The 72089-nt window shown below is 44.8% G+C and overlaps 1 protein-coding gene across 1 annotated transcript; it reads right to left on the bottom strand.

Annotated features, from left to right (window-relative positions):
• Window positions 1–21906: 21906 nt before the first annotated feature.
• VPS18 (VPS18 core subunit of CORVET and HOPS complexes) lies at window positions 21907–55532 on the bottom strand. Its single transcript, XM_029598590.1, has 5 exons — window positions 55237–55532; window positions 39178–39319; window positions 30848–30939; window positions 28237–30107; window positions 21907–24039 (listed from the first exon to the last, which is right to left on the bottom strand). The coding sequence occupies exons 1-5, from the start codon at window positions 55325–55327 to the stop codon at window positions 23311–23313; spliced, it is 2925 nt and encodes a 974-aa protein (XP_029454450.1). The 5' UTR covers window positions 55328–55532; the 3' UTR covers window positions 21907–23310.
• Window positions 55533–72089: the final 16557 nt, after the last annotated feature.

The raw sequence follows: 72089 nt of genomic DNA, 5'->3' as shown, positions 1-72089 counted from the left end.
AAGGAGCAAATGGCTCAGTTGTCCCAAAAAAGATCAGCATGCAATAGTTCTAAGCTACAGTCCCAAAATGGCCCCCAGGCTGCTTAGACAAGGAACCACAGAGCTGCATCATCAAGTCTCACAGCTATAGACTTTCCATGTCCTTAGTGCATCAAACTCCGCATCAGTGCTCAGTCTTTAGAATCATATGCAAAACCATAGATGAGGTCTCAATCTGCGACAATATCAGCAATGGCTAACCAATATAATGTTCATCTTCCTCCAGAAACCACAAAATCATACATTTTACTAAATGTTTTAAAAATTTAAACAGGAATTTATCTTAAAAATGTACTTACTTTCATTTATACTGTGCTTTTTACCAAAGCATTTTTATAGAACAATGAAAAAATACATGAGATAGAAGCTACCACTTGAACCAAAGCAACCTTCAATCAACTTGTCTGTGGCACAGCATGGCTTGGATGTGTTCCAGTGTCCTGCTGGGCCCAAGCTATCTCTCTTCCCATATTTCTTATTTATCTTTATAATTTTCTACAACTTTTGGGTTTTGTGTGAAGAAACATTTTTGAGATTTAGGACAAAGAGATAGACAGAGCACCCAGGAAAAGTCTAACAACTTCTGGTGTTTAGAGGGAAATTTTATGCATTACAGGTTAATTTTTCCTAATGCTGTAATTTGTCCAAGAAAACATACATTGTAACAAAAACCTGTAGGATAAAGCAAACATTTAAAAATTCAGCTATTAAGGTGCAATACTGCCATCTAGTGTCTGAGGCTAGACTTGCATTGTTCTGCGCAATCAAAGACCCTAGCAATATGACCGAGATAATAACCACCAGGCTCATCTACTCTAACCATTATCCTTTCTTGTTGCAATAGCATATGAGCTACTTGATCTCTGGCTATAGCTCCATTTTCTCTCCTCTTGCAAGTCTACTCCTTCTTTACTACCTTACAAAAGTTACACTTCCATGACTCTCTCATCTCGACACTTTTTGGATTCTCAGTTCAGTCATCTTGCCCCTCCATTCATTTAAATACTGTGTATTTAACTTACTGTTTGATAAAGTTCACAGCATGGTACTAAACTGGCTATGACCAGTTCAATCAGAAGTGCTGATGGAACTAAAATGATAGACTCATGACTGCAGGATTCCAGAAAGAGACCAGATTCATGGGCCCTGGTCAAGGACAGTCACAACAATGACAAAACTAAAGTAAATCACGAGGGGACATAAAATACAAGAAAAATTTTTGGGTAGTTGTGAATGGAGACTCATGGCTGTATAATCCAACAGAAGCTGATTGTAATGGAGCTGGAAGCCCTAATGATCAGGAGGACTGGGAAAAAAAAAAGATCTTGATGGAAATCTTAGCTAGGATTAGGAAGGCAGTACTGTATGGAAGCTAACTGGGCTGTATCACAGCATGAGGTAGAAGTGCTAAGGTGCCCTAAGTCTCCAACGGATGTTAAGCCATGAAGAAAAGGAGAGGCCTGACAAGACCGTCATGGACCCCATCCCATGGTGGTCAAAAAGAAGCCAGGCAGGCAACTCAGACCCCATCCTGTGGCAGTCAAAGAAGAGGCCAAGCATCCTGCCATGTCTGTGTATATGAGGAAGCCTGTGAGAGAGCACCCATGTGTGAGAGGCTGTGTGAAGTGAGCCTCTGTGTTCGACAGCATGTGTGTGTGTGTATGTGTGTGAGGGAGACTCTGTGCAACAGCATGTGTGGGGTTGAGTGTGTGTGTACAGGAGCCTCTGTACGTGTGTGAGAATGTGTGAGAGCAGCAGCCTGTGGAAGAGCATGTGGGAGCGTGTGAGAACGTAAGAGGGAGGGTGAGTGTGAGAGCATTGTGAAAGAAAGGGAGTGTGTGCATGTCTGTGGAAGATAGAAAAAGTATGTATGAAATCATGTGCATGTGTGAGGGAGGATTTGAGAACGTGGGTGAAAGGAAGTGTGTGATCATGAGTGTGAGAGAGGAAGCATGTGTATGAGAGCACATGTGTGACAGTATGTGGGGGGAAATGTGAGAGAGGGGAAGTGTGTGTGATAGAGAAATAGAGAGAGAGTATGTAAGAGCAGGTGTATGAGAGAGGGCATTTGCGAGAGAGGAAAGAACTGTATGAAAGGGAGTTTATGTTAGATCATGGGTGAGAGAGGGAGTATGTGCATGTGTGAGGGGAAGAGGGAATGTGAGAACGTGCAAGAGAGGTAATGTGTATGACCATGTGTATGAGGGGAGCAAGAGAGCGTATTTGAGAGTTTGTGAGAGAATGTGTGTGTGTGAGTGTGAGGGGTTGTGTGTGAAAACATGCATGTGTGAAAGAGAGGGAGTCTATGTGAGAGAGAGAGAGTGTGAGTGTGTGTAAGAGAGGATCCTATTCCACTAATTCAAGACAACTCAAGGTGATGGAAATCAAAAGTTTCCAACATGGAGAGCAGGGAATTTTTATCCTTACAAGTTTTAATTACTGGGTGTTATTTCATGTGTCTATTGTATTGAAATATTTTATTGGTATTTGGTAAATTTTTGAAAATGTTTTGAGTTTTTAATTATTGGATATTACTCTGTTAATCAGTTGTTTGAAATATTCATTGTTTTAGTATGGTTTTACTATTTTGTTTGATTTTTATACTTCTTGATTTTATTGTTTGATGTTTTATGAGGAATGGTGATGTTTGTGTTTTTCCATTATTGCACTGCATACTATCTGGCTTCTTGTGGTTTCCAGTTCAGATTTTGATTGCAAGTTTGTATTTCTACTTTATGGTCTCTTTATTCTGTATTTGGTGAGGGTCTGTCTGTGTTCTGCATGCGTGACTGAGGTGAAGTGTTCTGCTAGCTTGTAGTTTCTGTATAGGGATCTATAGCAGCCTGACTTGTTTTGTTTCCATAATAGGTGTATTGGTGTAATATTTGCAGTGTTGCCTTTTCATGGGTAAAGTTGTTATTGTTTGAATCTGGCAGTGTGCTATGGTATGACAGGTTTCCTATAGGTTCTGAGAACATTGTTTGTAAGATTTTGTATTATAGAAACATAGAAATGACAGCACAAAAAACCAATCGGCCCATCTGGTCTTCCCAGCAAGCTTCGACTCTTATTTTCCCATACTTATCTGTTTCACCAATCACCAACTTCAGGGCTCTTGTTGGTAACTGTTTGATTCAAATTTCCTGTCATCTCCCGTCATTGATGCAGAGAGTAATGTTGGAGTTGCATCAAAGGTGAGCATAAGGCTTATGGTTAAGGGTTGTAACCGCCACATCAAGCAAGCTACCCAGATGCTTGTTCACCCAGACTGCACAGATCGATGCCTTGTTGGATGATGTCTGAATGTAAATCCTGTTTTCCTCGCTTCCCCCTACCGTTGAAGCAGGTAGCAACGTTGTATATGCTTTCAAAGTGATGTATCAGCTTAATTGGTTTAGGGTAGTAACCGCCGTAATAAGCGGCTACCCCACGATTGTTTACCCAGATTGTGAAGTTCAGTCCTCTTTGGTTGTTATCTGAATGCAAATCCTCTTTTCCACATTTCCCTTTGCCATTGAAGCAGAGAGCAATGTTGGGGTTGCATTAACCGTGCAAGGGATTTTTTTTTTGAGTAAGGGTAGTTAATCACCAGGTAGTAAACATTCCAGCAAGCCACCCCCATGGCTCTACTCTTCATTCCCATCTTCTAGCCTTTATGGATCCAGTGTTTATCCCACACCACTTTGAAATCTTTCACAGTTTTAGTCTTTATGTGATTATACAATATTCCTGGTAGCGGATAGAGTTTGTGTTGATGAGGTGACACCAGAATTTGAATATTTTTCTATGATGAAAGGAAATATCCTTGCTCTGCTCCCCACCCTTTGTAGGGGATTTCTGTGAATTCTCTCACAAATCAGTTTAAGATAGGATGCTTGACATTTAAGGCCTTGCGTTGGGGCACCCCTTTGTGTCTTTCCAGCTTCATGGTTTCTCACTGACCAGGGGGTGCTACTACATACATCTCAATAAGAATTATTGGTTTTACCTTACCCAAGAGACTTATTTTGAGAGAACCAGAGGAGTTAGCTTTTCTTAGCTTGCTCCAAGTCTTTGGAACTCTTTTCCTTTAGAACTATGTTTAGAGAAAGATTATTTTAAAATCAGGAAAACTTTGAAACTTTTTTTTCCTGCAAGCTTCACCATCTAATTAAGTTAGATATCATGTGTTACTACTATAGTTTTAGAAGGCCTGAATCAGATTGAGTGATGATATTTATCTATGGGTTTTTTTTATTGCCTTATTTTGACATGTTTTATCCTCTTGTTTCCTAGACTGTGTGTTAATATTTTTTTTTTTAATTTATTCGCTCTTTTTAGGTTACTATTCTTTTTGTTAGACCTTTTAAGGTTATTTTTCTCCCCATTTTGTTCATTTTATTTGAATATGTTTAATTTTTAGCAGATGATGTGCTCTTTGCTTTTACTCATTTATAATTAATTATTTTACTATGTTTTTTTCATTCAGTGAGTTTTGGTTTACTATATTAACTGATTTTTACTGCATTGTGTTAGTAATTTTATTGTACATTGCATAGGTTATAAGTATTTATGTGATTAATCAAGCATGAAATAAACATAATGCAGGGTACTGGAAAAATTACTTACCTGATAATTTTGTTTTCCTTAGTGTAGACAGATGGACCCAGGATGCATGGATTATGCTCCCCAGCCAGCAGATGGAGATGTCACAGTATATATACTCCTGCAGTAATCCCAGCCTGCCAATATTCTCTTCAAAAAGCAACTGTGGACAGACTAGCAAAAAGCATGATTAAAAACATCAACCATAATGTACTCAACCATCAATAAACAGTTAATTCAAGTAAGGACATAGGTACCCCAATCTAGGGATTGGATGAGCACTTACCAGTAATCCCTGGGAACCCGTAGTTTCATAGGAGGACTACTGACACAATCATTTGGCAACAGAGGGCGGGACGCTAAGTCCATCTGTCTACACTAAGGAAAACGAAATTATCAGGTAAGTAATTTCTCCATTTCCTATGATGTAGACAGATGGACTCTGGGAGTACCAAAGCTACTCCCAAAACAGGGTGGGAAGCTGCCCATGATCTAGTAAACACCGCATGTGCAAAGGCTGTGTCCTCCCAGGCCTGCACATCTAGATGATAAAAATCTGGAAAAAATATGTAAGGAGACCCACATCGCAGCTCGGCAGATATTGATAGGAGACGACAAACTAACGTCCGGCCATGACACTGACTGAGTCCCAGTGGAATGAGCTCTAACCTGAGTAGTCAACAGTTTATCAGCATCCAAATATGCAGCCGTGACCACCTCCTTAATCCAGTGAGCTACTGTAGCCCACGAAACTGGTTCACTTTGCTTCCTTCCACCATGAAGGACAAACAGGCGATCCGTCTTTTGGAAAGGTTCAGAAACCTCTAGATACCACATGACAAATCTCTTGACATCCAAGGAACACAAGAGTTAATACCCCAGCATCCCTGTCCTCATCCAGAGACGGCAAGGAAATGGACTGATTCAAATGAAATTCTGAGACCACCTTAGGCAAGAAGGATGGAACAGTATGCAGCTGTAATGCCCCTGGGGTCACCCTAAGGAACGGCTCCCGACAAGGACTGCAGCTCGGAAATTCGATGTGCAGAATATATAGCCAGCAGAAACACCATTTTCAAGGTCAATAACCGCAAGGAAAGGCCACACAGAGGCTGGAAAGTAGGGCCCGCCAAAAAAACCAGCATCAAATTAAGACTCCACAATGGAAATGGTAACCATAAAGGAAACTAAAGAAGCTTAACTACCTTAAAAAAAAACCCAAAAAAAAACAACAGGCCATATCAGGATGAGACGATAAGGAATCACCATTCTCTGGGCCTCTGAAAACAGACAAGAGCTGCAACCCGTACCTTCAAGGAATTAAGGACCTATCCTTTATTTAACCCATCCTGCAAGAAGTCCAGAATGCACAGGATCTTAAAAAAATGAGGAAGAGTCCCGCACTCCTCACACCAGGCCTCACTCACTCTCCAAACCCACACATAGGTTAAGGAAGTGGAGAACTTTTGAGCGTAGAGTAAGGTTGCAATCACCGCAGAAGAATATCCATGCTTTAAAAGGCGAGCCCTCTCAAGGGCCAAACCAAGACAGAACCGATTTGGATCCTCATGGACAACCGGTCCCTGCTGCAACAGATCAATGAATGGACAGAAGACTAAGGGAGATCTCCACCAGAAGCCTTTGAAGATCTGCATACCACAGATATCTGGGTCAATTCGATACCACCAGAAATCCCAGCCCCCTGTGGTCTTTGATCTTGCGAATTATCCTGCCCAAAAGTGTCACAGAGGAAAGGCATAAAGCAACCTGTCTTCTGGCCAAAACTGTATGAGAGCATCTATGTCCAGGGACCATGGATCTCTCCTGCAACTGAAGAATCGAGGAACCTTCGCATTGCGAGAAGTCACCAGCAGGTCTAGGAATGGAAGGCCCCAGCGATCCACTGTCAGCTGAAACGCCTCAGTGGACAATACACATTCTCTTGGGTCCAGACTCTCCCTGCTGATAAAGTCTGCTCCTCAGGAGACCAGGAAGTTGTGCCTACCCTGAGGCTGTTTCTCGTGTGGAGTCCGGTGGCCTTGTTGAGGCCAGAGCGTTCCTGTGGTCCGGCGAGGTAAACCGAGGACACGCCCCCGAATGACATCATAGGAGGGCGACGGAGGAGTTAAAATCTAACTCCGAGCGGCGCGCGGCTTTGGAGTGGATTTGTCATCTACAAGATCTACGCGAAGAACTTTCTCCTATTCAAGCACAACTTTCCCTCTCCAACAGTGGGATACTAACTACGGTAATTCAATCTAAATAAGCTAAGTATCTTGTTTATCTATTATCTGTATACTTGAATTGTTCCCTAAGAATGCCACACTCGGCTCGGAAACGTAGAGCTCGAGAGAGGTTGATTAAAGGTACTTTAGCTAGTGCAGTGTTGGGCCCCATGGATGCCCACATTAGGAGAGGGATTATATTGCCGGGTGATAAGTCACTAGAGGGGACCCAGGAAGGCATGGTTTCCCCTCTTGACTTGGAGATCTTTGTCCCCAGATAATAGAACTCCTCCTGAGAATCCTGCGACAATTAGATCAGAATCATCTGGAGACGCCACCCCTCCATTGGAGAGAAATGGAGGAGTAGAGGATGACTCAGGAAAATCGATGAATTCAGCCACAGGAAATACCAAATTGTTTGGCAGCTCGGAAGGGGAAGTTGCTGAGGGACAAGAACTGTTTTGGGATATAGACTCAAGTTCTGATAAGATATTTGCTGATATGGTTGATCCTTTACTTTTAATAAGGCCATCGATAATTTCTTTAGAGGCCATATGGGAAACCTTAGTGGTTTTGGATAAGAATGTTACCTTGCAATTGAAACCGGTTATAAAAAAAAAATAGAAAATTTAGATTTGAAGTTGAAAAATGTTATCCTGGAGAATAGTAAGAGAGATCAGGCCATAGCAAATGTTTCTAAGGAATCTAAAAGATTAAGTGACCAGAATGTTATGATAATTAAGGAGAATCAGTATTTATCTAGAAAGTTAGAGAATTTAGAAAATCAAGCACGAAGTAAAAATTTGAGGTTGGTTAATTTTCCATAGCTTCTGAATATTTCAGCTAAAGAAATGTGGAATAAGTTTGTTCTTGAATACTTAAAAGTTCCCCAACAGGCTATGCCACCTCTTACCCAGATTTATTATATTCCCTCTTGGAAAAATGTATCTGAAAAAGGGCAAGATTTTCAAACAACTATGCCCTTAAATGTGACCGAAATGTTGGAATCCACAAATATGGAGGAGGTACAGTCCTCCACATTAATTGTATCTTTTTTATTAAATTCAGATAAAGAGTGGATCCAAAAATTATTTTTTAGAAACATCAAGGAAAATTTCTATCAATTAAATGTAAGAGTATTTCCTGATGTTACAAGAGAGACACAAAAGAGAAGGAAGGAATTTCTTATATTAAGACCTAAACTTTTGCAAATGGGGGCGCAATATAAGTTAAAATTTCCATGCAAATGTTGTATAATTTATAAATCAGTTAAGTACTGTTTTTTTCAACCATCTCATTTGATTAAGTTTATTTCAGATAAAAATGTAGAGAGTCTCCCGACAGAAGTAGTCCCTCAATGATGCAACAAATAAGCTCTATATTATAGTTAAATAATCCCAAATTAGATTGTTATATTACTTTAGAGAATTTTCTTTTTGAAATGCCTTTATTATTTTCAATGTGGTATTCCTCTATGTTGAGGACTAGGAAAACTCATGTGGTTTGATGGTATGATTCATTGGGTAATGTTGCTTAATGGTCATAATCATAAGCATGTAATTTCTTGTATCAAGTTATTCTTGATTGTATTGTTTAAAATTTGAATTAAAAAAAAAAAAAAAGTCTGCTCCTACGTTGTCTTTTTCTGCAATGTGAGAGGCCAAGATCATCTGTAGATATCCTTCCACCCAGTCCATAAGTTAGTCTATCTCCTGCGACATTTGCTGGCTCTTAGTTCCTCCCTGGTGACTGATGTTGGCCATCATTGTTGCTTTGTGCGACATCATGCAGACCGCTTGATTCAGCAGCCTGTGGTTGAACTGCAAGCAGGCCAACCTGAGAACCCGGGCTTCCAGGTGATTGATGTTCCAAAGGGACTCTTCAGCACTCCAATGTACCTGGGCCGACAGCTCATGACTAAGTTCCCCAGCCCTGGAGACTCACATCTGTCGTGAGCACCAACCAATGTGGGAAGGACAAGGAAACTCCCTCACGCAGATGAGCCTCCTGCAACACTACTGGAGGCAACAGCAGATTTCCATTGGCAAGTGGAGCCCAACCAAACAGTCCTGAGACTGTGGGTTCCAACAAGACAGTAGTGAGCGTTGAAGAGGATGCACATGCGCCCTCGCCCACGGCACCACTTCCAAGATTGCTGTCATCAAGCCGAGCACCTGCAAATCGCATCACACTGACAGGCAAATAGTGTTCACCACCTGATGCATTTCTGACATCAATTTCTGAATCCAAACTTATGGCAGGAAAACCTTGCCCTGCCTCGAACCAGACCCCCAGATACTCCAATGACTGGGATGGCTGAAAACTGTTCTTGGCCAGGTTCACCACCCAACCGAGTTCCTGCAACAAGGAGATTACCTTGTTGGTTACCAGGCGTTCTCTTCCTGAGACTTGGCTTGAATCAGCCAGTCATACAAATATAGGTGCACCAGGATCCCATCTCTTTGTAACTCCGCTGCTACTGCCACCATAACCTTGGAAAACATTCTGGGGGTGGTGGCTAGACCAAAGGGTAGCGACCGAAACTGCTAATGGCGCCCCAACACTGCAAAACGCAGAAAACGCTGGTGTTCCAAATGGATGGGAATATGAAGGTATGCCTCGGACAGATCCAAGGTTGTCAGAAATTCCCGACTGCACAGCCATTATCACAGAGCGTAAGGTTTCCATGTGAAAAGGAGTTGACACATCCAGCGGTTGATACATCTGAGATCCAGGATGGATGACAAGAACTCTCCCCTTCTTGGGCACAACAAAATAGAGGAAATATCGCCCCATACTTTCCTGAGACGGAAGCACAGGAACCATCACCTTCAGCCTAAGGAGATTTAGAAGCGTAGACTCTACTGCCTACTTCTTCTGCGGGGAGTGACAAGGACACACCATGAACACGTTCAGAGGAATACTGCGAAATTCCAGCACATATCCCTCTCATATCACCTTCAGGACCCACTGATCGGCTGTGATCTCGTCCCACCTCTGATAAAAGAGAGAGAGAGACATCTCCTTATCTTTTGTTCCTGAAGATGGGTCGGCAAACCATCATTGACAAGCTTGGGAAGATCCGCCACCTGAGCCCGGTCCTCTCCTGGGCTGTCTGGATGAAAGGTATGAGATCTACCAAAAGGCCAAGTCCTCTGAAAGGTCGACCCGCTTTAGGGACGAAACCACCCTTAATAATAGAGGGGCACTGCAATTGCTTATCTTCCAGCAACTGGGGAACTGGAGACTTGCCCCACTTACTAGCCAGCTTCTCCAACTCACTCTCAAACAAGAGTGACCCTTAAAAGGCATTTAGTAAGATTATCTTTGGAAGCTTTGTCAGCTGACCAATTTTGCAACCATAGTTGACACTTGGCTGCTACTACCGAAACCACTCCTCTGGCCGAGGTACAGCCCAAATCACAGCCCGCATCTGCCAAAAGGGCAGCAACAGGATCCATAACTGCTCTAGAATGCACCCAGAATCAACAACTTCCTGCAAGAGAAGCAGGCAAGAGGCGGCCATAAGAGTGCAACAGGAAGTCATTGCCACCGCTTCAAAGGCCTGTTTAAGGATAGACTCAATCTGCTCCTCCCTCCATAGGGATAGTCATCCTCTTAGAGACAGCACAGACCAGCGCGTCCACTTTGGGAAGACGCAAATGCTCTTTCACAGCTGGATCCAGGGGTACAGACCTTCCAATGTCCGACCACCTTTGAAATTTGCCTCCGCAGCGTCCCATTCCAGCTCAATCAATTCCTGGATGGCATTCTAAACTGGGAAAAAACAAGAGGCTTTAAGAAAGGAAACCAAAATGGGATTCTTCTTTGGTTCCGATACAGAATCTGTACCAAAAACATCCAGTTTCTGCAAGGTCTAGGAAATCAGAGCTGGCATTTCAACTCTATGAAAGAACCGTAACGTGGTCCGATACGGGTCCAGTCCCGGATGAGTTTCCCCATCCTTCAGGGGGATCAGGATCAGCCTCATCATCCATGCCATTCGGGTTCCTGTCGGAAATACCCGCAGCACACCAAGGCGCGCCCCAGCGTTGAACCACAGGAGTGGAAGAGGGAGGGGCCACTGACTAAGGGTTCGACCTGACCGGATTGGGTAAAGCAGAGGACTACGCCTGAAGAAAGGATTGTAAACCCTGAAAAAAAACCTCCACACAAGAGAACACAGCCTGATCCAGGCCAAACCTATAAGGAACTGGAGCGGGGCCCACTGAACTGCCTTCTCCTGCGGAGGAGCCAGTCATGCGACTACCAATGTCTGGCGAACCTCCAGACAAAGCAGTCACCAAACCTTCATCAGGATGGGAGGACCCTGGCTTAGCAATTTCAGAGGAGGACAACTCTACCTGAGCATCCAAACAACGCTGTCACAGGTTAGAAGCCATGTCAGGGGGGAACCTCAGTAGAGGAGAGGGAGAGAGGTCCCCAGTGTGCTGAGACTGTGAGCCGGTCTTTTTTGCCATCTTTGCGCCTTGGAAACAGCTGAGCCCCGTTTTGGAGGGGCGGAGCTCGTGACGTCATCGACGAGAGCCGGCCATAAAATCGCCGGGCCTGCGGCGTTTTAACTGGGGAACCTCAGTAGAGGAGAGGGAGAGAGGTCCCCAATGTGCTGAGACTGTGAGCCGGTCTTTTTTGCCATCTTTGCGCCTTGGAAACAGCTGAGCCCCGTTTTGGAGGGGCGGAGCTCGTGACGTCATCGACGAGAGCCGGCCATAAAATCGCCGGGACTGCGGCGCATCACCGCCGCCGGCGCACTCCTAAGCCGCGCGCTCCGAAGGGGCGCGCTTGGCTTTGCCCGGCTTAGCCCGGTGAAGACCGGAAGCCCGGAAGACCTATAGGTGAGTCCCAACACTGAAGATTGGATATTGGAAACTTTTCACATCTTATTCGATCCATGTAATGGGGAGGAAAAGAAAAGTCAAAAGTTTCCCCATATCCCCTATAACACCTAAGGGCCCAATGGACAATCACGTCCTTCGACGTGTAGAATCGCCAATAGGGGATATCTCAGGAGGCCAGTATTCAGCCTCCTTGAGCCCTGGCGTGGGACCATCACCCCCCCTCCAACCTTTGCCTTCATTACCAGAAGGGTTTCTTCATTTAGAGACTGCTAGTCAACCTAAGGGAAAGGACTGTGCAGTACCTAGTGATGCAGAAGCTTTACAGAACCCGGAAGGAGAGTCAAGAGTGCCATATCAATGGCCTATTGACCCCCCTGAAGATGTTACATTAAAGGATATTTGGACAATGATGGCAAAAATAAATGAAAATGTTAACCAAATGAATATGTCTTTATCGGTCATAGTGAATTCAAATAAGTTGCAAATTGGTGAACAAAAACAGGATATTACCTGTTTAAAGGAAGATCTAGGAAAGGTAAATTCTAAAATTAGATTGTTGGAGGAAATAGAAACAGCACATATTAAAGATAGTCTATCTGTACATAGGGAGATGGAGAGATTGGAAAATATGATGAGGTATAAAAACCTACGTATAAACAACTTCCCACAGACTAGGCTATTATCCCCAATGGAAATGTTTAAAAAGTATATGAGAGACATATTACAGTATGAGGATAAAGATCTACCCTTGGTATCTAAGATTTTTTATTTTATAGATAAAGCTGAGGTACAAAGAGGGCAGAAAATAGAGACATCATCTATAGGTGTCTCAACATTTCTAGAAGAATCCATAGACCTTATTCAGAAAAGGGCAACTTTATTTGTATCTTTGCAGTTAGAGTCTGATAAAGACAGATTGTTTAAGGATTTTCTTAAACATAAAGATCTTAGTTTCTGTGGTCAGAAAATATATATATTTCCTGATGTCTCTAGAGCCACTCAGGCTAAGAGGAGACATTTCCTCTCCCTGAAAAATAAATTGCTAGCAATTGGGGCTAGTTTTTTCCTTAAATATCCAAGTACATGTTATGTAACTTTTCAGGGAAATAGATTTAGTTTTTCTGACCCGTCACATTTGGAGATGTTTTTACAGGATAAAAATACAGAAGGTGGAAATGTAGATGGTCAATAAGTAAGAGTATTCTCCCTCTCCTCTTGAATCTTTTTTTATGTTATGAATTAAATATTTGGTTTTTTCCCCCAATTATGAGGCGTAATTAGTGAAACTAAACTTACTTATGTTGATGTAAAAGAATTATTTTAATTTTATTGTATTCACTATTACATACGGTATGGGGTAGATTTTCAGAGCCCTGCTCGCCTAAATCCGCCCAAAACCGGGCGGATTTAGGCGAGCAGGGCCCTGCGCGCCGGGAAGCCTATTTTACATAGGCCTCCCGGCGCGCGCAGAGCCCCGGGACTCGCGTAAGTCCCGGGGTTCTCGGAGGGGGGCGGGCCCGGTCGTCGTGGCGTTCCGGGGGCGTGTCGGCAGCGTTTTGGGGGCGGGTACGGGGCGTGGCTACGGCCCGGGGGCGTGGCCGCGCCCTCCGTACCCGCCCCCAGGTCGCGGCCCGGCGCGCAGCAGGCCCGCTGGCGCGCGGGGATTTACGTCTCCCTCCGGGAGGCGTAAATCCCCCGACAAAGGTAAGGGGGGGGTGTAGACAGGGCCAGGCGGGTGGGTTAGGTAGGGGAAGGGAGGGGAAGGTGAGGGGAGGGCAAAGGAAAGTTCCCTCCAAGGCCGCTCCGATTTCGGAGCGGCCTTGGAGGGAACGGGGGGAGGCAGCGCGGCTCGGCACGCGCAGGCTATACAAAATCGATAGCCTTGCGCGCGCCGATCCAGGATTTTAGTGGATACGCGCGGCTCCGCGCATATCTACTAAAATCCAGCGTACTTTTGCTTGAGTCTGATGCGCAAGCAAAAGTAGGCTGATCGCGCTTCTTTTAAAATCTACCCCTATATTTTTGTTTGAAATTGTTTTGAATGAAAATTGAATAAAGAATAAATTAAAAAAAAAAAAAAAAAAAAGAAGCCATGTCAGGCTCAGAAGTCCGGATATGACAGACAACACAAAGAGAAAGGCGCTTAGGCTTCCTGTTCACCAGCGTACAAAAATTAGGTGCCCTCCAAAAAAATAAGCACCACTCAATTCACACACACACTGTGTGTGGTGGGCTCTTGCACATAGCAGCAGCATTAAAAAGTTGTGCGCGCAGGGGAGACGAATCTAAGATGGCGCCCTGAATGGTTGCAGACTCGGACGCTCTCCAACATTTCCTCGGATATAATGGTATTACCTGAATAACTCTATGCCTCACAAAAGAAAAGGCAAAGTGAGGGTGTTTCCATCTGTGCCCTCAATTCCAGCCGGTCAGCGAGTGATTTCGGAGTTTGCGATGCCCATTTCACAACATGGAGCCGTGAACCCCGCAGGCGGGATGGGAACAGGAGGTCCATTACCGCCAGGGGAGATATCACTGACCCCACCAGAGCCGTGAGATCTGCCGAGAACAACCCCTCCAGGATTCGCCGAGCAGGCTGAGACGCCGGTGGATGACGACACAGGAGCTGCTCAACATGGTGGACTGCCCGGCGTTTCGGCAGAGCGGGAGAGTTCTACCCCTTGCCACATGACTCTGGGGATCCCGGTGGTGTCTAAGAACACTCTCAGGAGAGAACTGCAGATTCCAACGGCAGGAGGAGGAGAGAATGAGGCAAGTGGAGATCTGAAACTTTCCCTGGAGCTAATAAGACCGGCAGTTATAACGATGGAGTCCCTTTGGGACTTAATAGTGGGTATGACTAGAGTAGTTAATGAATATACCCAAAAAACAGATGAACACTCCCTAAGAATGGATGCCTTGGAAAATCAAATAAAGAACGAAGGGCAAGCAAGTGAACTGTCGCAAGTAAAAAATGATTTAAAACAGCTTTCAGATTTAAATGCTAATTACATGAAAGAACAAGCAGTTTCAACCCGGAAGTTGGAAACTGTTGAAAACTATCTAAGTTTGAGTTTGATACATATAACTATTGTTAGTTATATGTATCAAACTCGTTGTATGTATCAAGTTGTTATTCTGTAAACCGGAGTGAAGGCATTTTTTGCTATACTTCGGTATAAAAAAGACTATAAATAAATAAATAAATAAATAAATAAGTAAGTAAGTAAGTAAGTAAGGGGTAGATTTTAAGAGGCGCGCGAACAGCCTACTTTTGCTTGCGCATCAGACTCAAGCAAAAGTACGCTGGATTTTAGTAGATACGCGCGGAGCCGCGCGTATCCACTAAAATCCTGGATCGGCGCGCGCAAGGCTATCGATTTTGTATAGCCTGCGCGCGCCGAGCCGCGCTGCCTCCCCCCGTTCCCTCCAAGGCCGCTCCGAAATCGGAGCGGCCTCGGAGGGAACTTTCCTTTGCCCTCCCCTCACCTTACCCTCCCTTCCCCTACCTAACCCACCCACCCGGCCCTGTCTACACCCCCCCTTACCGTTGTCGGGGGATTTACGCCTCCCGGAGGGAGACGTAAATCCCCGCGCGCCAGCGGGCCTGCTGCGCGCCGGGCCGCGACCTGGGGGCGGGTACGGAGGGCGCGGCCACGCCCCCGGGCCAAGCCACGCCCCGTACCCGCCCCCAAAACGCGGCCGACACGCCCCCGAACGCCGCGTCGACCGGGCCCGCTCCCCGACATGCCCCCGACACGCCCCCCTCCGAAAACCCCGGGACGTACGCGAGTCCCGGGGTCTGCGCGCGCCGGTAGGCCTATGTAAAATAGGCTTACCGGCGCGCAGGGCCCTGCTCGCCTAAATCCGCCCGGTTTTGGGCGGATTTAGGCGAGCAGGGCGCTGAAAATCCGCCCCTAAGAGTATTGAATTTTCCCAAAGTAATGGGAGAATTACCATTAATAACATTGAAAAGGTATTTAAAGGAGGTTTTGAAGATCCCGGAAGAGCAAATACCTGCCGTGAAGAAAATTTTATATCTGAAACAGAGAAAAAGCCAGATTCAGATATCTCCAATAGGGAATGTTGGAGATTTTGAAAATCTTTCTGAATATTTAGAAAGCTCGGGTTATGAAGTGATTGAAAGATCTGTACTGTTTCATTATTTTCTGAACTTGTTAATGCATTAATAATGAAATATTACTTCAAGGCAATTAATGTTGATTATACGGGAGGTCTAATCCATATATTTCCGGATTTATCCAGAGTAACGCAAGCACGCAGAAAGGTTTTCCTAACTATGCGCCCAGAGGCTCGTGCCCTTGGGGCTGAATTTCTTTTAAGATATCCAGCAAGGTGCGTGATAAAGTACTCTGGTAATGTTTATGTTTTCTACAATCCAGAACATTTAAGGGAATTCTTAAATGCCAGGACAGCTATACCTGCAAATTAAAGATACTCTCGCGCAATAAATAGAAATAGTATTAGGGAGCCTTATTCCTATTTCATTAATTCTAGTTGCTCTCCTGTTATTTCCATTCTTCTCCCTCTTATTTCTTTGAATATTTGAAAGTTGTTGTATTTTCTGCTGGGGTTTATCGAATGGAAAATATATTGCTTACTTGTAAACTTTCATGTAATTTCTAAGCAAAGATATCTTTGTTTGTAATGAAAAATTCAATAAATTAAAAAAAAAAAAAAAAGTTGTGCGCGCAAAAGGCGTTCCCAAACTGCGAGCACAACGCGTGCGCAGAGCCAACGCACTGCGAACAATGTCCTGCAGAGGGCAGAAAATGCACAGACGCATGCGAAAAGCACCACTGCAGCTTAACACACGGCACGCAGGCAAGAAACCTAACTGTAGGCTGCTCAACCCGCCAGGATGCCCAGTTTCCCTAACCCCAGGAGCGGGAACATCGGAATGGCGCACCGAGCACGGAAACTGGAGAAGTCCTAAAACCCCTCTTTCTGTTTCAGAAGATAAAAACTTCTTCCGTCCTCTTTTTTTTTTTTTTTTCTTCAAAAACTTACCGGAGTTCAGCGCTTACCAGCTGAGCACAGAAATGGTCTCCGGCTGCGGGGAGAGAGGGCATCAGCCGTCACTGCCATGATCGGCTTCCTGCACCCACTGCCTTTCAGCTATACAAGCAGCTAAGCCCATGCTGGGAACTGGCTACCGACCAAGGAACACCTCTGAGGGACCACAGAAATCACCCCTGGAATTCTCAGCTGGGGGAGGGACCTTTAGATATTATTGCAGGAGAGCAGGGCTTTCATTCCTCAATGTAAAATTCTCCTTCCAAAATTTAAGCAATCTCCATAGAGAGATGCACGTCCACCGTCTGCTTGAGATGGAGAATACTGGCAGGCTGGGATCACTGCAGGGTTATATATACTGTGACGTCAGTTTGCTCCGTCTCCATCTCCCGGCAGGGGAGCATAACCCACTGGTCTTGAGTCCATCTGTCTACATGCTAGGAAATGTAGAACTTGAGATGCAGGTTTTATATTGAGATTCAGTCCTATCTTCTATAGGCCTGACTTCACTCCCATATAAAAGATTTTTTAGTGATTGATGCTCTCAAATAATTTTAGTGGTAGTTTTATAGAGAGTTGAAACTGGCCAGGGATTGAGTTGTTACTTAGAAGGTTCATCTGTCTAGAACCACCACTGACATGAGTATCCAGCAACTTGCGCCAATAGTGCAAAATGTTTGCAGCAATGCCTCCTGCTTTGTGAGTGGAGTGTCTTGTCTTTGCATATTCAGAATTTGGTTAAGAGGCAGGTGCGAAGATAGACAATGGACCCCCCCACACCAAGATGAAACAAAAAGGATGGTTTCCTTGACAGATGTAAAAGAATGTAGAACAGAGATCATTTGTGTGATGTCCAATTATGAGGTTTAATAGGATTGTTCTTGGGAGGATGGTAAGCTGCTGATCATGATTATATTAATTATCAAAACCTCAGGGGAAGGGAAAAGGAGGGCTTATGGGTCCATGCCCTGGGTCTTTTAGGTACCTAGCAACACCTCTGCCAGGGTGATTTGTAGATTCCTCCTCTTGGGGCTGATGTAATAAAACCTGTGCTAAAATCAAAGTTAGATTTTTGCGTGGGTTTTAATTAATGCTGGTTTTAAAAGCCCCAGTCCCCGCAGGATGCAGTAGGCTAATGATATGCAAATAGACCAGGAGTAAAATAAAAAGGTCACTAAACTGAAAAAGCACGCTTTTGGCACTCGTGGCCTCTTTGCATGCCAATTCACATTTAAAAAAACAAACAAACAAACACCACACAATAGAATCCTCCTTCCTCAGGTTGCTGAACCCCCTTCCAAGGTCTGGCCCAGCAGGTCAGGCAGTCCAGGTCCGGACCTGGAGGCCTTCTCTGTCTTGTATCAAACTTTTAAATTTCTCATTCAGCGGCAGGTCCCTTTAAAATGCTGGCTGGCTGACAGCTCCATGTCTTTGGAAAATAAAATGCCCGTGCTAACTTTCCAAGCTTGAAATCCCCCTTCCCTGCCCCGGAACCCCTGCCGGAGAACCTCCTCCAGAGAGGGCTTTTCTCGATTCGTCCTTTTCACTGACACCACAGTGAAAGGACAAATCCCCTTTTAGGAAAGCCCTCTGAAAGGGGATTGATCCTTTCATTGACATGTGACAGTGAAGGGTCCCAATCTGCAGTAAGCGAAGGAGTGAATTAATATATATTAAGTGTCCGGCACTTAATAGCTAAAAAAAAAAAAACCTGTGGCAAGCTTAGCACGGGTACATGCAAGTTGCAGCTATTACCCTGCAACTTGCATGTACCCGTGCTAAGCTTGCCACAGGTTTTTTTGGCCCTAAAACCCTTTCTACATACCAGGGCAATGTTAGTGCTGCAAAGCTCATGCTAAAATGCAAGTAAAAAACCACAGTAGGCTTAGCGCTGCTTATTATACCGGCCCCATTGGGAGTTGCAGGTACAACCAAGCTGCACAGATCTGTATACAAACACCTTATAACTCTCATAATGCGGAATATATCTCGGGATAGTACAGAAGCATGGTACAAAATATTACCTTGAAGCAAAAGCATTACTTATGTGTTACAAAACTGAAATTTGCAGGAAATACATGCCTTGAATTATAAAGAAAAAAAAAGTTTCACTGGATCTCTTTAAAAAAAAAAAAAAAAACACACACAAAACAAAAACAGCAGAAAAATAAAGAAAATTAATTTTAAAACACTGGAAAATAGATTCCAAAAAATTCTTGGCCGTGGACAACATTTCACCTTGCCTTAATCTTGAATAGTCCCCCAGGACAGCTAGGTGAGAATTCAGTCCAATGACAGATAAATGGGTAAATAAAGTTCACACAAGGAAAGAGGATTTATCATTGCAGTGCATCAGGAATCTGTCTGCTTATGAAATTGCAAAGCAGTTAGTAGGAAAAGTTTGCCTTTTTGCAGATGATGCCTCTGCAACAGGTAGAATAGACAAAATGAGCAGCGATCTAAGAAAGCCTAAAAAGTGGTCAACTGCTAAGATTCAATGTATTTGGGGCACAGAAAGCCAAAAAAAGCAGTACGAGAGAGAGAGACCTTGAGGCGATTTCACCTGATGATCTTAAGGTTAGAAAACAGTTCAACAAGGCAGTGGGGCCAGAGCCAGAGGAATGCTAAGGTGCACAGGGAAAAGTGCAACCAATAGAAAAAAGGAGATATCTCAGTTCAAATCATTGGCGAGACCTTATCTAGAGTACTGTGTCCAATTCTGGAGGCTTTACCTCCTAGAAGACAGAGTGTAGATACATACCACATGCTGCAGATTGTGCACAAAGCGCTTTACAAATCTAAAAATGTATACCATAGGGGAGGAGACAGAGGGAAGGTATAATAAAGACATTCAAATTCCTCAATGGTACAAGCACCACACAAGAAGAAAGCATTCTTCAGTGGAAACAGTATTCTAGAAAAAGAGATCATGATACAAGGCTCAAAAGGGGTAGACTTGAGAGTAATATGAAAAAGGGTCATGTATGCATGGAACGGCATCCCAGTGAAGATAATGGAGGCAAAAACCAGAAACATAATTCAAGAAAGCCTGAGATAATCACAGAGGGTCCTCAGCTGTGAAGAAGCCAGGATAAAGGCAGAGATCAAGTAGGGTCTGTAGTACTGCAACAGGAATTAAACTGAGCAGACCAGATAGGCCTTATGATCCTCATCTACCAACATACAGGTCAATACAGTAAGGCCGCGGTAGAAACAGTGCGGCAGTGTCAGGCGCACCCTTCCTCCCCGCACGCACAGTTCTCTTCACTAAGTCCCCGATACTCTCTTCTAATTGCATGCAAATGCATGCCGCGGCTGTGAAGCGATAGGGAAGGGTTATGCCCGCGCAACCCATTTTACTGTATAGGCGCTGAGTACAGCGCCTATACAGTAACCTGGGTGTGCTGGTACCTGTCATTTCAAATGTCATTTCAAATGACATTTGAAATGACAGGTACCAGGAAGTGTAAAAAACAAAAAACCAAAAATATAAAAACCTGAATGTTATAAAAAAAAAAATAAAAAAATTTAAATACCTGTCACTTTCCGAATCGTGCGGTCATCCAGGCAGCGGTGGGAGCCGGAGGGCCGCGTGGGTCCAGGCGGCCGGTGGCGGGAGCCGGGTGTTCCATCGAGGCCGTGGACGGTTCGGCGCGTTTAATCGAGGCCGCGGGGGCGGGTGGGCGCGCGTTGGTTTCAGGCGGGCGGCGGCAGCGGCAGCGGGATCCGGGTGGGCGCGTGTTCAACCTAGGCCGCGGGCCGGGTCGCACAGGCGCGCATTCATTCAGGCGGAGGAGCCGGAGCCGAAAGCGGCCTCCGGCAGCCCCCACCGGCAATGAATGAATGCGCGCCTGTGCGACCCGTGCGATTTGGTGCTCAAGGCAGTCACATGCCGTGACGTCACGCCGTGAGCGCCAAATCGCACGGGTCGCACAGGCGCGCATTCATTCATTGCCGGTGGGGGCTGCCGGAGGCCACTTTCGCCTCGGGCTCCTCCACCTGAATGAATGCGCGCCTGTGCGACCCGGCCCGCGGCCTAGATTGAACACGCGCCCACCCGGATCCCGCCGCCGCTGCCCGCCTGAAACCAACGCGCGCCCACCCGCCCCCGCGGCCTCGATTAAACACGCGCCCATCCGCCCGCGGCCTCGATTAAACACGCGCCCACCCGGATCCCGCCGCTGCCACCGCCCGCCTGAAACCAACGCGCGCCCACCCGCCCCCGCGGCCTCGATTAAACACGCGCCCATCCGTCCGCGGCCTCGATTAAACACGCGCCCACCCGGATCCCGCCGCCGCTGCCACCCGCCTGAAACCAACGCGCGCCCACCCGCCCCCGCGGCCTCGATTAAACACGCCCATCCGCCCACGGCCTCGATGGAACACCCGGCTCCCGCCGCCGGCCGTCTGGACCCACGCGGCCCTCCGACAGGTATTTAAAAATTTTTTTTTTTTTTCTGACAGGTTTTATGTGTCCCACAGCATTACATTTTCTCGATCATCTCTGTATTGCTTTTTTTTAATTGTGTTTTATTGTTTTTGAGTATCTTAAGCGGTGTCGATGGATTTGTTACTAGACTCACAGTCCTAACTCCTACTAGGGGGAGGCGGTAAACTAACACGTTAAGGCCGCGGCAAAACAGCGGGTTACTAAGGAGATAATATCAGCGCCCATTACAGTATTGGAGGGGAATAGCTAATTCCTTCATTATACAGCTAATTCGTTCATTTACACATCATTTACATGCTGGGTGCGGAAAGGGTTATGTGTCTATTTTAGGAAGCGCTAAGGACGCGTGAAACTGGAGACTGTATTGCTGGATCGCCTTACTCGTCTGTATTGTGTGCTCCCAGCTCGTTACAGACGGGAAATCTTTAACTGCACGTTACTGTATCGACCTGATAGTCTATATCTGCAAGGTGAGGTTAAAGGAGTGTGCATACAAAGAGACATACTCCCCCCTGGCTTATGCACAGTCCTCTGCCCATAGGCAACAAGACAGGGGGAAACCTTCCTCTCTGGGAGGGACTGTGCTCATCACTTAGTTCCAGTTTTGCAACCACTGCAATTTGTTTTTGGTGTGAACAGTTAAAAAAAAAAATAAAAGTAAATAAATTCAATAGACAGCAAATTGCAATCCATAAATAACACTAAGATCAGCCCATTTCTATAGAATTTTATTTTGCATTAATCCCTGCATAGTTTTATTACTTACGGTAATTCTTATCTTAAATCAGAGTATCACTGTGTACATCTGCCACAGTTTTACTGTTCCTCCCCATATACGTGCAGATAGGTAAATATGCACAAGATTTATTAAACAGAGCAGGCCTCTGTTTGTCTTGTTTCTAGTACAGATTAATGGAACAACTGTCAGGGAATGCCTTGTAAAAGGCTTTCACTGCAGTTGGCAGAAGTTCAGATAAAGGAACACACAGCTGTAGATCTTGTTGACGTCTGTACAGAAATATTTTTTAATTAGATTTTGAAAAAAATACACAAACTTAATGCCTGTTACTTTCATCACTCTTCCTAGAGAAGAGCTGCTGCTGGAGTAGCTGGTCAGTAGCTCTCCTTGCCCAGGACAGCCAGGCAAACCCAGGAATGAATGCTAGGAATTATGGTAACAGGGTGCAACCAGCAGGTCACCCGACTGACCCCAGCAGCAGGAATTCTGATAAGGATGTTACAAAGGAACGAAGCTGCCTTTCATGTTTCTAGAAGTAGCCAGCAGAGCTGCAGATTTTAAAAGTTAGAGTTAACCTGCGCACATTTTGTTGCAACTGCCAGTATCCTGGGTGAAGTAGGCTACAGCAATCAAACTACTGGGTAATTTTTCATTTATTATATTAATGATATGCAAGTAAAGATATTGAAGCTCTTACAGCACAAACACGGCTTTCTCTCTCAAAGGAACGGAGGCTCCATAATGAGGGGGTAATCTAAGAGAATAGTTCTTTAAGAGAGGGTACTGGATGCATGGAACAGCCTCCCCCTGGAGGTTGGGGTGAGAAGGGCAATATCTGAATTCAAGAAAACCTGGGAATAAGCAGAGGATCTCTGAGGGAACGATAGGGATTGTAAAACTGAATAGTTGATGTGGATAGGCAGATTAGATAGGCCGTATAAGTCTTTTTGTGCCATCACGTTTCTAAGTTTTTATCTGTACCATTTCTAGTTACTAAACATCTCGTGGAATAGAGAGAAACAGTTCCAGATTAGGAAGAAACAAAAATCTGCATTTTGCAGGATTCCCATTATTCTCACACAGTCTCTGCACCTGCAAAGGTTCGGCTCAGGCACGATTATTAATTTCCTTGTAATCATGAAGCTTTTTTTTTCCAAGCTACAGCAAACATACATACAGTGGAAGGTTCCAGTAGAAGAGCTAAATACTCTCCTTTTCCCGGGTCTTTGCCCTTCCTGCATAACTGATTCACTTACGAACCAGAGCTGTGGCTGCAGCCTCAGCTTCTCTCGAAGTCTCATGAAACCCACAGGTTAAGCCTCTCCTCCAAACTTTATGAAGCCGGCTCCATCATGGCATTCTATTCCCTGCCCAAAACTACAGCCAGCTCTGTCTCTCCTCCTCGTACTTCTGTGGGTCGATGAAAGGTTTGTCTATGGAGCGTATCATCAGTTCCCCACAGTACACGCATTCTGCTGCCACAATGTCGTCAATGTCTGCCTTGATCTGTTCACGGGTTTGCTGTCCCTTCCCGAGGCTGATGCTGTCTTCCTCCTTGAGGCGATGACGGCTTTTGGGTGGCTGGTTTGTAGAAGCCAGCCTCTTCTGAAGGTCCTCCAGCTTGACTTGTTTGTAGGTGGGCAGGTTGGGGAGGACCGCTTGCAGCAGACAGTCATAGTGAAACATATGGCCACAGAGGAAAAGGTAGAAAGGGCGGTTCAAAAGGGGAAAGTCGCACGCTGCGCACTTCTCCTGGGGCTCCACTAAGCCATACTTGTTTCTCATCTCTTGCATGTCCTCTCTGATTCTTTTGGCACTCTGTGTAGCTTCCTCCATCTCCTTTTTCAGCTCCTCAATATGCTTGTTGTAGGCCTCCAGGGAGCTGCAGATGGCCTCTTTAAAGTGGTCAATAGTGACAAAGTCCGGGAAGAAGGGCAGGATATCCTCAATCTTCAGCAAGTTGCAGCTAGATAAGCAGACCATGGCCTTCTTCACATCCTTCTCCTCCTGAACCACATGACGTGCAATCTTCAACCACAGCTTCTTCTGCAGTTCCTCATCCTCCTCCGGTAAATCTGCACAGGACTTTGCCAGATCCACATCCACCTGAAATGAAGAGAAAACAGGAAATGAACAGACTGAGGCTCTCCACTGGTTGCTCCCAAGTATCTAGCTTTTTTTTCAGGCAGGAGGGAGGGGGATTGAAAAAGGTGTGGAATAAACTTAAGTCCCTATGTTTCCAAGGCTCTCTTTATTCTATGGGCAGACAGCGTCTGAAAATCAGAAACGTTTCATTGGAGGGCAGGGACAATAAATATTTTAAATAAATAAATAAAACTGCAGTAATAAAAATATTTTAACAGTGGCACTCCAACATGATCACTCCAATGGAACACTCAGCTGCTACTTTCTAACAGACAGCAGAGTTGCTTACCTGTAACAGGTGTTCTCCTAGAAGGCAGGATGTTAGTCCTCACAGATGGGTGACATCATCAGATGGAGCACAGCATGGAAAACGTTTGTCAAAGTTTCTAGAACTTTGACTGGCACATTGAGCATGCCCAGAATGCCACTATCCGCGCATCCATGTGCGGTCCCTCTTCAGTCTCGTAATATAGAATTCACAAGCAAAAAAATAAAAACAAAATGAGAGGAGAACCCAACTCCATAGGGTGGCGAGCAGATTTCCTGAGGACTAACATCCTGTTGTCCTAGGAGAACACATGTTACAGGTAAGCAACTCTGCTTTCTCCTAGGACAAGCAGGATGGTAGTCCTCACAGATGGGTGAATATCAAGCTACAGGCTGCTCCTGGCAACCACCATGACCAGACACCGAACCAGGTGCCAACGGACAAAAAAAAATAACTGCGGTGCTGTTGGTAACATAGGGAGACAGCCTGAACCCAAACAGTGGGCCCTAGGTAGGGAGAGTTGGGTTTAAGCCTGGAACCAGTTGCGAAGTACAGATTGGCCGAAGTTACTGTCTTGTCTACCATCCTTGTCCAAGTAGTAGTGGGCAGCAAACGTGTGTAGAGAACTCCACATCGCAACCCTGCAAATTTCAGTGACAGGAACTGCCTGCAAGTAGGCCACTGATGCCACCATTGCTCCTACATCGCCTTAACAAGACCTCCAAGCTGAAGGCCCGCCTGTACACAGCAAAAGGCAATAGAATCCACCAGCCAGTTGGACAGGGTTTGTTTACCCACTGCAACTCCCAATCTATTCTTGTCGAAAGATATGAAGAGCTGAGTGGACTGTCAGTGGCCTGCTATGCAGTCTAAATAGAAATCTAAGGCCCTCTTACAGTCCATGTGTACAGCCCGTTCGCCCAGGTGAGAATGGGGCCTCAGAAAAAAGGTGGGCAGAATGATAGACTGATTGAGATGAAAATCAGTCTATCATCAGAGGAGGAATGGTAGTGGTCTGCTGTACCACTACCAAGAACACATCCTGCTGCTGTTGTGGCAGGCGTTCCGCTATCTCCTGGACCTGCTTCCACAGGTTGCGGTTTTACTGGGTCATGTATAATTGGTAGGAGGCTATATGGGCGATGGAGCATAGTGCCCTGATACACCTTCCTACCCAGGGCATCCAGCTCCCTGTGATCCCGGCCCGGAGGGGTAGAGGCATGGATACAGGAGCGCTTGGCTTTTTTGAGAGCAGATCCCACTACCACGGATTGGTGCGGAAGATGGCGTCTCTCAAACCCCAATGCCTCTTGGACTAGACAGATGGAATCTGCCTTCCTATTAACGGGAGGCACGGAAACAGGATGTTCCCAGATCGTGAGGAGGAGTTACTTAAAAATATCGTGGACTGGGACAGCCGTCTCCTTTGGGGCGTCAACAAACTGGAGGACCTTCAGCATTTATGCCAAGCATCCTCTTGCATCAGGAGCTGAAAGGGGCTTCAGCCATGGCTCAGACAAAGCCTGCGAAGGAGAGATCCTCTGGGGGAGATTGACACTTCTCAACTGGCGGTGAAGGTTCCGAAAGGACATCACCAGAGTCTTCAGAAGAAGACTGGGTGGTATCATCATAACAGGGGGTCATACAGGGCCTCTTCCTCACTAAGGTCCCCTGGAAGCCAGCGTGGATGGCACCTGTCCAAGCTCCTCGATTTGGATACAGAGGGTATCAACGGCCCCGAGACCCCTGATGGATCAGGAATGGGAATGGGAAACTCCAGACACGGGACCAGTGGATCCAAATGCCCCGAAAATCATTGTAAATCTTCCTCCTTGGAGGACCCAATAATGGGAATCGCTCCGGAGGAGGGCATCGGTGGCTGCTGAGGAACCAATGGTCCTCTGGGCACCGGCTGCTTCGGAAGGACCCTTAACAGGACATCCAGATGCTCTAGCAGGGGTAACCAAGAGAGATAACGCAGGGTCTGGCACCAGCATGGGGACCGGTGCCGGAGGCGGTTCGATACCCCGAAGGGCTCGGAGCACCGCCATCCGAACCCTGCGGTCCAACCCCTCCTGAAAGTCCGGTGAAGTTAAGACGGACGGAGGAGGAGGAGGAAGAGGCTTTACCAGAGTCCCGAGGTGGCTCAGTGCCCAGCACCAACACTGGTGGGAACGCCTGGGACCCAATGGCTCCCCTCGGCCCCTAAGTGTCGATGCCGCCAATGCTGGAGTGGATGGAGCCGACGTTTTGGACCCAAAACGTTTCTCCATCTTATCCAGCTGGGCACGACGGCCCTTGGGGGTCATTTGATCACACAAATGACACCCATGGATGTCATTCAATGCCCCCAGGCAGAGGATTCACACCTCATGCGGGTCAGTAATTGACATGGTCCGTGGGCACTGGGGGCACCGCCAAAAAACAGATGACCCCTGAAAAACAGCCAGTGAGTAGTTGATGGACGAAGGCCACTAGGGAGTAACATGCCAGGAATCAACCACAAGGAAGGGTTAAGAGAGACCTACCACGCTACTGAACAGAGCACCGACCAGAGAAGAGGGACTAGACACTGACAAGCGAAAAAAACAGGGTAGAAAGTTTTAGAAGATACTAAGAGCAGTAGCTTCACAACCACGAGGCAGTTACTTCGCGGAAAAAGAGAGACTGAAGAGGGACTCCGCGTGGACGTGTGGACAGTGGCATGCCGGGCATGCTCAGTGTGACAGTCAAAGTTCTAGAAACTTTGACAAAAGTTTTCCGTGCCGGGCTCCATCTAATGATATCACCCATCTGTGAGGACTACCATGCTGCTTGTCCTAGGAGAAAGACAATTTCATTATGCACAATATGAAGGATACAGATGAAATGGGTGGGCAAATAATGGAAAAATTAAAACATACATGAGCTCAAACCCACTGCCTGCTGTCAGTCCAGACCTAGGTAATAATCAAATCAGAAAATCGATTCACACCGGGGCATATTAAATATAAAGGGTTTTTAAGCATTACAAGAGGCTTGACAAATTCCCGAGTAGCTCATAGTTAAACCACTAAGCAGCACCCACTGACTGCTTCTTTCACCTCATCAGGAGGGATTCCTCACTTTCTCCCAATCAAACAGTGAAACAGTTGGTAGATGGTTAGTGTATCCTATTTTGAGCCACTGCACATAGCTACAAGTTCCTCTCTTCAGGTAAAAGCAGTGGCTTCGAACCTTTATAACTCACTCAGTCACACAAGCTCTAAGGGCGACAGTATAATGGCACCTTGACTATAATCCTGTTTATATTAAAGTATTAAAAAAATTCAACTGTATGAGAGGGGCTTGGTGAAGCCCCTGAAGAATCATTTTTGGCATGCATTCCTGAAAAATAAATAGAATAAGCTAAGAACAAAAGATTAGCATTTGCTATATATGAATTAAGTTAAGAGAGTGCTTAATGTTTCCAACCATTTTATCCAAGTTTTGATTTTTATAAGCGGCCACATAGTTTTGCTGTACTATTATTTCTTCTGTTTGCTCTCTCTCTCTCTCTCCATGAAACCTGTTTTTTTTGTTTGGATTGCCAGTGAATAAAGCAATCCACAGCACCATCTGGACAAGTCAAAATCAAAAACATAAGAAAGCAAAAGATTAAATTAAACTGAGCCTGAACCTCACACATTAAGGAGCAAGAAGGCCCAACTTAAAGAGTAATGCCAGAAAGTCCAGGAATAAAGAATGGCAATTCATCTTTTCATGCTAGAGCAAGCAGGAAAGAAAGGACTTTAATTACTCTTGCATGTTTCAGTAATTAAAAACTAAAAGACACCAATACTCAAACATAATAAACATACCACTAAAGTAATATTAAAAAAAAAAAAAAGTTTGGCACACAACACACAAACCTGCAGAGCTAGATCCACTGCTTCCTCATAGAGTTCCATGACCTTGTACACATGGACACAGGCACGATGGTGTCCATGCTCCGCACACAACCGAAGCGCATACTTCAGGTCATAATGAATCCTGGCAGGGTTGGTTCCAGCTTGTTCTAGGTATGGTAGCAATGAGTCTGGACGACATTGTGCATAGAGAGAGAGTAGATAGTTATGAATGGCTTGTTCTTTCTCCTGTAGCTCATACACACAGAACTCCATGTATCGGATAGCTTCGTTTATTTGCTGCGTGCCACCAATCTGACTGTAGTTAACAAGTGCAGGTATGAGGTTCCTTGCATCCAATCTTTTGCCCATGGTGATCCAAGCATCTACCAATTTCTTGGGAATATGCTGCATCAGAACTGGACTGAATTTGTAAAACAGCTTCTCGTCTCTGTGTCGGGAAAGAACATTAAGGGCTTCATCATAGTCATCGTGCTGGCAGTGGTGGGAGATCACCCTCTCATAGTCCTGCATGAGTACTGCAAAGTATACCATGTGCTCTGTATCACCATGACTTGCCAGCAAATCGTGGATGGAGGCACGGTTATTGAAGAGGCAATCTTTATTCTTGGGACTACTCAAGAATTTACGGAACTCTTCACGAGCATCCAGATAAAGGTTTTGTTTTGATGTATCACTCTCTAAAACACCCAGTCGGTTCAGGTAAAGCTCAGTTAACCAGGTGGTTAACAGAGTGACTTGCGTCTTCTCTGAGGACTTAAGACCTGTCAGCTTCTTCAGCAAAAATTCCATTAGTGCTTCTTCCTGTTTGGCATCAATAAACTTCAGGGCTATCTCCTCAAAGTAATTCTGGGTCAGCGCATAACACTTGGCGCTCTCCATGTACCTTCTGTTCTGGAAGCAGTGTTCTGCCTCTCCAGCAAGAACAATGTCCAGACACTCTGGACGATCCTTGCAGTACTCCTTTGCCAGGTCAAATTTGCCCATGTTCATGTACATCTTCCACACATCCCTGGATTCACGCTGCACATGATAGCGGAACACTGCCTTCTCTGTATGGATCCAAATCTGCCCAACATTAGGATCTTTAACCATTCGTTTCAAACAGCCAAATTTCTCTAGAAAGACATCTTGAAAGACCACTTGCCCATTCAGGATACAGACAGCCTTCACTCTATCAGGCAGTAGCAACAGGAAGTGGAACTGTGTTAACACAATGGAGATAGGTTTGTTAAAATGTAAGTCAATTTCAGATGGGTATTCCCAGACCTGAACATCACTGAAAAGAGAGTCAGGCCGACTATAGTCCAATGTACCATAAAGAACACCATTACCCATCATCCATGCAAAAGAGCGTGGGAAGGAACGCAGCTTTGGTGTGTAGAAAGCAATCTCACTATAGCCAAGGTTTACGGGGAACTCCTGGAAGCTAGGTAAATGCTCTGTATACATGCTGAATAATGAGCCAAAGCCTTGTTGCTCTGCACCCTCTGATATCTTTCCAACAAACTGAAAGAGTCTCTTACGAGTGGTGGCAATGATGAAGTATTTCCCCTCAATTCCCCGTTCTACCTCCAAACAGCAGACTGGAGTCGGTCCTCCGTCCTCACTGAGGGTGTAAACCAACCGAAAGTACTGGTCAGGGTTGGTGCTAAAGAGGCCTCCTTCACTGGCTGTGATCTCAGCTTCATAGATTTGGCCTTGAACAGTCCCCACCAAAATGGGACCGGTATTGGTCTCGGTACCAAGAAATTTATTCCAGCCTATGCTTTCAACTAAGTGACCCTTCCAGCGGGAGAGAGTCCGCACTTTCTGAGTATTTCGGTTCAGATACAGGCATTCGCTTGTATTCAGCGCAATCAGAAGATGTGACCCTGCAAAAGAATACAGAGAGGTTAAAAAAGGACAGAGAGACATAATATGAGTACAGGATTCTGCTTGAGGAAACTTTTCCCTCGCTCTCATTTATTACTCCTAATAAGAATTAAAGATCATGGGTTCAAATTCTAATTAGCAGCACATCAGAAGGAAAGTCTGCATTCAGTCACCAACTTTCTAACAATCTGAACAACAGATTCCCTAGAGCCCACTTCCACATGTTGGAAATATGGGCAGTTACACTTGATCTGGATTCAATTTCCTGGGGTTAAATCTCTGAAGATTAACAATGGGATCTGGCAGCAATGAATATTAAGCAAGTTACTAACCTCCAATTAGTCAATTTAAACAAATTGCCAAACCTGCAATCATTCTAGATAGGTTTCAAGATGCCAACAGAACGCAACCAATGTGATTTAAGATCTGAGTTCCATCCCATGGCAGAGCTTCTGAGGACTACCAGTGGTTCTCGGTTCAGTCTTTGTATCAAAAGTCCATGGTAACCAGGGACCCTGGATTCAATCCATTGTACTGTCCTGGAGAGTACCTACACTGCCTAGATTTAGTCCTCAGCTGGAAAGCACTATGATTTATAGCCTTCTGTGTCCCAAACAAACAGGTTAAATATTTTACATACCTAACTACAAATGCACAGCTACATAAAAAACAGATTTCTGCTTTTAAAATATGCCAAAGGAGCTTTATGTTCTTCCAGTAGATATCTTTGTTGCCTCACCTGTGGAATCTAGGAAAATCTTATGTACTTTAGCTTCATCTTTGCGTCCCAGTTCCACTTGATTTGGCTGATCTGCCTTCACAAGATCAATCCTATAAAGACAATGAGCGGAAAAGAATTGTTAAACATTCACAACCCAAGATACGAAACAATGCTAAAACTAGATGGCAATTCAGAGCAGTAGTGCTAGCAAAAAAAAAAAAAAACAAAAAAAAAAAAAAGTTTACATACATCAACTAAACAGTTAAAACTAAAAAAAAAAAAGACGACTATTAAGCCCCCCTTTTTATTATTTATATCGCATTTCCAGAATTGAGAATTTAAAATGTTTAGAAAATCACATCATTAATACAGACTTAAGTAAACCTATACTACTGGGCTGATCCTTATCAGAACCCCAACATACACGGACTACAAAACAAGCAAATGAAGGCGCTAAACTTAATGAAAAAGGTGTAAAAACCATGTAATATATTAGGGCAAGAAGAAAATGACCCAGGAATAAAGCCATAAATTAAAAAATAGGACAGCTGGTATTCTGAGAAGTCTATACAAAACTTAATTGCAGGCAAAGTGGTTAAGACTATTTTATTACATTATTTTATATATTTATGACATTTTTATAAATGTCTGATTGGAATCCACTATGAAGTATGCTTACTGAAATTTGCAGAATAAGGTGACATTTAAATTTACCTGTTAATTTCCTTTCATTTAGTCCTGCCAGATCAGTGCAGACTAGCGAGTTATGTCCTCCTGCCAGCAGATGGAGACAGAGGAAAAAAAAAAAAAAAAGCTCAAAGCTGACTTCACTCCCCCTATAGAGATCTGATGCTGCCCTCACCTCTTCAGTATCTTATGTCAAAGCTAAGACAACCAGAGGTCATTGTTTTGGTTTCCAAACTACCATAATTCCTGATGCAGCCAAAAAAATTAATGTCATGGTCATTAACCCAGGAATTAGATGATCCCTACACCAAGGTCATTATTAGATGTGAGAAGCGACCAAAAGTGGGGGCTATATTAAGTCACAGAACACACACAATCTTGTGAAAGCAAAACTTCGTTTACTAAATATAATAAAAATATGATATAAAATCAGCAAAGAGAAAAAGTGAATATCAGTAATAAGAACCCAGCATCACAATAACATCACATAGATTAATCAAGGTAAACAGTTACTGCAATAAAATAGATACAAATAAAGTCTATACAGGAAATACTTTCCCTCATAGGCCTTCCTTTCTATGAAATATTATCTTCTCGAAAACGGAAGGCTATACAATGTCGGAGACTCCATGAACTGGCTAACTGCTCACATCCATAGCTCATCTAAAGAACAGACAAATGCAGTTCCTTATATTCTCATTTTTCTGGCTTTAATCCAACATCTGCACCTATTAAGAGTTTTGATCTGCATGCATATTTCTGACAAATAGCCAGCTGTAGCTTGTTAAGCTATGGCCAATTAAAAAGCTGGTACTGCTCGACTCCCAAGCCTCCTTTCCCAAAAAGTTCAAACACAGGCTTTCACCAGCCTTCTCTCTTAGAAAAACAAATGTAGAAAGAACAGAGTATCCTGCTTATTTTCAGCTCATTAATACCATGCAGCATACTATAGTTTTAGGCTTCAAAGATCCTTATGCTACGCTATGTGCAATGTACATATAATGATCCACATTTATCAATTATTGGGAATTGTTTTGATCCACTATGACCCCACCTTTGCATACAATAATCTTCTGGGAATCTAATTACTAACTACCCAAAACAATCTTAATACATTAGGCCAACTACCTTCAGAGTGGGTTACAATGTACTCGCCGTTAGTTTTCTAGACTTGAACAGAGAATCCTTGATTGTTTTGGCTTTCCTGGGAGGGTTCTGGACTGGTTTGGCAGGACTAAAGAAAAGGAAATCAATAGATAAGTTTAAATTTCACCTTCTTTAGTGCCCATGCCAGACCAGTCCAGACAAGTGGGGTGTACCACAGCTCACCCAGACTGGTCAAGAGGAAGCCACGATAGCTCTCAGGAGTCCTGCATCCAAGATGTAGCATCTACTGGCTTGAACACACACATAGTTTCATACAAAGGAAATGCAATGAAGAAAAGGATGCTGCCCTGCCATTATCCTCTGGAAAGACCATTTCTGATTCCGCCTACAAGGAGTTCTGCATACTTGTTGAGCGGGCTTGCAAACTCTTGTTGGTGCAGGCCAAAACATCTGTCTCCTTGCTTTCTCCTAAAGTCAATGCCTTACAAACCATTGTACTTTAGTAAGATTCATCCAAAGACCAATCCAAGAAGAAGCTGCTCACCTACAAACATCTAAAAAATGACTTACAATGGACTTGAGAATTGTTGTCCCTGTCCTGGCCTACATCGCCAGACATTTTCACTGTCCTAGGTGAGAAAACTTGATTCTGACAAAAGTAAAACATTACCCTCCGAAGAGAGAGAATATTGGATACCCAGATATACACTTTCCTTTCAAATTACAAATGGCCACCAAGGAGACTGACTTCAATAACTTGACACAAAGAGACACTATTCAATGAGGCTTGAGGGGGAAGGAGGCCAGATCTCTTCAAAACTAAGCTCAGGTTCCAAGTCGAGAAGCACACCTGCAGTAGAGGACTTGCATTCTTGATTCCATGGGAGAAAGCATCCCATCCAAAAGAGTAGCAAGAGAGCTCCTGGGAATGTGTCCCTTGTAGCAAACATGAGCCAGTCTCTGCCCCTTCTGAAACCTGTGGGTTCTGCCTTTATTGTAAACTCCTCTGGCAGAAGGACAAAATTGAATAGATCCATCAATGGGAAAATATTGTCTCCTCTGTAAACTCACCTTGCAGAGAATCCAAACTCTAGGTCAGGTCCACTACATTTTCCTCTTTTGTTCCATCAATGGCTGTAACCCAACACTATGTATCCTGGTTCTTTCAATAGTCAAGACTGTAAAAAGAGTATAAAAGTGAAGAAGCAACCCTGCTTACACTTTCAGACCTTGGTCCTGGGAATGTCCAGACTCCCGGTGGGAACACATGCAGGAAACTAGATGCCGGTCATGGTTCCACCAGGATATCTGAAACACCCCTCCCCATGTTTCTGCTTTCTTTTTTGACCAAAGGCTTGTCTTGGAGCTTTGCAAAGGTGATCTGAATCTACTCCTGGAGGTAGCCCATCTGCCCACCTGATAGGAAAAAGGTATGACACTTTTGCTAGTACTTTCTCTTTGGGGTCTCAATAGCATCAGCTCAAAACATTTGTCTATATGACAATCGGCATCAGCCATGTGAGCTTATACTGGGTCTTGCTGGGGACCTCTGTCCTGGACCAAATATGACTCATTTATCAGGTTACCTGAGGACTTGTTCACATCAGCTATAGCCTTACATTGACTTCCATCATCTGGACTGCCATATCCCAAGGTAAAGGCTTGGATTTCTGAAGCATTAGATAACCGGCTCTGGTCCTTGCTCTAGACCTGGACGTGGTTCTCCACTATAACTCCTGCCCCACCTCGGCTGCCTCAGATCGTAATGCCCCTCCTACCCTATAAAGCTTATACCTATGGTGCGAAATAACCATAAAGGAGACTCCATATCCCTTCCCTGCAGGAGATCACTATGAAAAGTCAATTACTGAGGCTCTTTATACCTTCCCAAGAGAGAGCGAAAGTAGTCTTGTGACACTGGACTACTAGAGATCACCATGAAAGGAGTGTGAATTGAGTAAAATGCATGTGGTCTGTACCCAAGTTAGTATGGTTCAAGTCCATTGCCCTGGAATCTAGAATATACAGTACAGACCATGCTCAGAGCAGACATGAGAACAGGATATCTGGAGACTGAGAACGAGGCTTCAGGTCCTTGATGTTCAATGCCATAAGACCACTTTCTTCTTTGGATATTAGAGACTGGGAAGAACTAAATGCTTTTCAATCAAGACAATCCTCAGTCAGCCAGCAAAGGGTTCCACTAGGGGAGAATTTTCTGATTTCCAGTGAGTAAGAATAATTTTCTTAGTCATTAATGCTATATCTAAGGAAAAAAAAAAGAAAGATTCCTTGATTAACTAACTTTGCTTGTAAATTTGCATTATGCATTCTTCCTGTTGAATATATACATAATATTGTAAAGCTGCAAATGACCTTTGCTCATACGTTATTTCAAAATGTATGGTAAATTGTTTTGAGTGAATTGTATATTCAAAAAAGTTGGTAACAAACTCAAATAATTCTTTAAGCTATATCATTCTATCAATTGCTGCTCAAGTGTCAACACATTCCAATTACCTTCCCTTTGCTTTCCTCAGAATGTGTGATTATTATGACTCAATAGAAAATGATTTTCTCTCAACATGAAAACCTTCTAGGACCTATAAAAATGCTTCATACTTTCAAACAGAAACTAAAAACAAATCTCTGAATGGTCTGCTAGAGGATTTATTGTGCTTCAGCAGGGTCTGATCTCAGATATTCCAGCAAACTTGCTTCTGCATTCAGATTCAGGCAGCAACCAGCTTTTCTCAAAGCATCACTTTGTCCATTAATTGGTCATTTCTGTTCTTATTTCTAATTTCTCTTTATTTCTGAGATGAAGACGTTTTTCTACTTGAAACTCAGGAAGCAAATGGGCAGTCGATAAACCTCCTGACTTTAGCTTTTGACTACATTTAATTATTTTGCCATTTTAAACGACAGATGTAACATCTTTCAAGTGTGGGTGGATATGCAAGGGCTTCTTTCTGATTTCCCAATCCTGTGATATATATTTGGGTTCCTCTTTCTCTAATATTGCACTATTCCAAAGAAAAACTCAATACTGCAGTGAATCTAAGGTAGTTTGGGCTTGAACATTTGCATCCATCGAGTATGCATTTGAGATGTCACAAACACAGACCTGCCTTAAAGGCCTACACAAGTGGCAAGTGACTGGTTATTATGGGTACATTCTAAATTCATCAAATGCAAGCACATCAAATTAGCATAACACAATGCACTGTAAGAGAATGAACACCAGCAGCACTAGTAACCTGAGGTGTACAGCAGCATTTGGGAGAGGCAGGAAAAAGGAGGCAATAATGCATCTGTATAAGTCTGATATGATCTCATTTAGAGTACAGAGTACTGTTCTGGAGACCGCACCTTCAAAAGGATATAAACTGAAGACAGTTGCGGGTCAAAGGGAAACTACTAAAATGGTCTGTAATCTAAACATATATATCCTGGACAAAATGAAGAAATGGAGAAATATGACAGAAACATTTAAATACCTCCAAAGAATAAACTGCACAAGAGGTTCACAGACAAGGGGGTCATGGGATGAGGGTGAAAGGGGGTAAACTTAGGAGCAATCTAAGGAAATATTTCTTTATGGAATGGATGGTGGATGCATGGAAAAGCCTTTCTAAGGAGGCGATGGAGACGACGACCATATCAGAATTCAAGAAAACATGGGACAAGCACAGAATCTCTGAAGAAGATCAAGGGAATATAAAGCTAAGCAGGAGATGTGCATGGGCAGACTGGATGGGCCATGTTTTTTTTGGGTTTGGTTTTTTTTTTTTTTTATCTACAATCACAGAGGTTCCCAACATTTTTGTGAGCGTGGATCCCTTCTCAACTTTCAAATTTTTCATGGAACCCCCACATATATAGAAAGTTTATGAATATAACAACAAAAGATATAGTTATATACACAAACTCATTCATAATAAATAAAACTTATTAAATAATGCTTACTGAAATAGACTGAATACCTATAATAGCAATGCACAGCAGTAAATGTGCAACAATGTACTCATCTTTATTAATTTACGTAGTGCAACTAAAGGCAGCCACATAGCTGGATCTGTCTGTATATGGCGCAACTGGGGGATTAACCCGGGGGATGAACTTGTGGAAGGAGAGCGAGAGAGAGAAAACTGGTGGGGATGGACTGGTGGAGAAAAGAGATTGGCAGGGATGTACTATGGAGGGAAAGAGAGAGGAGGGGCTGGACTGTGGAGAGAGAGACAGACAAACTGGTAGAGATGTGCTAGCGGGGAAAGAGAGCAATTAGCAGAGCTTGACAAGTGGAAGGAGAGAAGGGGGAACTGGTTGAGATGGACTGTAGAGCAGAGAAAGAGAGAAAAAGAGCAAAAGACTGATGAGGAAGGGGAAAGGAGGGATGTTTGAGACAGTAACAACCCTACTTATGAAAAGACAATGCTGCTAATATTACAATAGGCCCTAAAACACTAATACACCTCTAATTAAGAAAACAGAACAAGCTATTTGATAGAATCTAATGCAAGCAGAATTCTTCACCTAAGTCACACATGCAGAACACAGAGAGACTCTTGCCAAATACAGACTAAAAAGACACCATAAAGTAGAAATACAAATATGCAGACAAAACTGAACTGGAAATCCCAAGACGTCAGTCTCTGTATGCAATGCAACAATGGAAAAAAAAAAAATCACCATACCTCAGAAAACATTAAATCCCATCAAGATATATAAAACAATAACAATAAAAACATACTAAAAAAGATTTAAAAACAGCTGATGAATAGAATATCCAATGATTAAAAACTCACAAAATGTTTTTAATTTACCAAATGCCAACAAAATATTTCAAAACAGCAGGCGCATATAATTAAAACTAATAGCAATAAAAGAAATTCCTCTGCTATCCATACCTGGGAACTTTTGATTTCCAGTCACCCTGGTTTAGTGGGGTGGGGCAGGGTACACAAACTTTTTCCTCCCTCTGTCATATACACAGATTCTAACATACACACACTCTCATACACCTTTCACGTTCTCCACACACAAGCTTTCACTCCCAAAGGATCTCTCTCTCTCTCACACACACACTTTCCCACTCCCACAAGCTCCCTCTCTCTCTCAAACACAAATGCATTTGCACACAAACTTTCCCTCTCTCACACATATGGTCTCGCATGCACATGCTTCCTCTCACACACACACACATTTCAAACACATGCCCGCTCACACACATACATATACACATACTGTCACTGCTTTCCTGGAGTCTGTGGGGGGTGCACAGTCTCCTCTTCACTTGGGCTGTCAGCAGTATGGTGTGCACCAATGGCCTGCTGGCCTCTTTTTTCTCGGCCAGCAGGATGGGGTGCACCAGCGGCCTGTTGGGCCTCTTTCTTCTCATACATATGTTCTCTCACACACACATGTTCTCTCTCATACAGATATACTCTCAAGCACACACACACACACATGCTCTCACTCTCTTTTCCTGAAGTCTGAAAGGTGATTGGGGGGGGGGAGGGAACAGCTTCCTCCTCACTCTGCTGGATTGGGTGACTCAGAAGCTTGTCGGGCCTCTTCTTTCTCAGCTGCAGAGACAGGGTGCGTGGTTACCTGTCACATCTCTTCTTTCTTGGTCACCAGCGAGATGGGATGTGCCGGCGGCCTGTCGGGAATCTTCTTTGTATACTGCTGGCATGCAGGGTGCACTAGCAGCCTGTTGGGCTTCTTCTTTCTCGGCTATTGGGATGGGATCTGCTGGTGCCTTTCCGGCCTTTTTGTTTTTCAGTCGCCGGGATGGGTTGCACTGTTGTCGGGCCTCTTTGCTCACAGTAGGATGAGGCGTACTGGAGGTCTGTCAGGCCTCTTTTTCCTGGTTACCAGCAAGATGGGATATGCTGCAGCCTATTGGGCCTCTTCTCTCGTGGCCAATGTGGGCTGGGGTCAGCGGCGACATGTCAGGCTTCTTTCATGGTGAGGGCCAGGTTCTCTCTTCTCCCCTCAAAGTTCACTTTCCACGGACATTCTTATGGTCCGGCGGTCCCATAGGGGTCTGCAGATCGGGAACCTCTATACTATCATGTTCTATATTTGTGTTTTATTTTCAAACAATAAGCAGCTCCAGAGTTTACAATCATAGATAGAGGGCAGTGTTGGGAAGAAAACACTGCAAGAAAGATGCTTTTATTTTACAAAAAACAAAAGTCAAAGGGGCCGATGCATAAGGGGATTAGGTAGCACCTATACAACCCATATCCAACTGCAGCTGAGCGCACTGTATTGTATCAGCCCCAAAGAAAGCTGAAGTACGTACTCTTGCTAACTTCAGGAAATCTACACTTCTGACTGGTAATAAATGCCTGCAATACACAAGCACATTCTCTTACATAGATGGGCCAATTTGAGCAGCTGACAGCCTCAGCTAAGGCATTGATGCTACTGGGCCTATCAAAAATGAGATTTATAACATAAATCAGAACTTTGGAGGCTTGAGAGGACGTGAGGAGAGAATTCTCACTGATGAATATTGAGTAGTGATGAGATTAATAACTTACCTGAGAAGTGTCTCTCTACCAAGGCTCATACAAAGTTGGTTACTGCACACCACTAGACTGTTAATATTCTCTGGAGGCGTGAAATCAATCCTTTGCTTGTTAAAAATGGGTGTTTCTTTATCTAGCCGAGCATTCACATATCCTAAGAGTGAGTAAAAGCCATTTGATTAAAATATAATCTCCAGTATTAATTGCTCTCTTTACTCCCATTATTATTACACAACTAATCCCAGCCAATGTCTGTATCCTCACAGCTAGAGCACCCTTAATGCAAGAGAAGCACCAACTGTAAGGATAGTTCTGAGAAGACATGTACAATAATCCTTTTAATGTTAAAAGAAAATCTTAAAATCCTATTAAATATATAGAAAAGCTGTATTTTAAACATTTAAGGTCTTTCCTATACGCACAGAAGGAGAAACAGCCTTTGGTACTTTAAACAACATATTTAGGCTGTTATGCATTTAATCCAACATGCATTCCCATGTTTTATAGTAACAACCCTTCAAAATAAACATTTGCTGTATATAAAGAAAGTCACTTCTAAGATGGGCAATTACAGCATATTTTAGTGTTTGGAAACTATACAACTTCCAACGGGAAAAGAATGCTTCTCTAACTAGTTTACTGGGGAAACCCTGTGCAGAGAGAGCAATTTATTTGACTTAGCATGATGTTTTCATTTTATTTCAAATCTTAGAGTGATATGTGAAGATTTAAACCTAAGTACTCAAGGAACTGTCAGATTCTTAGAGATTTTTTTTTAATAAGGTGGAACATATATCTAAGGCCTGTTGAGTGACAGATCATATATGTTGGTGCCAAGGACCTGCATAAAAGAGGTGGCCCTTAGGCCATTTATGAATGAGCCTTTTTGCTGCATATCATGTTGCCTGTTGAGAAAGAAACTTTGCATGGTGCACTTTACACCTTAAGTTAGTCCACACTATCATCTTGATCTGCTGCTGTAGCTGGCTGAGCCCACACCCAGAAATGCAACGTCATACAGAGGCACCGAGAACCTGCATAAAAGAGGCAGGCCACTGCCTGGTGAGCCCACCAAAGGGTCTGCCCCTTCGTGTGCCCCTTAGTCGACACAAGATTACATCCTGTGCATGCAATCTTGCGGTATTGGAAATAATAGAGGGTGAATCATCATAATCAGAGGTGCAAACTTTCTTATGCTTTTTACATTTTTTGGCTGCAGTTATTCCTCAGATTGTCATTACATACTCTGGATGAAGTATAGGTGTTAATATGCTAAAAAGCTATTCCTGTTGTTTTTGGGCGTGAAAGATATTTGGGGCTGAAACCCCAAATATCCATAAATATTGAATCCTCCAGAAGCAGATTCCTGGTACCGCTAGAAAATAGTCTGTTGTTGGCAGAGATAAGACAAATATACTTTCTAAAAGCCTGCAACTGGGTTACCTCAACTTCAGGTTGATTAGAAATAAGGAGTTGTATCTTTCTGATACCATTAATCAATATGGTTAGGATTTACTTCTAATCAGAATTCTGTCATAATGATTTTAACCAATTCAATTCTGCCTCTCAAGGTACTCCTCTGTGCAACAAGCTCACCCTTTTAGACGTGGAAGAGGTGTATTGATTGTATATAGAGAAAAATCTAAAAATTCAAAGTACTGATATTGAGATCCCATCGCCGGTTGAAGCCTTAGATAAGGTGTTAATGTTGGATTATCTGCATATTATAATCACCCTCCTGGGTCTACCATGGCAGAAATTATTTGACTTGTAGAGGTTTTGGTTACCATGCAGTTGAGATTTATCAAGCTGCAAATACCAGTAATTTAAATGTGCATGTGGAAAATACCACCTCTACATATGCCAAAGAACTACTGTTCTTTACTGCTGCTGCTACTCTTATTCAGTTAATACATATACACATGAAGCTGGTTATACCTTGGACCTGCTATTTTGCCCTAAAAATTGGCTAAAGTACATCTCCCAGCTTAATGTTCTCATACTCCTTTGATCTGATCACTCTTATTTTATTTATTGGGGCTAGTACTGTAGCACATGTATCTTGTAGTTATCAATACAAGAAGAAAATTACATCAGAGGACTTTGGCAATGATTGAAAAATGGAGAGGAAATATATTGATAGTCTAAATTTGGAGGAGCTCACAAAAAGATGATACTCCACCTTGATACACATGATAAAGAGAGATATTGGCCAAATGCATTTGTAAACATGCCCTTGGTTTTCCTGAGACTTAGCTAATCAGAGGCAAGCCTTGAGAAAGTGGAGGATGAGTTGAGACAACCTGTACATTTGCTGAAGGTTTACAAGAATAGTTGTCATGAAGCAAAGTGTGCTCATGTTATGGATAGAACTAAGAACTCAGTTAATCGACCATGTGAGTTGTTTACTGTTGTCAAGAGTTTGATGTCTAAATCAATGATTCATAACCAGCACCTCCCCAGCCAGAGCCGAATTTAAGATTTTGGCAACCTTAGGCAGAGCACTATACCCCTTTGAAGCTGTGACAGCATATGGCCCTAATGCAAGCCTACATATTTGGTGCCCTAGGCAATTTCCTAAAACCGGGCCGGTCCCCAGCTTTGACCAAATATATTATTTTCAGGAAAAGATTGAAAATATTCAGTTGCATCTTTTTGTAGGGATAGAATATATAGTTGGTTAACTTTTAGATACCTGAAACAGATTAAGTTCGTAATAAGAAAGCTTAATTCAACCTTTTCATTTTCAAACCCCTGTCTCTTTAGCCTTGTAAAAGGTCCAACGATAAAAATTTTGAATATATTTGGCAGTTAATAAATAAATCCCTACTTGAGGGACATGTGCCTGTGCAATTAAAATGGCGTCTGCCAGACCAGTGCAAAAAAAATCTGTCCCTTCCATTAGCACAGCTGTCAAGTCGTCATCCAATTTTGAATCTTCCCTCTTTAGAAAAAGTAGTTTAAAAAAATGGGTATTGCTGTAATTCTTATGCTCGTATGTTCTTATGAATGAATATCTGGAAGAAAACACTGTTTTAGATAATCAGCAGCATGAATCTAGAAGAGCTCATAGCACTGAGACCTTATTACTTTCATTGGTGGATTTGCTATATTGTAGGATGGGACATGGAGAATCTGGTATTCTAGTGGTTAGAGCAGCAGGTTATGAACCAGAGAAGCCAGGATTCAAATAAGAAAATTATTCCTCACCTGCTAATTTTCATTCCTGTAGTACCAAGGATCAGTCCAGACAGTGGGTTATGTCCCCTGTCCAGCAGATGGAGTCAGAACAAAAGCTCCAGGGGGCGGTCCTATATGACCTCATCCCCTGTGACTCTATCCTCAGTAACTAGACTTACAAAGCCAGGAAGAGAAGAGAAGGAGGGATCAAGAACTGAGAACTATCAACTAAAAACTGCAAAACCAGAACTTTGATTAAGTTTAAGGTAACCACAAAATGGAACTTGCAAACGAAAACTGTTCAAGCGAAGAACCCTGGAGCCCCAGGGTAGCTTGAAAAAGACAGACAAGTAGAGATAACGAGCAGAGGCCTATCCCAATCACAAAAAACCCTCAAAAAACAGGGAGGGCGTCTGGACTGATCCTTGGTACTACAGGAACGAAAATTAGCAGGTGAGGAATAATTTTCTTTTCCCTGTACGTACCAGGATCAGTCCAGACAGTGGGATGTACCAAAGCTTCCCTACACTGGGTGGGCCGATGACAGCCCTGCTTGTAGAACACTATCTCCAAAGGACCCAAAAACAGGGGCCCGAACATCCAACCAATAGTGTCTAGAGAACGTATGAAGAGACTTCCAGGTGGCCGCTCGGCAAATCTCTTGTGTTGAAACAGCCGAGTTTTCCGCCCAAGAAGCGGCCTGCGCCCGAAGGGAGTGAGCCTTAACCCCCATCGGTGGTTGACGTCCAACCCCAATGTATGCTGAAGAAATTGCAGTCTTCAGCCATCTTGCAATGGTGGCCTTGGACGCCATGCGACCCTTCCTAGGACCCGACCAGAGAACAAAAAAATGATCCGAGAGGCGAAATTCATTGGTGACTGTCAAGTATTGCATCAGACATCTCTTGACGTCCAGAACCCGGAGATGTCTGGGCTCCGTTGTGGCGAACGAGGGAAGTTCTACCGATTGATCTAGATGAAAAGAAGATACGACCTTTGGAAGAAACGAAGGTACTGTTCGCAAAGAAACTCCGCCTTCAGAGAAGCGTAGAAAAGGTTCTCGGCAGGAAAGCGCTTGAAGTTCCGAGATACGACGGGCTGAGCTAATTGCCACCAGGAAAATTGACTTAAGTGTGAGATCCTTCAGGGTGGCCGACCGCAAAGGCTCGAAAGGTGCCTCGCCCAGAGCCCGGAGAACCAAATTAAGACTCCACGATGGGCAAGACGGTCTAGAGGGAGGCTTCAGCTGTTTTACACCCTTGAGAAAACGGATAATATCCGGGTGCGAAGAGAGGAGGGAGTCCTTACCGTTGTATAGTAAAGCACCCAACGCCGAGACCTGAAGCCTAATGGAGTTGTAGGCTAGGCCCATCTCCAGTCCAGTCTGTAGGAAATCCAAGATCTGGACCAGAGAGACTTTCCCCGGAACAATGGAGTGGGCAATACACCAATCCTCAAAAACCTTCCAGACCCTCACATAGGTCACGGATGTAGACGTTTTTCTGGCACGTAATAAGGTGGAAATCACCGATTCCGGATATCCCAGACGCCTTAGTTTGCGCCTCTCAAAAGCCATGCCGCAAGACAAAAGCGATCTGCCTCGTCGAAAAATATGGGACCCTGCCTGAGGAGTCGAGGTAGGTGACCGAGACTTAATGGTCCCTCGCGTGCTAAAAAGAGAAGATCCACAAACCAGGGGCGCCGCGGCCACTCTGGAGCTACCAGAATCACCGGCCCTGGATGAGTCTCTATACGTCGGAGCACCTTCCCCACTAGGGGCCATGGCGGGAAGACATACAGCAGGACCTCCCTTGGCCATGAAAGAACCAGAGCATCGACCCCTTCCGCGCCGTGCTCTCGTCTGCGACTGAAGAAGCGAGGAGCTTTTGCGTTCACCGCTGTGGCCATTAGATCCATGTGAGGTTTCCCCCACCGGCGCTCTATCAGCTTCATCGCGTCCGAGGATAGTTCCCATTCTCCTGGATCTAGACGCTGTCGACTTAGGAAGTCTGCTTGCCTGTTGTCTACGCCTGCTACGTGAGAGGCCGCTAGTCGAAGCAAGTGGCGTTCCGCCCACATCATCAGCTGTTCTGCTTCCCACGCGACCAGTCAACTCCTCGTTCCTCCCTGCCGGTTGACATACAATACTGTAGTTGCATTGTTCGACAGTATTCTGACAGCTTTTCGCCGAACTAACGGCAGGAAACCCTGCAGGGCAAGCAGAACCGCTCTGGTCTCCAGGCGATTGATGGGCCACTGTCTCTGGTCCCTCGTCCACGTGCCCTGGATGGAGCTCGCTTGACAGACCGCTCCCCAACCGGAGAGGCTGGCATCCGTGGTAACCACTATCCAGTCTGGTGTCTCTAGGGAAACTCCCTTGGCTAGAGATTGGGGATCTAACCACCAACCGAGACTGAGCCGGGTCGCCGGAGGGATCGGAAGAACCGCATGATAATCCTGTGACACTGGCTTCCAACGGGACAGCAATGCCTTCTGCAAGGGTCGGAGATGAGCAAAGGCCCACGGAACTAGGTCGATCGTGGATGCCATTGTCCCCAGAACCTGCAGGTAGTCCCAGGCAGTTGGATCCGAGAGAGACATGAAACGCCGCACTTGCGTTCTCAATGCTTGTGCTCTCTCCAGACGTAGGAACACTTTTCCTTCCCTCGTATCGAAGTGGGCGCCCAGATAGTCCAAGACTGAGATGGCGTGAGGTGACTTTTGTCGTAGTTGATGATCCAACCTAGAGACTGTAGAAGGGACACCACCCTGCTCACAGCTTGAAGCCCCTGACTTCGAGACTTCGCCCGTATGAGCCAATCGTCTAGGTACGGGTGAACCATGATCCCTTCCCGGCGTAGAGCCGCCGCCACCACAACCATTACCTTTGTAAAGACCCGCGGTGCTGTCGCTAGACCAAAAGGTAGAGCCCGGAACTGAAAATGTTGTCCCAGAATCTTGAAGCGGAGATATCTTTGGTAATCTGGATGAATCGGGATGTGGAGATATGCCTCCGTTAGATCCAGAGAGGCGAGGAACTCTCCTTGATGAACCGCCGCTAACACAGATCGGAGGGTTTCCATACGGAAACGAGGGACCCGCAGCGCCTTGTTGATCGACTTGAGATCCAGTATGGGTCGGAACGTACCCTCTTTCTTGGGAACCACGAAATAGATGGAGTAATGACCTCGACCCAACTCGTTGGCGGATACCCGTCTTATAGCTCCCAACAGTATCAGTCGCTGCAGGGTTTGACGAACAGCCGACTGCTTTTGAGCAGAGCAGCAAGGAGAGAAAAGGAACCTATTTCTGGGGACGTGGACAAAATCCAACACGTAACCATGTCTTAGGATATCCAGGACCCACTGATCCGACGTAATGCAGGCCCATTCCCTGTAAAAAAGAGCAAGCCGGCCTCCCACCCGAGGGGTTGGTTCGTGGGTCATCCTGGCATCATTGAGCTGGTTTCGAGGCAGAACGAGATCCTGTAGCCTCCTTTCCGGGCCGACGTCCACGAAAGGACCGGTTCCAGCCCTGAGAACGATAAGAGGGAGTCCGTGGAGCTTGCTGCTGCCTATTCGTCCGTGCACGACGCTGATTTCGAGAACGGTTTCTGGAAAAACTGAACGATCTAGAAGCACGGGGTCTGTCTTCTGGAAGCTTATGTACCGCATTCTCATTCGGTGACTTAATAATTTGATCCAAGTCCTCCCCGAAAAGGAACTTACCCTTGAAAGGTAACGAACCTAGACGCGTTTTGGATGAAGAGTCCGCCGACCAGTTACGTAACCACAAAAGGCGACGCGCCGAGACAGCCGCCACCATGGAACGAGATAGGACCCGGAGGAGATCATACAGGGCGTCCGCCCCATAAGCCATCACAGACTCCAACCTGTCTGCCTGTTGAGCCTCAGAGTCCGGGAGATCTTGCGAGGTGAGTAATTGTTGAACCCACTGGAGACCCGCTCTCTGTGCCAGAGCGCTACAGATGGCCGCTCGTACCCCAAGCGCCGAGACCTCAAAGATACGCTTAAGGTAGACTTCCAACTTCCGATCCTGCAGGTCCTTAAGGGCTGTGCCGCCTGTTACCGGAATGGTAGTACTCTTAGTAACTGCCGAAACCGCTGAATCCACTGCCGGGACCTTGAGGAGTTCCAGGAAGTCCACCGGGAGAGGATAAAGCTTCTCCATAGCTCTGCTAACTCTGAGAGAAGCTTCCGGCCTGTCCCATTCACCTGAGATCAATTGTAAGAAACTGGGATGTGTTGGAAAAGCCTTGGCTTGGGGTCTAAGTCCCGCTAAGAGAGGGTCTCCCTTTCTTATCTTGGGATCCGAGGGTGTTGGGTCTGGAGGAGGGTCAATGTCCATCTCCTGAAGAATATGCGGGATGAGACCCTCCAATTCTTCAACCTGGAAGATGCGGAGGACCCTGGGATCATCACCTTCCATTTGGGTCGAGAGAGCGGGATCGTCCCCGGAAGGATCCTGAGACGTGTCGCCCTGCGGGAGCACCGGGGGGTTCCGCGGTGGTGCCATGAGAGCCCTAGTCGTAGACTGGGCTAAACTAATGGGCTGTCCGCCCCCCCGTGCTGGAGAGCCCCCCAAAGATATATCTAAACGGGGTAGTTTGGCGGGAGGGGGACCCATGCCCGACCCCAAAGCCTGGTTGGAGCTTTGGAGAAAAGCCCGGTGCATTAAAACCACAAACTCAGGTGAAAACGCGGGTAATCCCAGGGGGGGGCCTCCTGGGACCTCTCCAGCCGAAGACTTGCCATCCTTATGGGCCAGGGACGGTAAAACCGCTGTTTGCCTTGGAATTAGAATTCCTGTGTCCTCCCCGTCTGAAATGTCAGCGTCTTCCTCTGACAACAAAATGGCCGCCGTTCCCGCGCTCTGCGGGAACGGGGCCTGCCGCTGACTAAAACTAGCGTTGTCTGCCTGGTCTCCTGTGCCTTCTCCCTTCGACGGGCTGACTTCTCCAGCGGGGAGACAGATCGGGCACCTGCCCTCATTAAGGCGGCTTCCCTGACGGCCGCAGACCGCACAGCTGTGCGCTCGCGACATGAAGAAAAAATGTACCCGCTCTTGGAGAGACAGGAAACCAACGGCGCGGCAGACGGAGGAAAAACCCCGGCGATTCGCGTCCTCGATGCTCGAATCGCCTACCCTCCCTCCCACCGACCCAAGAAACACGCTGGTGGAAAAGCTCCCAACGGTCTGCGGCCCCGGGGAATGCGCTTCGCGGGGCCGCGGGTCGGTACAGGCTCGATAGACTCGGAGGGAGGGGGTGAGAAGAACTAGTCAGGAACCCTGACAAAAATTTCTAAAACGGCAGCGTAGCCCTCCAGTGCCGAAAACGGCAAGAGGGTGAAGAATAAAAATGACCTGTAAGTAAATAAAAACTTACCCACCATAGAAGAGAATAAGGAGAGAAAGAAAGACTCAGGATACAGTCAGTCAGCAAGTCCCTCTAACTCCCCGGTTTCAGACAAAAATATGAAACCTGAACTCCTGAAATTTAAATTGAATATATATATTTTATATATATATTTTTTTTTTTTTTTTTTTTTTAAATTCTTGATCCCTCAAGTAAACAGGAAAGGCCTAAAACCTAAATCCTGTGCTGGGGACTAGCTAGTCCCCTGCTCACATCTGCTGGAGTCAGAAAATACTGAGGATAGAGTCACAGGGGATGAGGTCATATAGGACCGCCCCCTGGAGCTTTTGATCTGACTCCATCTGCTGGACAGGGGACATAACCCACTGTCTGGACTGATCCTGGTACGTACAGGGAACATGCTGCTACTCTTTGTGACCTTGGGCAATTCACTTCACCCTCCATTGCTTCAGATACAAAGATGAAATTGGTTCTTACCTGTTAATTTCTTTTCATTTAGTCCTGATAGACCAGTTCAGACCAATGGGGATTTCCTTCTATCAGTAGAGGACCAATCTCTCTACCTTCATGGTGCCTCTCTATATAATGTGGTCTTGGAGGAGGTGTCAGTAGTGTATTGCCCAAGCTGGATATGCATTCCTTCCTGCTACGCCTCAGAACTAGCGTATCGTTCTCTTCCTGGATATGTACTTTGTTTGATTCTATCTACTCCTCCAAGTGACTGTAAAATACTCTATATCCTTGTGTCTTAAGGTCTTATGAAAAAAAATTAATTGCAAAATAGAAATCAAAAATCCGAGATTTAATGTCACTCTTCCCCTTTCTCATGTTTTCACCACATAGGGAGTAATTACTCTTCCCTCTCCCTCGATATTTTCTCTTCTTAATTACTGTAAATAAAGCAAGCGAGGGGAAAAAAAACACAAAAATTCCTCTTAGGGTGGGTTCTGAACTGGTCTGTCAGGACTAAAGGAAAGGAAATTAGCAGGTAAGGACACATTTCACTTTCCTTTATGTCTTGCAGACCAAAGGGGATGTACCTAAACAATACTCATCCCAGGCATGAGTGCTCCAAAGCTGCCTGCATCACCCCCCTGGCAAACACCACATTTCTTCTGTTCCTGTAAATTTAATCTATAGTGTTTAGTGAAGGAATGCAGCGAGGTCCAATTAGCTGCTTTGCAGATATCTAGCGGCAAAGCTGCTCCAGATTCTGCCCATGATGCTACTTGTGCTCTGGTGGAGTGTACCTTGAGACCTTCCGGCACCTTCTTCCCCCTGAGCACATAATCTGAGGCTATTGCCTCCTTAATCCATCTTGTGATAGAGGCCTTTGAAGCTGCCTCCCCTTTGAGTGGCTCTGCATATAGTACAAACAACCTATTCGATTTTCTGAAGTGGTTGGTGGTCTCCAGATATCTGAGCAGGATCATTCTTATATCCAGACCTTTCATGCTCAACTTCTTACTCGCCCTCCCTTCTTTCCTAAAGCCTGGACTGACCACTGCCTCATTCATATGAAAACGTGACACCACTTTGGTAAGAATGAAGGGACCAATCTAATTGCGACTGTCTCTGGAGAATGACAAATACAGGTCCCTGCATGATAGGGCTTGCAACTCAGGTTCTCCTAGCTCAGACTTGTCACCAAAAAACACTTTTTATAGTGTGAGGTTCTTTACGGATTCCTGTTTGACTGGCTCAAAGAGTAGCTGTGTTAGTGCTCTCAGCACCAGGATTAGGTCCCATGCTGGCATCTGGTTTCTTCTCAGAGGGCATACTCGATTTGCACTTTTAGATATCTAGATAAATCCACCTGAGGGCATAAAGAGACTCCTTTAATCTGTTCTCTTGAAGCAGGCAATTGCTGCCACCTGTACTTACTGAATTTACCGCTAGGTCTTCCTCCAGGTCTGTCTGCAGGAATTGCAAGATTACTGGCAAGTCTGCCTTCTTTGGATTGGCAGCCCCTGCTCACACCAGTGCTGAAAGTATTTCCAAACTTTTATGTACGCTCGGGAGGAAGAAGGTTTCCATGCCTTTAATAAACGTAGAGATTACTTCTTTGGAGTGCCCCTTCTTCCGCAATCCCTGCCTTTCAACAGTCAGGCCATAAGTGAGAAGGGACTTGATCTTCCATGTACACTGGGCCCTGATGAAGCAGCCCTGCAACTGGGCTGAATTTTATTGGTTATGATAAACTGCACCTGAGGTGGTCTGCATACCAAGGGCATCTTGGCCAGTCCGGAGCCACCAATACTACTGTTCCTGGGTGACTGGCAATTTTTCTTTTTTTTAATTTATGCATTTAATTGATTACAAATCAAGAAAAATCTTGACTGTCTGGAAATACATGAAATGCAAAAATACAATACAGAAGCATAAAATACAAACAAAGAAGTAAGCTTCATTAGCTAAGTCCACAATTCGTGAGATCCAATGCCACAATTTCAGAGTATAAGTAAAGAAAAAGAAAAAAGAAATAAATCAGCATTTCAGTAAAGGGGGTTTAACATAATAAGGAACAGATAATACCCAGCCACCTTAGGAGACATAAATTCACACAGCGCTATCATGAGAAATCACAATTTTATCACTCTGAAATTGTATCAATTGTGAGGGGAGAAAAAATATATATGAAACTTCTCTGTACTTGATATAACACTTACAGGGGAATTTCAATAAGAAAAAGGCCCCTATTTGCAGAACATTAGGTCTGAGTAGTAAAAATTGCTTCCTCTTCTTCTGTGTCTGTTTTGACACATCGGGAAAAATTCTACCCTGGAATTGCAAGAAACTCTCTAATCTGTGTCTAAGAAAAAGAGCTTCAATATCGAGTCTCTACCAGGTTCTAATACAAAGGTTACAATTAGTATTGCTGGAGTAACTTGAGCAGAATCAGAAGTCTCTAAGAATTCAGAGATGTTCGAAGCAGATGTGGCAGGTTCCGCGGTCTGCTCTTGCAGGATTTCATTAACAGCCTCAACCTGATTTTCTTCTTTCCCTCTTCTCAAAGGGGGCAAACAGAATGCCCGAGATAATGGGGAGACTGCTTCCTCAGGCACCTTGAGAATTTCCATTAAATATCTTTTGAACATATCTTTGGGAGATATGTAAGGCATCTCAGGAAATTTCACGAGGCGTAAGTTTCTACCCGATAGTGTTCTCTAAGTTCTCAATTTTACTTATCAAAAAAAGAATCTTTTATAAAAGAGTCTTGTATAGACTTGATGGAACTCAGACTGGTCTTATACTCAATCTGTTGAAAGGCAACTTCAATGAAATTTTCAACTATTTGAAAGCGGATATCAACTGGCAATTTTTCTATCCTGGCTACCAAGGGTCATGGCGAGAATATGTACAATAGCGCTCCTTGCGGCCAGGACTATGTTTGCACATCTATTCCCCTGGTTAGGCCACTTCTTGACTTACTGAAGAACTGTTCTGTCTTTGTATTTTTGTGAGTTGCCATCAAGTCCCAACTGTGATGTCCCCATCTGACCACTATTTGCTGGAAGGCAACGTCTGCAAGCACCCATTCCACCTCTTGGTGACTCAAAAAATCTGCTTGAACATACTGTGATCCTGCTATATTGGTTGCAGAAATGTCTTGCAGGTGCTTCTCTGCTCACTGCATCAGCAGCTGGGCTCGTTTCTGGGCCTGCCTGCTCCTTGCACCTCCCTGCTTGTTCACATATGCTGCGGTAGTGGCATTGTCTGAAAAATCTTCACTGCTCTTCCCCCGGAGTATTTCCTGAAACTCTTCTAAGCGCCAGCCGGACTGTCCTTGTCTCCAGGGCATTTCTTGACCATCTTGCCTCCTGTGGGGACCAGCAGCCTCGCACTATGTATGTTTTGCAATGCACACCCCCACCCCCAATCCTTTCCTGCTGGCATCCTAAACTGTTATCCACTGGGGAAGTCGCTAGATTTCTTCCTTTCTCGATATTGGTCCTGGTCAGCCACCAGCCTAGGCTGCCTTGCATCTTGGCCAAAAGATGAAGTCACTTGAAGTATCCCTGCGGGGCTGACCACCTAGAAAAAAAAGACTCTCCTGTAGTGGTCTCATGTGAACTCTCGTCCAGGGGACTACCTCTATGGTTGCTGTCATGGACCCAAGAACTAGGCCTTAGGATGCAGCATGTTGCAGAAAGCTATGTCAGGAGAGTCTGGAGGTGTGCCATTCTGATTCAGGTAACACATACACTGACTGTTTTATTTTTTCATCTATTGGATGCTTTTTCATCAATCTCTCATTTGGTATATACACCGATGAGCTCTATGCATCAATTGATGTAATTCATCATATAAGCCCCTGATGCAGCTGTGTATGTGAAACTCGGCCAGAGTTGGGCTCTTTTTACTTCTTACAATTGTGCAAATAAAGTTCTTCTAATCTAAGGCGTCAGAATGATCTGACCTGTTGCTGCAGCTTGTGAATCCTCTGCTGTGGCACTCTTGTATTGAATCGAGCCCCCACATGCACCAATTCCTGAGATGGCTGCATGCGGCTTTTGGCTTGGTTCACTATCCAGCCTAAGTTTTGCAATAGCTGCACCACCCTCTGAATTGCTTGCACCCCCTCCTGGACTGAGCTGACTTTTATCAGCTAATCATCCAAGTATAGGTGGATGCAGATTTCCTCCTTGCGGAGGAATGCTGCTACTATAACATTCAACTTTTTGAAAGTTCTGGGGCTGTTGCAAGCGCAAACGGTAGTGAATTGAACTAAAAATGGAGCCCTTCTATTGTGAATCTCAGAAATTGTTGATGATTTTACCTAACCTATATATGCAGGTATGCTCCTGTGCACTGCCGCAATTACCGACCTCAGTGATTCTATCCAAAAATGGGGTATACTCAGATACTTGTTTACCCCTTTTAGGTCCAATACTGGTCGAAATGCCCCTTCCTTCTCTGGCACAATAAAATATATTGAGTATTTGCCTCACTCCTGCTTCAGTACTAGAACAATGGCACCTAACTGTAGCAACCTGTGCACAGTCTTCCAGACTTCTTTTCTCTTTGAGTCCCTGAACAGGGATCCAATAACCTTGATGAACCACCTCTAGCACCCACTTGTCACCTGTGATCTGGGCCCACTCCTTGTAGAACTTCTGCAGGCAGCCCCCCCCCCCCCCCCCTAATGGGATCAAGAAGTGGCTTCCGCAATTGTCAGAAGGCCCTTTTTCCTGAAGGTGTCGCTCTGAACTTACCCTCGCAGATTCCCTGCCTGCTGCCTCGAAAGGACTGTGACCTCACGGAAGACCTAGCTCTTTGTGGCCCAGCTGTCCTAGTCTATACTGTCTGATGTCCCTCAGATGAGATCTAAAGACAGAGCCTCTGGCATAAGAACATAAGAAATTGCCATGCTGGGTCAGACCAAGGGTCCATCAAGCCCAGCATCCTGTTTCCAACAGAGGCCAAACCAGGCCACAAGAACCTGGCAATTACCCAAACACTAAGAAGATCCCATGCTACTGATGCAATTAATAGCAATGACTATTCCCTAAGTATAATTGATTAATATCCATTAATGGACTTCTCCTCCAAGAACTTATCCAATCCTTTTTTGAACCCAGCTACACTAACTGCACTAACCACATCCTCTGGCAACAAATTCCAGAGCTTTATTGGGCGTTGTGTGAAAAAGAATTTTCTCTGATTAGTCTTAAATGTGCTACTTGCTAACTTCATGGAATGCCCCCTAGTCCTTCTATTATTCGAAAGTGTAAATAACCGAGTCACATCTACTCGTTCAAGACCTCTCATGATCTTAAAGGCCTCTATCATATCCCCCCTATCAGTGTAAAAGTTGAAATAGGCAATGGGCTGTCTTGCATCACAGCTACTCCACATGCTGGAAAATCCTGAGGTCAACACTGGATTGCCCTGGGGGCAGGGAAGAGCAGACACCGCTGGTTGTCTCTGAATGCAATCCCCCAACTCGGCCCTAACTTATCAGGGAGGGACACTACTAATTTTCTGGGCGGCCATGTCTTCTTTCTTTTCTTTTTTTCTATTGTTAGACCTTTCACCTACCTTTTGCTGGAGGCAGAGGACTACTGACGCGTCCTCCAACGGCACCACATTATATAGGAAGGCACAGTGAAGGTGAAGAGATTGGTCTTCTGCCTCCCTCTGCTAGTAAGAGAAAATCCCCGTTAATCTGAATTGGTCTGCAGGACGTGAAGGAATTTAGATTGTGAGCCTTCTAGGAGCAGGGAAATACCTACAGCACCTGAATGTAATCTGCTTTGAAGTGCCTGAAGGGTGGAATCTCAAATAAATCTCAGCAGCTTTTGACACTATAAGTCATGAGCTGCTAGTGACCCGCCTCCACCAAGTTGGTTAGGGGGTAATGTACTATCATGGTTTACATTTTTTTTTGCAGGATAAAAGATAGCAGATTCAGATGAGTGAATCTTTCTTCCCTTGGTGGAACTTATCGGGTGAGTCACAGGTTCAGCCCTGTTTTCTATCCTGTAACATTTATTTGCATCTGGCTTAGGGTATTTTGAAAGCATCAGAAGTAATATTTTGTGTATAACTGATGGCATTCAGCTATTTATCCCTTATGCTGCTGATAGTACTTTTCTTGTATCTTATTTTCAAAAATGTTATGATCCCCTAATTAACTGGTTGAACAATAATAAACTGGTGTTAAACTTACAGAAGATTTCTCTCCTGTGGACTAGAAAAAGTACTCCAAGGAGGATTTGATATCTTTGGTGTGTGACTGGGTTTCCATGCCAATCATTTATGAGGCTAGATACTTAGGGGTTGTTTTAGACTCAAAACTGACTTTCAGAGCACATATCAGAAATGTTGCAAAGATTGTCATTTCTTAAACTGAAGTTGTTGAGACCTTGACAATTTTTGCTGTCAACTGCAGGCAATGGTACTTGGACAATTAGATTATTGTAATACCCTTTATGTGGGACTACCAAAGAACCGGTTTTGGGCACTGCAGCCAATACATTATGCAGCTGCTAGATTACTTGTAGGCACCAAACCTTGGGAACATACTACTGTTTTCAAAGAGTTACACTAGCTTCCTATGAAATGGAGAATTCAATTCAAACTTCTGATTATAATTCATAAACTTTTGCAAAGTAACCAAATATTGTTCTGGTACCGAAGCAGAAGCGAGGCAGATAGTATATTTTATTATGCCAGAGAAGGAAGGCGCGTTTCGACCAGTATCGGACCTAAAAGGGGTAAACAAGATTGAGCACTTTAAAATGTAGGGGATTAACGTCTGTCACTTAACTCCACTGAGGAGACGAAGATGTTATGTCTATTGACAAAGCTAGAGGAGTAAACCTCCTATTTAACAAAAAATAACCTAGAAGAAGAAAAAACTAATATGTTACTTAGAATTAAACACCCAAGCATTTTCTACGAGCCTTTCTCACAAAGGAGTATGCCGCCGCTTCCTCTGGCTTTCCACCCCCATATCGGAATGAAGCCCGGCAGAACCCCAAGCTCACCCGACAGAGGGATCCCAATGTTCGAGCGGCTCTGAGACTGCGAGGCCGAGCGCGACAGAGAGTCCTCATACTCCTCCAGAATGGATGCCATGGTCGAACGGACTCCCCAAGTCACCCCTCCGGCTCCCTTTCCCCAGACTCCTACGCTTCCTCCGGCTCTCTCCCCACACCCAAGTCGGCTGCCTGTCACACTGCCTCGCACAACTCCCAGGCCCCTCCACCGCCGTCCCGTAGCCCCGCCAGTCAGCTGACCGTCACGTGACCCGGAAAGGCCGCCTGACGCTTCCCGTATCTACCGGCTTGTGGTACAGTGCGCAGGCGCAGCGGTGGTGGCCGTTTTGGTTGTTCTGCTGTCTAGTAGAGAATTCAGCTGCAGTGATTAACCTTGGATAAAATAATAAAATGAAGATGTTATTGGTTTAATTTCCAATTTCCAACTGAATTATATTGAATTCAAAATATCAACATGCTTCTGAGGCTGTGATGCAAGTACTATCAGTGTAAAAGTTGTAATAGGAGGTAGAGATGCCAACTTTTCCATGGAGCACGACCGGACACTTTTAAAGCGAGCGTTGATTTTTCCTAGGCAGATTCTGCCTGCTTGTCTTTGGGGCTCGGCTTCGACTCTCTTCTGCGACTCCCAGGAGGAAAGAGCAAAGCAGTAAGGGGCTGATGTAATAAGAACCGCGGCTAAACAGGCGCTAGTTATGAGCATGGTTTTTGATCACCGTGTGCGGTTGAAGCGGCCGCTTCTGCAGGATGTAAAAAAACATAAATTTTACAAATGATTTGCACTCAGAAATCCTTGCACATACGGGAAAATGTGCATACTTAAGCGCAGTAAGGGCGTATGCAATAAGCGGCCGCATCTGCGCTCAAAATCTGTGTCGATAATCCACACATAAAAGAGAGCGAGCGAACCGGTCTCCCTATTAAGTGAAAGTATGACCCTGGAAAGTATTTTTAATATTTCAAATAACTGTTGCAGAAAACATGGCAAATATTTTCATGAATGCTAATTCACACTGGCATAGCAGTGAGATAGGTGCTCAGTTGGGCACCAATCTGGATGCTCGGGTGCCAACATAGGCACTCAGCTGGGAGTGAATATGGACACTCTGGCGCCCAGAAAGGCACTTAGCTAATCTTGCCATTCAGGTGCTGAGCTAGGCGCTTACTTGGTTGCGAATCTATATGATTGGGCACCCAGAAAAGCACCTAGCTAAACTGGCCACTCGGACGCCGAGGTAGGTGCTCAGCTAGGTGGTTTTCAGGATGCTCGGATGCCGACATAGACCGTCCAAGTCGGTGCTGACACTTAACTCGTGTCCTGACCATGATAAAAAAACGCATTAAACCCGCACTCCTTTGCATGCTGTTAGCATGCATTTGTGCAGGAAAATCATTCGTACATGCTTTTTCCTTCGTACAAAATCCTTATTACATCCCCGTATAAGGCTTTGTGTGGGGAAAACGTGCGTACATCCGCACACAAACCTGCAGCAGCTTCAGCGCACCTTATTACATCGGCCCCTAAGTGTGGCACAGCTATGGGAAAGGAAGAGGAGAGTGAAACCGAGCCCCAAAAACAGGCTGGTGATTGGAGTGCTGCCAGGCTGCCACCACTGATTGGCCCCTGGCCTTGCCTGACAACAGACTGTAAAACAGGAGGACAGGTTTCAAAGTTAACTAAGACTTATGTATCCATACCTGCGAATATAAGTAACGAATGAAAATTTTCCTCCCCTTAACAGCTAAAAGAACGTAAACTTTTTAGCCATGGGCATTCCTAGGGGTGGAGAGAGATTGGGAAGGATTTTCGTATCCGTGTTCAAACTTTTCTGTTAGGGACCTGCACAAATCGCAGAAGCAAAATCTGCGGGTACTTTTGTCCCTACTGAGCTCAGATTTTCAATTCCACCTTTGAAAATTACTCCATAGTAGGGCCAACACCTATAAACTACCCATGAAAACTGCCCCCTAAAGAACTAGCAAGGCAGTCACCAATGGCTGCCCTGGAGGAAGAGGGACCAGTTTCACATTCTGGCCAAGGGTAGGGGCAATTATTGTCAAGTCAAGAAGCAGAGCACAAGCTTTTGAGCTGTTGACACCAACCTTATCCCTTTTAAGATAATATTTTTTTGCTTTAAAAACAGAAACATATAGTGAGACTTTTTTTTAACATTTTTAAGTAATCAAGTGTAGGGAAAATGTGGTAAACGTAAGTATCATTTAACTGCAAGCTAGGTAGGGTACTGTGCCATGATAGGTAAATATTGCATAAATTAAAAGGCCAAATTAAAAGGAGCTACTACAAAAGCAGCAAATCTGTATGTTAGAAAAGTAACAAAAGTAAGAAATAAGAAACCGATTCTCAAAAGAGGTGGATGAAAATATAAAGGCAAAAAGAACAGGGTTCAAGGATACCAAAAAGAGGAACACAAGGAAAAAATACTTGGGAAGCTGAGGGAGATGAAGAAGGAAATCAGGAAAGCAAAAGGTCAAGCAGAAGAAAGGATTGTCAAAGAGGTAAAGCAAGGTGACAAAACATTTTTAAGATATATCAAAGAAAGAAGGGAGGTCCAAAATGATATAGTGAAATTGAAAGATGACAAAGAGCAGTGTGAGGAAAGAGACAAAGAAATAGTAGAAATATTAAGAAATGCTGGAGCAGGACTTGCTGGTTGAGATGACCATAGATGGGGATGGATACAACCCAGGATACTGAGGGAGCTCAGAGATATACTGGTGGGTCCGGTGAAAGACCTGTTCAATAGATCCCTGGAAATGGGAGTGTTGCATTCCTGGATAAGAGCTGTGGTGGTCCCACTTCACAAGAGTGGTAGCAGAGAGGAAGCTGGAAACTACAGGCCGGTGATGGGAAAATTAATGGAGATGCTGCTGAAGGAAAGGATGGTGAACTAACTACAACTGGTGTGTTGCTGGACCCAAGGCAGCATGGATTCACCAGGGCAAGATCCTATCAGACAAATCTGATTGACGTTTTTGATTGGGTGAAAAGAGGTTTGGAACAAGGAAGAGCACTCTGTGTAATTTACTTGGAGTTCAGCAAAGCTTTTGATATGTCCCGCATAGGAGGTTTGTGAATAAAATGAGACACTCGGGACTCTGCGCCAAGGTGATGGAGTGGATTCCAAACTGTTTGACTGACAGGAGACAGCATGTAATGGTAAGCGGAACTTACTCTGAAGAAAGAACGGTGTTAAGTGGAGTGTCAAAGGGATCTGTTTTGGGACTGATTCTGTTCAATATCTCTGAAAGTTACATTTCAGAAGGGATAAAAGGTAAAGTTTTTCTATTTGCAGATGATACTAAGATCTGCAACAGAGTGGACATGTGAAATGAAAAGTGATTTAAAGCTTGTATAGTGATTGAAGACTTAGCAACTGGAATTCACTGTCACAAAGTGCAGAGTCATGCATCTGAGATACAGTAATCCAAAAGAGCTGTATGTGATGGGGGATGAAAGACTACTGTGCATGGACTGGGAGAGGAGCCTTGGGGTGATAGCGTCTGACAGTAAGAAGGTGGAGAAGCAATATGACAAGGCGATAGCTAAAGCTAGAAGAATGCTGGGCTGCATAGAGAGAGGAATAACCAGTAAGAAAAAGGAGGTGATAATGTCCTTGTACAGGTAATTGGTGAGGCCTCACCTGGAGTACTGTGATCAGTTCTGGAGACCGTATCTTAAAAAGGATAGAAACAGAATGAAGGCAGTCCAGAGAACATAAGAAATTGCCATGCTGGGTCAGACCAAGGGTTCATCAAGCCCAGCATCCTGTTTCCAACAGAGGCCAAACCAGGCCACAAGAACCTGGCAATTACCCAAACACCAAGAAGATCCCATGCTACTGTTGCAATTAATAGCAGTGGCTATTCCCTAAGTAAACTTGATTAATAGCAGTTAATGGACTTCTCCTCCAAGAACGTATCCAATCCTTTTTTGAACCCAGCTACACTAACTGCACTAACCACATCCTCTGGCAACAAATTCCAGAGCTTTATTGTGCGTTGAGTGAAAAATAATTTTCTCCGTCTCACTTTGAATGTCAAAGTGGCCCCTAATCCCTACACTAATACCTAAACCTCACCACGAGTTGCTAGGTGGGACTTCCATAGAGATATAAATACCTATCTAGTGTGAGGGCATTATGGCTAGGTGCTCTGTCTCTCTCTCTCTCTCTCTCTCTCTCCCATGATAGCTAGGTTGGCACATTAATGGTTCTTTTCACATGTGATAAGCCAAAAACACCTTATAGCATTTTGATAAATGAGGGGGTGAGTTAGATAATGGAACAGCAGAAGGACCTTCCTGGTTGGGCAGATTCTGACTGGTCACATGGTGATTCCTGAACTGCCTGCACTCATTTTCATCCCCCTCAGATGCTGCTTCCACTTAATGGATTCCACCAAGTTGTCTCTCTGATTCTACACTTACCTTGGACTATAAATTGTTGTATCCTTAGCCATACTAAGTCACCAGACTGAAATTGTGGGGCTGGTCTACATCTCTTGTCAGCATGTTTCCTCGCCTGAGCTGCTGCCTTGGAAATCAAGTGGTTGCTTTATAACCAAGATTCCTGGAGCTCCTGAGCTGTGAGATGAGCTGCCGGACAAGTCACTGAGAGAGAAAGTGGTAATGGGCCACAAGAACCTGGCAATTACCCAAACACTAAGAAGATCCCAGGCTACTGATGCAATTAATAGCAATGGCTATTCCCTTAAATACTTAATTGATTCACTCTCAAACGCTTGGATGAAAAGCCATGTTTTTAGATCTTTTTTGAAAATTTTAAATTCCTTTTGCATCTTAGTTCTATTGGCATGGTGTTCCACAGTCTTGGACCTCCTATTGACAATGCTCTCTCTTTTACCTCACTTAAATGGCCACTATAAAGTGAGGGAACACTCCATAAACCTTTATTCGCAGATCTCAAGTTGCGCTGTGGCATGTGAAAGTACAATGTAGCACTCAAACAATCTGTATCTTTTTGGTTCATGATTTTGTGAATTATACACAGTATTTTGTAATGGGTATGAAATTTTATGGGTAACTAGTGTACGAATTTTAGAACTGGAGTAATATGATCATATTTTTTACTTCCCATAAGCATTCTTGCTGTGGCATTCTGTAACATCTGCAAGGATCTCACGATAGAAGTAGGAAATCCTAATAAGAGAGAATTACAGTGGTCAAGATTTGAGAATATTAACATTTTTAATATAGTACAAAAATCCTCTTGGGACAGTAGAGGTTTTAAACATTTTAACAGCCATATTTTATTATAACCTGCCCTGATACCATTGAAGCCAGGATAGACCCAATATAATAGGATTCACTGCTCAAGGGATTACATGAATAGAGCAGTAGTGTAGCCATGGATGGGCCTGGGTGGGCCGAGGCCCACCCACTTTGGACTCAGGCCCACCCATTCAGCGTTGCCTAGCGGCCTAAGAAGAGAGGCCCTGTCACAGGGCCACAGCAGACACGCCAGGCAAGAGGAGGAGGAGGTCCATAAGGCCGTCGGTGGACCCCATCCCACCACAGCCGAGAGAAGAGGCCCGTGAGGACCCCAGTAGACCCATCCTACCATGGCCTAGACGAGGAAGAGGCCTGCGAGGCTGCTGGCAGATCCCATCCCACCAGCAGCCAAGAAGAGGAGGAGGAGGCCCGTGAAGCTGCCAAGAAGAGGAGTAGGATCGGAAGGCTGGTAGTCAAAGAAAAAAAAACCTCACTGGAAGGCTTCCATTCTCCTGTTCCTCCACGTGTGCTGGCTAGAGATGTGAATCGTGTGATCGATCGTCTTAACGATCGATTTCGGCTGGGAGGGGGAGGGAATCGGATCGTCGCCGTTTGGGTTTTTTAAATATCGTGAAAATCGTGTAAATCGAAAACCGGCACACTAAAACATCCCTAAAACCCACCCTGACCCTTTAAAATAAATCCCCCACCCTCCCGACCCCCCCCCCCCCCAATGCCTTAAATTACCTGGGGTCCAGTGGGGGGGAGGGCGGGAAAACCGGCACACTAAAACAACCCTAAAACCCCCCCCCCGACCCTTTAAAATAAATCCCCCACCCTCCCGAACCCCCCAAAATGCCTTAAATTACCTGGGGTCCAGAGGAAGGGTCCCGGTGTGATCTTTTACTCTCGGACCTCCGGTGCTTGTAGAAATGGCGCCGGCGCTACCTTTGCCTTGTCATATGACAGGTCAAAGGTAGCGCCGGCGCCATTTTGTTTTTTGTCCCCCGAGGTCAGGAGCATAGGAGATCGCTCCCGGACCCCCGCTGGACCCCCAGGAACTTTTGGCCAGCTTGGGGGGGCCTCCTGACCCCCACAAGACTTGCCAAAAGTCCAGCGGGGGTCCGGGAACGACTTCCTGCATGTGAATCGTTTTTCCGTACGGAAAAACGATTCGCGGCAGGAGATCACTCCCGGACCCCCGCTGGACCCCCAGGGACTTTTGGCCAGCTTGGGGGGGCCTCCTGACCCCCACAAGACTTGCCAAAAGTCCAGCGGGGGTCCGGAACGACCTCCTGCAGTCGAATCGTGTTGTCTACGGCCGGCGCCATTTTGCACCGCCATTTTGCGCAAAATGGCGCCGGCCGTAGACAACTGTATGGCCGGCGCCATTTTCCATACGGAAAAACCAAAGGTAGCGCCGGCGCCATTTCTACAAGCACCGGAGGTCCGAGAGTAAAAGATCACACCGGGACCCTTCCTCTGGACCCCAGGTAATTTAAGGCATTTTGGGGGGGTTCAGGAGGGTGGGGGATTTATTTTAAAGGGTCGGGGTGGGTTTTAGGGTTGTTTTAGTGTGCCGGTTTTCCCGCCCTCCCCCTTCCCCTTCCCCCGATTTACGATTTTTTGACGATAAATCGGGGGAATTGTTATTGTATCGCGACTCTAACGATTTTTGACGATTTAAAATATATCGGACGATATTTTAAATCGTCAAAAAACGATTCACATCCCTAGTGCTGGCCCTGTGCATTCAAAACCCATGCAGCCAGTAAGTGCTCTATGGTTGGCACATGAGAAGCAGCAGCAGAACAGGCTCCCACATTTTCTACTGATGAGGAGCCTGCCTGTGTTTTGTGTTTGTGTGTGTGAATGATAGTCTGCTTGGGTGTATGTGAATGGTAACCTGTGTGTGTGTGTGTGTGTGTGTATGTGTGTGAATGGTAGCCTGCCTGGGGGTGGGGGTTTGGAATGGTAGCATGCTTGGGGATGGGGGGGGGGGGTAAATGGGAGCCTGCCTGGGGTTGGGGTTGGGGGGTATGAATGGGGGTCTGCCTGGGGGTGGGGGAGTATGAATGTGAATGGTAGCCTGCCAGGGTGTGAGTGTGTATATGGATGGTAGCCTGCCTGTGTGTGTGTGTGTGTGTGTGTGTGTGAGTGTGTGTGTGTGAGAATGGTAGCCTGTCTGGGTGTGTATGTGTGTAAATGGAAGCCTGCCTGGGGTCGTGAATGGGAGCCTGCATGGGGAGGCTGGGGAGGTATGAATGAGCCTGCCTGGGTGTGTGTGTATAAATGGGAGCCTGCTTACAGGGGATGTGAATGAGAGCCTACCTGAGGGGTGTGTGTGTGCGTGAGAGAGAGAGAGAGAGAGCATGTGAGAGTGGGAGCCTGTGTGTTTGTGTGAGAGTGGTAGTCTGCATATGAGAGTGAGAGCCTGTGTGTGTACATATGGAAATGGGAGTAGGAGCTTGGATGTGAGATAGAGCATGTGAGAGTGATAGCCTATGTGTTGTGCTTGTGAGAATGGAAGCATGTGTATAAGAGCATGTGAGAGTGATAGCCTGTGTGTTGTGTTTGTGAGAATGGAAGCATGTGTATAAGAGCATGTCAGAATGAGAACCTGTGTGTGTGTGTTTCTGGGAATGGGAGCCTGTGTGGAAGAAAGCATGTAAGAGTGAGAGCCTATGTGTGTGTGTGTGAGAGAGAGAGAGCATGGAAGAGTAGGATCCTGTGAGAGAGAAAGCGTGTGTGTGTGAGAGAAAATGTGGGAGAGAGTCTGTGTGTGTGTATGAAGGAGGAAGGAAAGAAGACGGACAGAATAAAAGAGACCCTGAAAAAGAAAGGAGGAAAAGAGACAAGGAGGAAAAAGAGATTGGGGCCAGCTGAATAGAAACAAGATCAGACAACAAAGATTTTTAAAAAATTATTTTGCCTTTCAGCGATTGGAATTTGCCATCTTTGGGAATGTGTATTTCTTATATATTTGTTTTTTGCTTTTTCTTCAGTATTCCAGTGTTCACAGAGTCAGATTTTTAGGGCTTTCCATTTCAGTTTTGTCTGCATATTTGTTTCTAATTTTTATTCCCTTATTCTGTCTTAGGTAAGGATATGTCTGTGTTGTACATGTGTGACAGAGATGCATTATTTTGGCTAGCATCTAGTTTCTCTGTAGGGATTTGTAGCAGTCTGGTTTGTTCTGTTAGCCCATGAGGTGAATATTAGTGTTGTAAGGCCTGGTGTAATGTTTGCCTTGCTGCCTTTTCATAGATAAGATTGCTGCTGTTTGAGTCTGAAAGTTACTGCTGTTATGGTAGGGTTCTAGTTATTTATTTATGTTTTTGCAGAACTTGTGTTATTTCACAAAGTGTTTGGCAGTGAAGGGAATTTGTTTTGCTGAGATGACACCAGAATTTGAAAAACTTTTTTTGCATGTCCTAGTTCTATTCTGCACCTGTTGCAAATCTTTTCTGATGATTGTTGTTTTATTGTAGTTTTATGTTGTGGTTTGAAAGTGCTTGCACACCTATATGGTTGGATCTGGAAGAATGTCAGATTGAGGGTTGTAGCCTACTTGCTTTGCTTACGATGCATTTGGAGTCGAACGTACTTCCCAGACTGGGAACACGTAAGCCTGTCCTCTCACATACATTAAAGATTTGGCGTATCACACATAAATTATTCAATTTTGGTTCAGAGAGACTTTCACCCATTTCTTCCTTGAAAAGAAACCCTCTGTTGATTGTGGCCATGTTATCCTTAGATATGAGAAATTGGTATGATAAAGGACTAACAGGGTCATTCATCATCTTGCAATAGGCCATTATCATGTGCATTATGCACGCGAAAAACAGCACATTGCAAAATGCGTATGCAAATTGAAAATGAATATTAAAGTGGGTGGATTGTGGCTGGGATAAATGTAAAATAGGGGGGTCGTAGTGCTGCATACCATTCCTGTCGCACATTATCGCATTTTTTTTTTTTCGCGGGAAATAACTGCACCTTTTTTCTTGGCAGTACAGGTCGAAAAGTATTTATCGCAGCTGGTATCGTGGAACACATCGCATGAGGAAAAAACTGCAAACATTACCAACACATCTACCAGGCCTTCCTGGAACGATAAAAACGCCTGTTTTTACCAGTACAACACATGGAAGAGGAAGAACCTGAACATCAGGCAAGGCCACTTCCAAGACCTCCGAGGGAAGTACCAGCAACGCAGGCACAGGCTCCAGTGCTGCCGGCTCAGGTCCCGCTCCAGCGTCCAGCACGCAGGCAACCACAGCGCTGGAGACACAGGGAGCGTTTCTTTCCTCCACGAACCTCCTTGCTGGGCATGCCAGAGGACTTTGTGGTTAGCAGGTATCACCTCAGCTCTCAGGCAATCCAGGAATTATATGAAGACATCCGAGGGGATCTGGATCCGGTCACCCAGAGGTCCCACGCCTTTCCCGACCTGACCAAACTCTTGACCGCCCTCCATTGCACAGCAAGCGGCTCTTTCCGAACCAGTGTAGGGGTTGTGGGAGAAATGTCCCAAACCACCTTCTCAACCAGTTCATTGAAGCAGTCACTGACTGCATTAAATCGCTACATAAAATTTCCTCGTGACCAGCAAGACTTGATGGACTTGACGAGAGGTTTCTATGCCTTTGCACACTTCCCCAAAGTTATGGGAGCTATCGACTACACTCACGTGGTCATCATTCCACCCCATCAGAGGGAAGAGATGTACCGCAACAGAAAGCCCTTCCACTCCCTCAGCGTCCAAGTGGTGTGCGACACTGGAATGCACATCCTGAATGTGGTACCCAAGAGCCGCACATGATTCCTTTATACTTAGGCAATCGGGGCTGTTTGAGAATTTTGAGGCCGGCCTGATCAGTGACGGCTGGCACGAGGGTAAGACACACTTTTTTCTTTGTCAATTCAATGTCTGCCTATGTGTATGTGGCTAATGGCACCCAAATGGGGGGTGGCTGTGGGGGAGGACACGATTGGTGGCATGTCAAGTGCTCTGTGCAGATACATATGCAGGCCATTGGCCCAGGCCATGCCTTTTTGTCCTCATGTTTCACAGGCCGACAAAATGAGTGAGGGCAAACAATGCACGGGAGGTAAAGGTTGCTGAGTGAAGAACCACTATACACTTTGCACGTCTACATTAGCAAAAAGGCCCCGTTCCTATCCTCCCCTTGGGAGCTCTTACAATGTCATTGGTAAATCTGAAGCCTGACCTGTACATACCGCTGGCACAGCATCATCACGTATGGCCTGTTATGGACACATCAGGAAGATTGTTGCATATTGTTTCTGTACAGCATGACACACCAGTACTACAACCAGTATCTTGTGCATGTTGATGGCCTGCCATATTCCCTGTGTGTGGGCTTACTAATGGGTTTCTATGGAGGACAGACTGCAGAGCTGCCACAGACATTTGCATGCACAGCATGAAGTACGGCTTTTGCTGCTACCACAGGTGTGTCACCTCTTACATATCTCTTAGAGGTTGGCAGCCAGCTACACACCAGTAGCCTTTGCTGGGTTGAGAGGGCCTGTCATGCAATACTTCCAATAGCCACATCTGATTTAGTAGTCATGAAGAGATGAGCCACTGTTGGAAACAGGATGCTGGGCTTGATGGACCCTTGGTCTGACCCAGTATGGCATGTTCTTATGTTCCTTATGCCTACAGCTAGCCTGCACATATAGTGGCCAACAACAACGTGAAAGCCATTTTGGCCATGCTAATCACCTTTTAAGGCTCAGCAAAGGTACAGGCTACCTTATACAGTCTTACTGGATGCTGTGGTTTGCCACTCTCATCTGCAAGTGACAATGCTATCATTCATGCCTTTCTTCTGACATTGCCACAGGAAATTCAGGATACGGCTTCTCACCCCCCGTTGCAATTCCCAACATGCCGGCAGAGCCAAGGTACATGAGGCCTTATGTGCTACCCGCTGTGTCATAGAACGCACCTTCGGCCTTCTGAAAAGTCCTTTCGCTGTTTGGACAAGAGGGGTGGAGATTAAATGTATGCCCCACCCAAATTTGCAAAGATTGTGTTGCTGTGCTACATATTCCATAATCTGGCTCTACTCCACAGAGTACCAATGAACCTACGTCCAGATCTCCCCCAGGATCCACCATGTTTCCCTGCACGAGCCCAGGAGACCACAATAAGTGGCAGCCAGATTTGGCAAAACCTTATACAAAGACACTTTGCTGATAGGCCTCACATACCACTTCCCTTTCCAGGGGAAGGCCACCTGCAACCTGTTAGCTGCTCCTCTCCTCGCTAGCCCTTTTCTTTCTCTCACTGCTTGACCCTGTAGCTCACCGTGTTGTATAAAGCACATATGGCTACTCTCGATTCGTATTGAGAAAGCATCAGTACACTGTACTTGAAATACAGTTGTGAAAGTAAACATTACATGAAAGACATGTCGCTGCCACCATGTGTTCTGCCTGATGGTGACAGTAAAAGAGGCATGTGTGGCATTATACGTAGTGGCCTACCTAGCACAGTGTGGCCTGCAAGCCTTCACCAGTGGAGGGCATTCTAGCGCTCACATGTGGATGACATGTTGCCATAAGTGTGATGGCACCCCACATGTTCCTTGTCCCTGGAGAGCTATACCTATAGAAATGCTGTAAGTCTCAAAGAGCAGAGAAGGTGAAACACTCATGTGAAAGTAAGAGTTAGACAGTTAAATGTTTTAGTGACAGATTTCCAATATTACAATCTTATTATGAAGTGCTTAAAGGTGTGCAGGTGAAGTTATACCCCTGTAGTGGGTGCGCGTACAGTAAAATGGGCATGGCCAGACTGACATCACACCAGTGCCTCAGCAGTTAAAGAGACAGTGTACACTAGGATTCATAACAGCATACTGATTAGCAGCATATGTACATCTAGTCCTCATCTTACTGGCATGCCTGCAGGTATAAAGAATGCTGGTTTGGCTTCAATAAAATGTAGGGAAATTTGATGAAATTGCAGCATGTACATATTCAAAAGCAGAACAAGATTTAGGTGTCCACAAAATAGGAGCTAGATGCTAATAATACTGCACACATTACACAGGTGTCGGATCACACGTTCCATTTCAGGCTTGCTGAAAACTAATGTGCTACCTGGTGCAGTTTTGAGTATGTGCACAGCTCCTTCCAAGGTAGCATTCTTCTTTGTTGTTGCATGCACCCCTACTACTACATAAAGCTAGACTATTTAGAAATATTTATGTAGAAAAGCTGAGGGCCTTGCCTGTCATGATGCCATGTAGGTGACCCTGCCTTCTCGGGGACCCAACGGGAGGATGCATGTCCAGCTCAGTGAAGGAAGGATTTGATATCTGATACTGTCCTGCCTTCACTTGTAATTTCCTCTGACCTCTGGCATGTCACTGTAACAGTATAGTGTATAATCACTCTTACCGCAGCCACATCTATCCTCATGAAATGTTCACATCATACAGGTCAAGGGTTTACGGATGTGTGAACCTCCTGCCTTTAACTGCCTGTCACACATAGCCTCACTCTGCTCGGGAGATATCAGGTTGCTGCAAGGTCATAGTGTGTTATGCGTCACCAATAATCATGTAGTGCTGCAGTATGCACATATGTACGTACTCTCACACAGCCACATTCTTCACCTTTAATCTATACCTACTTCGTGTTACACTGCAGCTGTGATCTCTGAGCCACGTTAAAGCACCTTGGCTGAGCACTCCTGTCCAAAATACTTTGCAGAGAGTTGCTTTATCAACACCACTGCACAGATTTCCATGCTTTCATGGTTGCATGCCGTTGGTAATGCCCATGCGTGTGACGGTGTCTGTGGACTGCTGAACAGCTGCAATGCTCTAGCCTCAGCAGTAAGTGGTGTAACAGACTTCTACAGTTAGTTGTGATCAGGCCAGGTGTGTTCCTACACAGTCCAAGTCTGCTGAGCTGAACTGGTTATGAGCCTACAAGCTGCCTCCATAGTAATCACCATACAGTGCAGAAATTAAGGGCCTACAGCTCCCAGAGATCTCATGTGCTTGCCATGATAGGTGATGGCCTTTATGTGTTGCTAGCTTGACAGGCACGCATTTTGTGCCACCTAAGCCCTTCAGGGGCCCATGTCAGGACGTCACAGTAAGTAGGGGTGATGTATTCCTCTGTCAGAAGCTTTTCCTGTGGGCAGCTATAGGACTCACAGAGCCTCATTAGCAGTTTCTGCAAGCTGACACACACCTCTTATGTTTTTTAATGCCAAACACTGCAGGAACATAGGCCTTACACATGTGTAGGGCCATGAGCTGGAGCATGCAGTCCATACTGCTAACATAAGTGAGAGTGTGACTCGGTGACTGAAGTGCTGTGTGTGGTTTGCTCTATGGGTGTGTGTGGGTGCTGTGGCATTCGGAGGTTGCTTCCTTGGCCCTGCAATCCAGTACCCCTTAGCAGGCAGTGTGTTTCATAAAGTGAGCACAGGCAGCTTTGGCACAGCATTGATCGACTGTTTGCCCTCTGGAGAAGGTGTGCCTCTGACATATGGACAGCGGTAGGAATGGTCTGACCCCTTGTACTGCTCATTTTCCCCAAGTAGTGCAGTTATTTTGGGGTGTGCTGCCTACCCACACATAGCACTGGCCCAGAAGCTTGCAAATGAATGGAGGGAGGTAGTGCTGGTTAAGAAACTGGCCAGTGAATGTGGGAATGCTATGATGCATGGATCAGACAGTGTAAAGGACTAGGTAATGCTATGCCTATAGGAGCAATTCAGATGAGTGCGCAGCATCATGCTGCTTTACACGCTGCATGTACTGAGAAACCTGGTGCATGGGTTTGTGTATCTGTGGGGATGTGCTTATTGTTGCTTTGCTTGCCATGTGCCACAGGCATTGCGGAACTCCTACATAGTCCCTCGTTGTTCTCAATGTTCTCATTTACCACCTCTCCATTGTTCATATCATGCACAGGTGACACAGAGGTTGCCACACCAGCCCTCATTTTTAACACTCACTCTGTGCTGTGTACATGGCGGAAGGACAATACCTTATGTGTGCAAAAGTTGATGTGCTGTGCCTATATCTGTCTACAAAGGGAAGGGACACCATTTCCGAAACACTGTACAAACTTAACTTCTACAGTAACCAAAAGTTGACTTCCACTACGCTGTGTATGTGGTGACTTTTGGAGCACAGTGTCAGCTGCTGTGTGCCAAGTAGGGAGGAGGAGTGAGTGAGTAGTGTGTGATACACGATCTGTACAGGTGCATAGCACAGGACGAAGAGGGATGCTGGTGGTGCTGTGGACCAGTCAGACGTCCATAGACTGACATTCCTGTAGTGGCCTGCCTTTGGGATCTGTATGCTACCTGTAAGGTCATCCTTACCTTACACATATTATACAGACCCCCAAGCCATGGCAATACCAGAGTGGGAGCCACAGTGTGGAAGTGAGCCTGGCCCCCAGCACCAGCAGCATCCCTCTAGGCCCTCTGGTGGTTGCCCACGGGCATTGTAGAACAGATGGTACTCCCTCACTACTCATTTCTACTTGTGATGCAGCATCTGACGGTGCGTAGCAACTCTCAGCAAGTACATATTGTATTAGGTTTACAGTGTAAGCTACAAATATTTCTTTTTTTTAATTGTATTTTTATTACTTTTAACTACTTTACAAGGTCAAATCTTACAGAATCAATAAAGAAAATCATCATCAATAGACAGTAATTTTTAAAGTACAAACTGTTATTCTGCATTTCTATTAACCAATGTATATCATAGGAAAAGAAAGGAGTCCAAAAATAGGGTAACAACATTCAAATGAAGCAGTTCAAAAAAAGAAATTACCATCAATTAAATTTTATAATGCACTGTAACACCATCATTATACATTATACTATTAACAATGGAGTTTCTAGGAATGGGAGTCCAAATAGAATCTAAGTTGTTCCAGTAAATTAAACAAGTATTTGGATTCCTGATGTATAATCAGGCAATGACAGGGGAATCTTAAAAGAAATTTAGCCCCTCTATCTATCACTTCTTGTCTCATAGACATAGATTTCTTTCTCCTCAATTGTGTACATCGGGTTATATCCTGATATATTGACCATAAAAATGTAAGTTCTTATTTCTAAAGAACATTCTGAGTACAGACTCTTTCTGTTAGGAAAGCAAACTGCACTATTAAGGAGGCTCTATTTTCTATGGTCATTTCAAATGATCTCTCCAGAAATTCAGTAAGGTTCAATTTGACATCAACTTCAGGGTGAATTCCTTGACCTTGCCTTTCCATTTGCTGTGATTGTGGAACAAAATATATACTTGAAATAGCAGGTAATGCATTCTCTGAAAATTTTAATATATTGATTAGGTAACTTTTAAATAAATCTGTTGGAGATGCCAATTGTGTCTTTGACTCATTCCTACCTATTGTTTACCTTTCGTATACTTGAATTGTTACCCCAGTTATAGTCTTGTTAATTGTAAACCGATCCGATATGGTTATTTACTATGAAGGTCGGTATAAAAAACTGTTAAATAAATAAATAAATAAATATTCTAAGGTTAAAACTCCTAATTTGGTTTTCCAACATTTCCACTTTATCTACTTGTATTTTTTCTGACCTTAATAAATTAGCTTGAACTTTTTCCAACTCAACAATTTTCCCTTCTAGTACATTTGTCGTTTTATTTATTTATTTACTTATTGAGTTTTATATACCGTCATTCGGTAAAGCCATCATAACGGTTTACAAAAGTTCAAAATGCAAGATTTTTAACAATTGAGCAAAAGGCATAACAGGAAGCATACTAAACATTCTGGGTTGTCCAAGTCTGCTGAGCTGAACTGGTTATGAGCCTACAAGCTGCCTCCATAGTAATCACCACACAGTGCAGAAATTAAGGGCCTACAGCTCCCAGAGATCTCATGTGCTTGCCAAGATAGGTGATGGCCTTTATGTGTTGCTAGCTTGACAGGCACGCATTTTGTGCCACCTAAGCCCTTCAGGGGCCCATGTCAGGACGTCACAGTAAGTAGGGGTGATGTATGCCTCTGTCAGAAGCTTTTCCTGTGGGTAGCTATAGATAATGCATGGATAGGAAGGACTCACAGAGCCTCATTAGCAGTTTCTGCAAGCTGACACACACCTCTTATGTTTTTAAATGCCAAACATTGCAGGAACATAGGTCTTACACATGTGTAGGGCCATGAACTGGAGCATGCAGTCCATACTGCTAACATAAGTTATCTAGTTCTTCTATTTTACTTTGCATTTCCACATTCTTATTCAAAACATTATGAACCTCAGATGTTAATTTGTTTATAGATGTTTGCATAGACAATATCATTATCCCAATCTCTTCTAAAGTAAATTTTTGAGGACCAATATTTGAAAATTCACGTTTAGTTCCCACTTGACACGCCACATTTCCTTCCTTCACTGGAGCCTTCATGATTTCATCTTAAGTGTGGGGGACATCCATTTTTGGTCCCTGGAGCCTTGTATTTCAGGTTTCACTGGGGAACAGAGTAGACTTTCTGCTCCCCTCTGGTCACCAAATGGGATGTACGCAGTTTTTAT

Source organism: Rhinatrema bivittatum, chromosome 4, assembly GCF_901001135.1.
Source record: "Rhinatrema bivittatum chromosome 4, aRhiBiv1.1, whole genome shotgun sequence".
Lineage (NCBI taxonomy): Eukaryota > Metazoa > Chordata > Amphibia > Gymnophiona > Rhinatrematidae > Rhinatrema > Rhinatrema bivittatum.
This window is presented reverse-complemented; position numbering and strand designations above follow the sequence as displayed.

Bases quoted from the DNA above. Each gene is read 5' to 3' on its own strand.
- VPS18 (XM_029598590.1), bottom strand. From the start codon at position 55,327: ATGGCATCCATTCTGGAGGAGTATGAGGACTCTCTGTCGCGCTCGGCC. The intron at 30,108-30,847 runs GTGAGGCAACAA...ATTCTTTTGCAG, and splicing joins GATTTTCCTAGATTCCACAG to GGTCACATCTTCTGATTGCG. The intron at 24,040-28,236 runs GTTTGTGTGTTG...TCTTCATTTCAG, and splicing joins CAGTGGATCTAGCTCTGCAG to GTGGATGTGGATCTGGCAAA.